This window comes from Balaenoptera physalus (assembly GCF_965194825.1).
Source record: "Balaenoptera physalus genome assembly, chromosome: 5".
Lineage (NCBI taxonomy): Eukaryota > Metazoa > Chordata > Mammalia > Artiodactyla > Balaenopteridae > Balaenoptera > Balaenoptera physalus.
The window spans coordinates 87336912-87409000 of NC_138884.1; the positions used below are offsets into that span (position 1 = coordinate 87336912).

At 43.8% G+C, this 72089-nt stretch overlaps 2 long non-coding RNA genes across 2 annotated transcripts; one reads left to right on the forward strand and one right to left on the reverse strand.

Annotated features, from left to right (window-relative positions):
- The first annotated feature begins 5843 nt into the window (after nt 1-5843).
- Nucleotides 5844-33009, forward strand: LOC309662019. Its single transcript, XR_014264430.1, has 2 exons — nt 5844-15649; nt 15977-33009. It is a non-coding gene; the product is annotated as an uncharacterized lncRNA (long non-coding RNA).
- Nucleotides 24945-38434, reverse strand: LOC309662011. Its single transcript, XR_014264422.1, has 2 exons — nt 33968-38434; nt 24945-32488 (listed from the first exon to the last, which is right to left on the reverse strand). It is a non-coding gene; the product is annotated as an uncharacterized lncRNA (long non-coding RNA).
- Between the last annotated feature and the right edge of the window lie 33655 nt (nt 38435-72089).

Consider the following 72089-nt stretch of genomic DNA (forward strand, 5'->3'; position numbering starts at 1 on the left):
AACAGTATTTTTAAACAGAAATTATTTATTTTGATGAAGTTCAACTTATTAATCCTTATGAGTTGTGCTTTTGTGTAGTATCTATGAAGTCTTTTAACCCAAGGTCACAAAGATTTTCTCCAATGTTTCCTTCGAGAGTTTTATAGCTTTAGGTTTTACATTCAGGTCTTTCTTTAGTCAGGTATGTGTTTGCAAATATTTTCTCCCAATTTGTGCCCTGTTTTTCCATATTTATCATATCTTATGGTGAGAAAAAGTTTGCAATTTTGATGAAGTAAAAACCAATTTTTATGGCTTGTGTGAATGTTCTTACACTTATATTTAAAAAACACACACACACAAACTTTTTCTCTTTCCCTCCCTCTCTACCTCCCTTCTTTCCGTTTTCCCTCCCCCTTCCTTCCTCTCTCCTTGTCTTTCCTTTCTTTCCTCTCCTTCCCTCCCTCCTTCCTTTCCTGGCAGAGAAAGTCCTAAGAGATTGGCAGAGGGCAGTGTAACACAATGGTCTATGAAAACCCAGCTCCTCTTGAGGGTTTCTGCACACTGTGGTTTTCAGGACACAAGTCATAAGCATAGATGAGCAAACCTGGTGGATAAAATCGCAGAAAGATTATAAATAGCAGCCTTGTGGTTAAGGGGATTATTAAACCCACACACTTCATAACCACTCTTCAAAGGTGAGATGGGCACACATTTTTCCTCTTGTGTCTCAAAATTTAAAGGAGGGATTGTTCTGTGGAAATAAGTGAATACAAATGAATTCATTATTACTTGCCTTCAAAGGGCATATTTCAACACTTTCAATCCAAAAATTTGACTATGGAAGTTGAAACCTTGGTCAGTGAAGCCCATTTTCCAGGGTAAGGGAATGTTTGGACAGGTATCTTATTTAATGGCTCAAAAAAGGCCAGGGCCACTTCACAAGTGTTTTATGACTTGCACGAATTTGAGGTCTTAAGCTGACCTCCATTTTATATAGCGTTGCGTATGAGTTAAGGGCCAATTAAAAAAAAAAAAGAACTGTGAAAAGTATAATGTGTCTGAACAAAAATACTTAAAATCAATAATGAACTGGCTGAGAGAAAAATCAGAATGAAAAAAAAAAATCCCTTATCCCTATGAGATCATTCAAAGAGGAAAAACTTGAGGTCAAACATAAATTTTCATAGTACTATGTTTCAGGAATCACAGTATCTCTCTCTCTCCCTACCTTTGTCTCAGACTTGGAATTGGCAAAAAAAAAAAAAAAAAAAAGCAGGGCTTTGAAAGGAAAATAACTTCCAAATTCTCTTTCAGTTCCCCATGTTTGGACAGGAACCGCCTCAGGACCCTTGAACAAACAAAGAAATCAAGACACTGACATATAAGGTGGCAAATGGTTTTGTAAGCATTGGTGTCAAGACTTGGAACAAACATCTACTTTTATTGGGCTGCACTCTTTTTTGATACCTAGAAATAAAGAGTGGAGGATAGAGCAAAGGAAGGAGCATTGACAGCCAACGTGTTCTCCAGACCAGTGAAGTGTAACACAGTTTGCTCCCTGTTTCTCTAGGACACTTTTGGAGTCTTAGGAAGTGATTCAATACGTGACAATTCACATTTCGTTCTGAATGTCCGGAACAAAGAAACCTGTGGACAGGACATGAGCCAAATAAATAGGTGTGTGGAGGCACCCAGGATTTTACAATGACTCCTCTTTATGGACCCTTTAATGACAGGACTCTAAGAATTTTTGTAGGAGGATGAAGGCATAGACCAGGCCTTCCTTAGCACTCTGTTGTTCCCACGGCTGCCATTTGGCACCTGGCACTTACTGGATTGAGTTATGGTTAGCTGTCCTCATAGAAATGACTTTCTCCCCTGGCTTAATCTTAAGTTCCCCGAGGGCAGGAACACCCACAGTACAACATAGTAAAGTCTCGTATACAATAGGAATACAATAAATATTTACTGATTGATATTTATTGATGTAAACACAAGGGTATATACAGCTTCTAGAAGATTTTAAAACAATAACTGAAATAATCTTATACAACTCCTAGAATAACAATGCAAAATATTTGGACTCTTTCCATGATGTATGTTTTTTACATAGAATTTTAAAATTTTAGTGTCCATTGCAACGTTATCACAAGTGTAACTTTCAGCTTCCTTTACAACCCTATAAGTCTAAGCAAAAACCACTTTAAATTTCTACATTTGTGTCCATCCTTAAAGCCATCAAATAAAAGGCACTTTAACCTGATGTGTCCATATATGTAAAGTGATTAGAACAGTGCCTGCCATATGTGTGTGTTAGCAGTTATTACTGAAGATACCTGTGGCAGATTGGATTATTGTTCACAGCTCTTTACTCTCTCCCTGTAATGGAATTATATGTCCACATTCTGTGATGTGGCTTTGCTGTGCCTTCCAGAGTAGCTGTGAGGACAATGTAAAAGAGTATGTGTGTGTGTGTGTGTGTGTGTGTGTGTCCCCATATCTGAAACATAATAAGTGCTCATTAAGAATTTGTTGGATGAATAAAGGCCTAAACCTAAGGAAAAAAGGACCTTACCTTTATGTCTTATATATATCAATACTATAACCATATCCTTTTCTTTGAAGGATATGTATTAGTCAGCTATTGCTGTGATAATAGTGTATAACAAACACTATATATAACAATATATATATCTCCCTGTCTAACTTTGAGCTCTATGACTTGCTTTGGCTAATGAAATATTAGGAGATATTATGCAATCAGAGGTTTTAAATGTACTTTTCCAGCTTGGTTTGGCCTCTTAATTTTCTGAATCCACCATGACCTGGTAGCTGCTGATCTCACAAGAGACTTAGGGAGCAGACTTGAACTCAAACTAAAATAAAACCAGCCAGTCAACCCACAGACTCATGACTCAAAGATCTTGATGTTGTAAACCACCAAGGTTTTTAGAGTTGTTTGTTATGCACTATTATCACAGCAATAGCTGACTAATACATAACCGTCAAAGAAAAGGACATGGTCACAGTATTGAGATATATATATAGATATATATATGACATATATATAAATAGAGATAAGATAGCCTTTTATTTTCAAGTTTAGACATTTATTCACTCAACAAATTCTTAATGAGCTTTTATTAAGTTCCAGACATGGTGATAGAGATTTAAAATTAATAATATTAAAGAAAAAGGGCCCACATAATGCATAAGATTGTTTTAGCTTGTTCTTCCTCCCACAGCGACTGGTGTTCAAATCCTTCTCCCCATCTCACTCTTCAAAAACCTAAACCCCCATACCCACCATATACACAGCCCTCTCAAATCCCTAAGGGCTGCCTGCCACTTTCCCTGGGCTGGGGGATTTCCAGCCGAGAGTGGAAATTCCACATTCTCCTGCATCTTCTCAACTGTCTGCGGCTGACTGTGATATGCAGTTGGGGAACTGCAGGACACCTGGCTACTGGATGCCCAAGTACTGCTTGTTGTCCTGCCTGCCTGGCAACACTCATCATCCACGTTGCCGTCTCTCACTATAAGTATCCCACGGCTGGAGCCAGATCATCACTGAAATATCTCAGCATTTAGCTCTTAAGAGCCACAAAATCAACATTCAACCTGCTTCTTTTTAGTTCATCTTCCTCAGAGGGCTTGGGTGCCCAGGCAATGCTTGAGAAGGTCTCATCGTGGAAACAGGAACAGAGAGAAAGATTTTGAAGGGTTGCTGTTGGTAACCCCTACAGCTGGGTCTTGATACCTTCTGGTTGCAAAAAAACTCTGTGAAACACAGACTTCAGAGCAAGGAATATTATCAGGGATAAACGAGGAACACTACAGAATCGTGAGGGGTACCAATTTACCAGGGAGACATAACAATCCTAAATGTGTGTACATCTAACAACAGAGCTTCAAAATGTGTGGAACAAATATTAATAGAACAGGAAAGAGAAATAGACAGATCTTCAATTACAGTTGAAGCTTCCAACACTCCTCCCCAGTATCAATAGAATAAGCAGACAGAAAATCAGTAAGGCTGAAGAAGACCTGAATAATACTATCAACCAAGTTAACCTAATTGACATTTGTAGAAGACTCCAAAATGTCAGAATAGACATTCTTTTCAAGCACACATGGAACATTCACCAAGGTAAACAATGTACTTGGCCATAAAACACATTTCAACAAAATTTTTATTATTTTTTTATTTTATTTATTTTTTATGTAACATTTATTTCTAAAGGTTTACAAGATATGATTTTAAAATGGGTGTATTTTATGGTTTTTATATTAATTGATACAAACATAGCAAAATACCTATGTGTATAAATTATTTGGCCAGTATCTGCTCACTTCATACCTTTAAGAAAGAGAATATAAGGTCATTTGCAATAATAATAATTAACTAGTTAATAACATAAACCAAGCTAAAATAATTTTTAAAGAATCAACAAAATTTTTAATTGAAATCATGCAAAAGATTTCTAAGACCACAATGGAATTAAATTAGAAATCAATATCAGAAATACACAAGGAAAATCCCCAAATATTTGGAAATTAAACAGCATGCTTCTAAATAGAAGTAGATCAGAGAGGATTTCACAAGGAGCATTAGAAAATATTTTGAGTTGAGTGGAAATAAAAATAAAGCGTATAAAAATTTGTAGGATGCAACCAAAGCAGAGATTAGAAACAAAGGTATAAGATTAAATGATTATATTAGTTATAAAAGGATGGAAATCAATTATCTAAGTGTTCATCTTAAGAAATTATAAAAAGAAGAGCAAATTAAACCCAAAGCAAGCAGAAGGAAGGAAATGATAAAGGTAAGATCAGAAATTAATGAAACCAACATTTGATTCTTCATAAAGATAGATGAAATTTATAAACATCTAGCTGCACTGATCAAGACAAAAAGAGACAACACAGCCAGCCCCACCTGTGCAGAGAGAATCCTGCTCATCCTGCTATTGAGAAACGTCAACTTAAGAAAGAGTGTGACTTTTCTAAGAGAAGTAAAATGACACCCCCTAAAAATAGTGTTGAATAGTGGAAAGGGAAAAACATCCAGAAAATTCAGCAAGAGGGTGTCTGAAAAATTTAGGAAGCATGTAAATACTCCTAGTAGGATGTGAGATGGAGCAGCCTCAGCAAATGAGAAACACAAAGTCCACGGAGAGAAACAACAGATAAAATAGCATCAAAATGAAATAAAAAGTCTCCTAGGATGAGAATAACAGATAGTAACTTAAAATAAAGAAGGACTGCAAGGAAACAAAAATTATTTTCTTGAAGTTAATAAAAAATGTATAAAAATAAATTAATTAACCATTTTGTACATGTTTAAAAAAAGAGAGAAAGACGATGCAAATTACCAATATCAGGAATAAGAAAAGTGATATCTCTTCTCTTATAAATCCTACAGACATTAAAAGGAAAATAAGAAAATATTATGAAAAACTATGTCAATAAATTTGATAGCTTGACTAAAATGGACCAATTCCTTTAAAAACACAAATTCCCCAAACTCACCAAATATAACCTCAATACCCCTATCTCTATTAATGAAACTGAATTTTTAGTTTAAGAGCCTTCCCACAAAGGAAACTCCAAGTCCATATGGCTTCACTGGAATTCTACCAAATATTTAAGGAAGAAAAATGCCAATTCTACAGACTTTTGCAGAAAATTGAAGAGGAAATATTTCCAAACTTATTCTATAAGGTCAGCCTTACTCTGACTGTTTCAGTCCTGTTTTCTCATCTGTGAATTACCCCAGGAGGGCTATACATGTCAAGCTTAGTCCAGCTCTAAATTTCTATGATTTTCCCCGAGGTTCTTTCCTTCTGTTGGAGACCAGACAAATATATTTTAAGAAAACTACAGACCAAGATAGATACAAAAATTCTAGACAAATTTTAGCAAATCAATTCCAACAATATAAAAACATCATAACTTAGTAGAGTTTAGCCCAGGAAGGCAAGATTCGTCTAACATTTGAAATTCACCACATTAACAAAAACGAAAACCATATGAGCATCTCCATAGACTTAGGAAAAATATTTTATTAACTCCAACACTCATTCTTGACAAAAATTCTCAGAAACTAGAAACCTCCTCAACTTGATAAGAAGCAGCTATGAAAAGCCTACAGCTAACATCATATATAATAATGAGATATCCAATGTTTTCTCCCTAAGATTAGGAAAAAGACAAGGATGTCCACTCTCACTACTTCTATTCAACATTCTACTGAAAGTTCTAGCCAGTGAAATTAGGCGAGAAAAAAAAATAAAGGATTTATATCCAGAATATATAAATAATTCTCAAAAACCCATAATAAGAAAACAGAAGCCCAATTTTTAAAAGTGGACAAATGATTTGAACCAACACTGCTAAAAGGACGTACAAATGGAAAATAAGCACATGAAAAGGTGCTCAACATCATTAGCAGTAAAGGAAATGAAAAACTATGGTGAGATACCACTTCACACATCTTAGAATGGAAAAAGTAATGGTCAATATCAAGTGCTAGTGAGGATGCAGAGCAAGTAGAACTCTCCTCCATTACTGGCAGGAGTGCAAAATGTACAGCATTTAAAAAAAGAGTTTGGCAGTTCCTAATAAATTTACTTACAATATACTTGCCATATGACCCAGGAATTTCACTCTTAGGTATTTATCCTAGAGAAAAGAAAGCTAAGTATGTGAATACTCATAGTGGCTTTATTTTTAATACAGAAAAACTTAAAACAGCCCAATATCCACTACCTGGTATATGGTTAAACAAACTGTGATACATCCATACAATGGAGAACTATTCACAAATAAAAAGAGACCAACTCCTCTGATACATGCAACAACATGGATAAATATCACACCCATTATGCTAGATGACTAAAGTCAGATTCAAAAGACTACACAGTGTATTTTCCATTTATATGATGCCATAAGCTGAATGTTTTTGTCCCCAAAATTCATGTTAAATCCAAACCCCCAATGTGATGGTATTTGGAGGTGGAGCCTTTGGGAGGTGATTAGGTCATGAGGGTGGAGCTCTCATGAATGGGATTAGTGCCTTTATAAGGGAGACCTCAGCTCCCTTGCCCTTTCTGCCAGATAAGGACACAGCAAAATGCCGGCCATCTATGAACCAGGAAGTAGGCTCTCACCAGACACTGAATCTGCTAGTGACTTGATCTTGGGCTTCTCAGTCTCTTGAACTGTGAGAAACAAATTTCTGTTCTTTTTAAGCTACCTAGTTCATGGTATATTTGTTATAACAGCCCTGAATGAACTAGGACATATGATGATCTGAAAAAGGCAAAATGTTATAGAGACAAAAAACAGACCAGTAGTTGCTGGGGTGAGCCAAAGAGAGGGGTTGATTACACACAGGCATGAAGGAATTTTTGTAGAGTGATGGAAATGTTCTGTCTCAATTATGGTGGTCACCTGACCGCATGCAGTTGTCAATACTAACAGAATGGTTAAAAAAAAAAAAAAAGTAGGTGGGCAGGGCTAGAATTCAAACCTGGCTTCCCATACCCAAAGAATCAGAATGGGTTCCCTGCGAGCTGCCCATGGGAAGTCTATCAGTGGGATTGCACTGGGATTTGTACTCCCTTTGTGCCCTTCAGTGTGGCCTAGTGAAGGAGCACACCCTGAGACCCCATTGTCAGCTCTGTCACTAAACAGCTGTGTTACCGTGGGCATGTCACCTCCTGTTTCAGTCCTGTTTTCTCATCTGTGAATTACCCCAGGAGGGCTATACATGTCAAGCTTAGTCCAGCTCTAAATTTCTATGATTTTCCCCGAGGTTCTTTCCTTCTGTTGGAGACTCAGCAGTTCAACTCCAATCCATCTACCTTTGGAGTTTTAAGTACTTTTTCAGACCTCAGCTCATTGGCCCTCACAAAATCCTGTAAGGGAGCTAATTATCCTTATTTCATTGTTTAAGAAACGGAAACCCAGAAAGATTCATTAATCTACCCAGTCACAAAATCGTCACGAAAAGCAGAACCAGTACTCTCATCTTTCCAGTGGCCCAGTCCCAACTGTAGGTAGGACCAGCTGTTGAGCTCCAGATCTGTTCAGGTGTCTCTCTGTCCTCCATTAGGTTTAGGGATCTTGTGAAAATCTTTTATGTGGTCCAACAGTTTTCTAGTCAGATAAGCAAAAAATGGGCCAAACAGAAAATGGTACTTATATACTGTCATAAAGCCTGGTCTTCAGAGGTCAACGTCGATCCAGAATTCAAAGCAGAACACACTGCTGCTGGCCCCATTGGCTCGTTAACAGAAGATCCTTCAGTAATGCTAACATTTTACAATATCGAGTCTTTATTGTGTGTTAGGCACTGTTCCAAGTGTTCAACATGTGTTCTCCCATTTAATCTTCCCAACCATCAGTGGGGTTACCATAGTTAACCCCATATTATACATGGGGATCTGAGCTCTGAGAGGTTTAAATTAAACCCATGTTTCTTGGTCCATGCTTCTCCTATCCATCATGCATATGTGCACTTCTAAGATCACAGAAAGATCTACTCTACTGAAAAAAGAAACAAAGGAAGGGAAGGAGTGGAAAAGGGAAGAAGGGAGGAAGAAACAGCAGGAAGGCCGGCAGGCAGGTACAGATGAAAACAAAGCAAGATTAAGGCAAGCATCAGCTCCTCTACCAAGGCAGATGGAGGTTGCTTAAAAGACTCATGAAAACGGCCCAGGAAACAGGCCAAAGGAGAGAGAGGCAAAGGGCTGTGGGGGCCCCATTGGCCCATCCCATGTCAGTGCTCACACACACACACACACACACACACACACACACACACACACACATACAACTGCCCAAGACCGCTGGATGCCCCTACCTTACTGGCTGCATCCTTCACATCTGACGGCCCTGGCTTGTTTCACTCGGGTGTTTATTTAGTTTAAGGTCTGCTTTTAAGAGCTCTCCAAGAGAGGCGGAAGGGGGAGGAGGAGCAGGGGAAACAACTCTTTAAAAGAGAACTTAGTGATTAAAAAGGAGCCAAGATTAACAGCTCCGAGAGCTCCAGCAGCCTGAGAAGTAAGCAAAGCCCTGGAGGGGGTCGCCCTTTATACCACCACCACCACTGCTGATGAGCCCTCCTTGCCCTCTTTCCCATCCTCTCTCTGCAGCAGGTGGTGGTCACGTCTAACGCCACAGGCTTCTCCTGTCATAGCTGACTTTGCTCTGAGTGAGAAAGTCTTTTTAAGATAGCATCTGCAGCGACCTCAAAGCACAAATCATTATAAAGAAGTGTCTACTGGCCAAGCACATGGCATCTGTACCTCACCTTCATCCCCAGGCTGGATTTAGAGACACAACCTGAGAGTAGAGAACAGAGTAGATGACGATCAGGAAATCCATGTTTCAGCCCCAGCTCCGTCACTGTCTAGCCTTGTGATCTCATGCCACCCAGCCTCTAAGGACTCAGATTACTTATCGTCTGAGAGTGACATCTGTCCTGCCCACCTCACACGGGAGCTGAGAAGAAGACATGAGACAAAGCATCTGAAAGTGCTTTCCACAAATGCGAGGGAATGATAGGTACCCAGGGACGATTTTGCTGACTGACTGATGGCCCGAGCGATTGATAATGCCTGAGTGACAGGCCCTCCCTGCCTTTTTTGAAATCCTTTTCACCAGAAGCTACGGGATGAGAGATACAGTCTTCAGGGGCAAAGACATTATTACAAATGTCAAACTGGTTGAACATAGTCTTCTGGCCAAGGAGTTCCCCACTTGCTCCCTCCTCTAATGGAATTCCTGTACCATTTAACATGAAGTGTCTGTGATGGAGTCTCTAAGTAAAGACTTGCAAGAAAGATAAAAAGTCATTATGTCTCCCCTTAGGAAGCACTCTTATTACTTAGGGTTTCCAGTGAGAGGCTCCAGGGAATGTCTGTCTTCTGAGACTTGGCAAACCCACCAGCCTTCCTGGACTTTTCTACACTTGGTCACCAAGATGCAGACGTTCAGAGGCTCTAAGGACCCCTGTCAGCGACACTGTTGAGCCCGGTTAGCTTAATCCCAGGCTTCAGAAGGAGCTAAGAGAGAAGGATCAAGGCCCATCAATCTTCCAGGACTTGTGGAAAGAGCAAGCCTGTCACTCTTGTGGAAGGAGAATCAAGACACACTGCATTAAATAGGGATGTGGGGGAGGTAGGGGCGAGGGGGAGAAAGAGGAGGAGCCCCCATGGCTGTGTTTGACTTGAGTCTTAAAAGGGTAACGCCACTGCTGTCTGGAGAATAGAATTGGGAGTGTGGCTGGGACAGGGAGGCAGAGTGGGAGGGAGGCAGTCAGGAAGCTATTGGGAGGGTTCAGTGGAGAGCTGATACTGGAGCAAAGTCAGCAGTGAAGAAGAGAAGAGTGGCTGGGTTTGCTGCCCATCTCAAAGATCTTTTGGAGCCCTGGGGCACTCTCTGACAGCTTCCATGTGTCAGGCCATTTGCTAAATGTTTTCCCTTTAAGATCAGGAATAAAGCAAGTATACCCACTTTTACTACTTATTCAACATTGTATTGGAGATCTTAGCCAGTGTAATAAGGCAAAGAGAAAGAAAAAGAGGGGAAGGAAGAAAGGAAGGATGGAAGGAGGGAAGGAAGGAAGGAAGGAGGGAAGGAAGGAAGGAGGGAAGGAGGGAGGGAAGGAAGGAAGGAGGGAAGGAAGGAAGGAGGGAAGGAAAGGAAGGAAGGAACAGAGGAGGGAAGGAAGGAAGGGAGGAGGGAAGGAAGGGAGGAAGGAGGGAAGGAAAGAAGGAAGGAAGGAAGGAGAGAAGGAAGGAAGGAAATGCATTAAGAATGGAAAGGAAGAAGTAAAATTGTCTCTTTTGTGCAGACAGCATGACCCCGTATGACTGGTGCAATGAGACTTACAAACCTTCACTGAGAAAAAGCAAAGAAAGAGAAACTAAACAAATGTAGACATATACCACATTCATGGATTAAATGATTCAAAAGTGTTAAGTTATCAGTTCCCTCCAAATTGGTCTATGGATTCAACATATGTTAATCTGTATTCCAGCTGCCATTTTTGGTAGGGGCTAACAAGCTAATTATAAAATGCAGGGAAATACAAAATACATAGAATATCAAAGACAATTTTTAAAAAGAACAAAGTTGGAGGCTTACAGTACAAGATTTTAAGACTTACTGAAAAGTTACAGTAATCAAGAGAGCCTGGTATTGGCATAAGAATAGGCATGTAGATCAATGCAACAGAATAGGGGGTGGATAAATCAGCCTACACAGATACGGTCAATTAATTTTCAACAATTGATTTCCTATGGTGGAAAGAATAGTATTTCAAACATATAATGCTGGAACAGCTGAATCGTCATATGGAAAAAAATGAACATTGACCTATAATCACACCATATCTCCAAATTAACTGGAAATGCTATTAGACACTAAAAATATAAAACTTCTAGAAGAAAACATGGGATAAGATCCTTGCAGTCCTAATGTAGGCAAAGATTTATTAGATAGTACACAAAAGTATGAGTCATAGAGGAAGAAATTGAACTTCATCATAATTTAAAACTTTTGTTCCTCAAAATATACCATTAATGAAAAGGCAAGCCAGAGACAGGGAGAAAATATTTGCAGTACATATTTCTGACAAAGGACTTGACTCCAAAAAGTATATACAGATCTCTCAAACTAAGTATTAACAAATAACCCAATAAAAAGTGGGTAAAAGATTTGACACTTTACCAAAGAATATACCAAAAAAATGCCATGACTTTTTCAATCCTGCCAATGAGTGCATTGACCTCCAGGACTACACACACACACACACACACACACACTCCTTTTTTTTTGACTGTTAAATTTTCACTTGTCTTTCAAGCCATGGTTTAAATATACCTTTTCTTAAGTCATACTCAAGGTCCTTATCTTCCTCAGTAAATATGTAAATATTACTGTCTGTGAGGTTTTACGACTTGACAAAGAACTTGCCTCCCTTTATTATCATTGTCTGTTTCAGGATCTGTTTCCTCCACTTGAATGTGAACCCCTTAAAGGAGAAGATTATGTCTTCTTCATCTCATTATCTCTACCACCTGACACAAGCCCTGGCACAGAGTAGGTGCTAAATAAATTTTTATAAATGGAGGGAAAAAACATTTCTTCCTTACTTCCTGAAATGCAAATTACATCTCGGTCCTATTATTTCTCTTAAATTAGGCCCTTTGGGAGAATAAGGAATCCTAGATCCATGAAATCATCATATTTTAGAGCTCAGAGGATCTTGAGGTTTATAAACTGTTTCCTGCAAACCTGAGGAGGGTCCTTAGAAGCCACCTGCAAGGGCTGAAGGATATGCCTCTGTAACCTCATTTTAAGGGATGCATTGTATTCCACTGTTGGGGTTTATTAAAAACTACTTTGAAAAATCCCTTCTGTTAGAAGTTTTGACGTGTGCCAAGTTTTTACTTTTATATTTGATACTAGAATGAGCCTCTGGCATGTCTGACTAACGATTTCTATAATTCTTTTCAGTCTAACAATCTATTATTAGATTCACCCGAACTCCATCCCCCTCCTATAATTGGCTTTGGTATCATTTTTATTCCAAGCCAAGTAATAAATAGTTCATAAGCCAAATGCTATTTCCTCCTTGAGGTTCAGTAATTCATGATCTTCCATTGGTTTTTAGATATAGTCTTCAATGTCACATAAAATACACATGACCTCCTTCGTGCTCTCTCAATTCTTTATCCAACCTCCTCTAAGTACCTCTGCACATCCATCTCTAACCTACCTTACTGATCTGGGTGTGACGCCAGAGTTAACAGGTGCAGGAGAGGCAAGAAAGTCCTCTCTGTGGGTTTAAAAAGTAAAATATAAAATAAAATAAAACCCCCCCTCAAGGAGAAAATACAACATGTCCTCCTAAATTCTAGAAATACATTGAGAGGTTTAGATGGAAAAAGTAGGGTTTATTATTATAGTAAAATTTATTTGATTTTGAAAAATGTTCTGAAAGAGGACACTGAAAGTTTGTTGGGATGAGTTACCAAATGGATTTTCATCGCTGCAAATGAGACATAGGAAGAATAGAAAGTGGAGGATTTTTTTAAATTATACATATTTTTAATGTGTTCTTAGGAGAAAAACCATATTTCACTAGATGAGAAAAAAAAAATTGCTTTCACACCATAAAGTAATGCATGTCTACTGTAGAAACTGAGGTAGTTTGGATAAGAAAAAAAAAAGGTGGAATTATTCTTATATATCTTACATATATTCATTTACCTTTTTTAGAGTTAATCATGTTCAATCATTTCACAGACATCTTTCCAGTCTTCTTTCTGTGTGTATGTGTATGTGTATGTGTGTGTGTAACCAAAATGGGATCAAAGTGATACAGTCTGTTTTTCCCTCTGTAAACCACACATTGGATATATTCCAATGTCATTCAAATTCCCCTATAACATCTATTCATATCTAGCAAAATTTCTTTCACCAATTCCCCATTGAATACATAGGTTGTTTCTCATTTGGAGCCATTATAACAAACTCTACAGTGAACATCCTTATACCTATAGCTCCAAGAATTGCCCTGATTATTTAAGATAAATTCCTTGAAGTAGGGCTTCCATGGTGGCGCAGTGGTTGAGAATCTGCCTGCCAATGCAGGGGACACGGGTTCGAGCCCTGGTCTGGGAAGATCCCACATGCCGCGGAGCAACTGGGCCCGTGAGCCACAACTACTGAGCCTGCGCGTCTGGAGCCTGTGCTCCGCAACAAGAGAGGCCGCGATAGTGAGAGGCCCGCGCACCGCGATGAAGACTGGCCTCCACTTGCCACAACTAGAGAAAGCCCTCGCACAGAAACAAAGATCCAACACAGCCATAAATAAATTAGTTCATTAATTAAAAAAAAAAAAGAATGGGCACAGAGTTAATCCAAAAAAAAAAAAAATTCCTTGAAGTAGAATTCTGGGTCAAAGGGTATGTAAAAAGCTTGAAACAATTTTTATTTTTATTCCACAGGAGTTAATCTTTCAAGTTTTATGAGAAGCGTCCATCAGCACATATGACTCTACTGGACTTAGCTCTGTGCGAGTTCCTAGTTAATTAAATGGTTTTTAATTATTTAAAACAATTATTATCGTTAAACTCATGACTGCCAAACTACAAGTACGTTTATGCTGCAATGAATCAGCCAACACAGATTTTTCCTTCTACCAAAAGTCCCCAGGAGGTTAGCATTTCCTGCAGCCTGTTTCACCCTTAGTTACGGTTGCTGTCTTGCCTTCCCGTCTTCTGCCTCCTAGTGGATGTGTACTCTTTAAAACATGCTGCCCCCAGATTCCCCAAATCTCACTTCGCCAAATCCTGTCTTTTTTTTTTGGCTGAGTTGGGTCTTTGTTGCTGCACACGGGCTTTCTCTAGTTGCGGCGAGCAGGGGCTACTCTTCATTGCGGTGCGCGGGCTTCTCATTGCGGTGGCTTCTCTTGTAGAGCACGGGCTCTAGGCGCGCGGGCTCAGTAGTTGTGGCTCGCGGGCTTAGTTGCTCCGCGGCATGTGGGATCTTCCCGTACCAGGGCTCGAACCCGTGTGCCCTGCATTGGCAGGAGGATTCTTAACCACTGCGCCACCAGGGAAGCCCCAAATCCCGTCTTTTAAATCCAGAGGCATTTTCCACTGGTAAGTCTTTCATTAGTTTGTTTCTGCTAGAGTTTATAACACCTTGTAATTTGGTCACCTTGGCCAATTTCATCAAGATGTTTATATCTTATGGATCATTAATAAAGATTAAATGGGCAACACCTAAGCTGACCTCCCTGGTCCCACCCGGGGCTCCACCCTGTGTCAATGTCATCCCTGTGTTTCGTGACACGTCCGTGCTTTCTAATTTTCATGTGACCACACTTTGGCTGAAGGAGCTGGACTTCATGGTCAGACCACACATTGCCTTAAGTAGTGACCACACCCAGACACTTGAAGACTCCACCTCACATTTTATTTTCACCAGGCTCTTAAATGGTCCTCTGGGCTGGAACTCCTCCATGTACCTTTCCATCTCCAAGCCCCACCCTTCTCCAGCTTGCTCTGTACCCAGGAGGCTGACCTGTAAGGGCTGCCTCAAGAGACTCCACAGCCCTCTGGCATCCAGTTGGGTCCAGCTGCATGGGAGCTCTGCAGGGGAAGGAGGGCAGGAGCATTTGATGTCAGGTTATCTACTCACTCAGCTTCCTCCCTTAGTGCTGATGCCCAGTGCTTCCACTGAGGTCAGGGAGCCCTCTTTACACAACTCTCTCCAGGGTTCCCACCCACACGCTCTCCTTGCTCTTTCCCTCCTAAGAGTGGTAACAGCCCTACTGTACCACCCTCAGTCTCCCAACCCAACCCCTGTGGTTTCCCTACACCTTGCCCATCCCTTGTAAATAGTCTCTATTAAATTCTCCTCAATTTACCCAGTATGAGAGGGCCATCTGTTCTCTACTGGGACCCTGACTGACATACCATGTAACATGGCCAGGCCTTGGATAAGGCTACTACGGGACTGGGCTGGACATGGCCGAGGTCCATCACCTCTGCTTTCAGACAGATTGCAATGACGCCAAATCTCTTCTGGAACTGAACCTCTCATCCCTCTCTCAGATCCATACACATTTAGCTCTTTTGGAGTTCTCACATTTTTTTTTTTTTTTTTTTTAATAATTAATTTACTTTTTTTTTTTTTTTTTTAATTTTTGGCTGTGTTGGGTCTTCGTTTCTGTGCGAGGGCTTTCTCTAGTTGCGGCAAGTGGGGGCCACTCTTCATCGCGGTGCGCGGGCCTCTCACTATCGCGGCCTTTCTTGTTGCGGAGCACAGGCTCCAGACACGCAGGCTCAGCAATTGTGGCTCACGGGCCCAGTTGCTCCGCGGCATGTGGGATCGTCCCAGACCAGGGCTCGAACCCGTGTCCCCTGCATTGGCAGGCATATTCTCAACCACTGCGCCACCAGGGAAGCCCCTCACGTTTTTTTTAATACAAAAGAAAACTTTGAAATTCTCTTAACAAGAGCTATTTCAGTTGTTCCAGCAGTTTCCATTTATTCATTTAACAAATATTTTCTGAGCACCTGCTATGCACCAGACACTAAGCTAGACAGCCAGCACACGTCTGGGACAGACACACATGCTCAGGGCCGTGAGAATAAGCTGGACCGTGAGACCAGTAACCCTGGATGTTCTGCGGAGAAATTGCTTCCTGCAAAAAGAGGTGTCTTTTGTCCTATGCTCCAACTTGCTGAAGGCCAGTGCCCCTTCCTTCAGGGCGTTTCTATTCAACATTTCATTATACCCTAAAAGAACTTCAGTCCCAGAAGTACGAGAAGACAGGGAGGTAAACTGAGGGAGAGCCTCAGTTTCCTTGTAAACAAAGGTTCGCCCTGAGCACCCATGAGGCTGATCGGTCCTGTCGCGGCAGCACCAGTGTTGTCACCATCATGCCCCTGCCCTGCCTCTGCTCTTCCCACGCCTGTCCATCCTCGCGCACCCGACCCGCCCCAGCCTGTTTGGCAAGGTGTACGTGTCCCGAGAGGCCGCAGCCATCACCCCAGCGCCCCCTTTCTTCTTCCTGACCTGGTCTCACTCCCAACCCATTTGTTCTGGGGACTGAAGCTCGGACTCGGCTGCCTCTACCGTCACCCCTGGGCCTGTGAAACTGGTGTTTCTCCTCGACCTTCCAGGTTTGGGACTCTTGCCTCCTTCTGGCGAGTCTGATATATTAAGAGCTCGTCCCTGGTTTTCCTTATCCCAAGCTGCCTTAAGGAGCGGCCCCTTTCTTGGTTCTGGTGCCTTGAAGCCCAACTCCCAGCATGAGCTCTGGACTCCCTCCTCCTCCCCACCTGCTCCCAAACCCCAAGAGTTCTTTTTCCAGACAATTCCTTACTAGTGTCTCTTCTTCAGACACCCCAAAAAACCAATCCTCGTCCTTTTCTTTCTTCTCTACTCTCTTCTTCTGCCTTTTCTCCTTTCCTTCCCCATATTTTGCCCTCTCACTCTTCCTTAAAAGAGCTGCAGGAATTCCTTGCTTTGAAAAATATTTTCCTGAGGATTTGTGTTTAATGAAAGTTTATAACATTTGAAATTCGGACAATGTGTTCAAAATCATGATGGTGATGCTGATAGCAATAGTAATAGTAGCTTCCAACTACTATGTTTTCTACATATGAGGCACCGTACTGAGAACTTTCTATACATCAGCTAATTTAATCCTTACAGGAGCCCTTGAAAGAAGTATTATCATTCTGCCCAGTTTGCAGTCGAGGAAACTGAGGCTGAGAGAGGTGCAGTGACTTGCCCAAGGCCACACAGCGAGGAGCAGAGCTCGGGCTCCAGCACAGCCTTGCTGGATTCCAAACTCCAAATTCCAGCCTTCTTGCCTTCCCCACTGCACTAGTTAAAGCAATCCAGCTGTAAGTTCTCTTGAAATAAGCAAGCTTCTGCAGCAGAAATAGCCCCTCCCCAACTACCCACATTGTACGTTTAAACTTTTATATAAAGAGCTTCCCTCAGCAAGGCACACCCATCCTTCTTATTGGGTGGGGGAAGCCTCACCAGGCGGACCTCCTATTTACTTTCCATCTACTGCTGGTCCCACGCTGGGTGTGGCAGTGGGTGCGGAACAACCCAAGCCACCTCTTTACATCCTCTCACTCACTGGTCCTCCCCAGGATGACTCCATCCACAGGTTCTGCCCTCCTGATAGAACCACTGCAAGGACAGCAGCAAACATAGGATTAGAGCTTCTAATGACATACAACGCCCGTCTGGTCTGTGTTTCTAAAAGGAATGACTTTCTCCATGAAAAACAGATGCAAATGGAGAAAGACCATACACCTAGTTAAACTGAGCCATGACAGTTCAATTATTCACTCAACAAACAAGTGCCGAGTGTCGATGTGCCTGGCAAAGAGCAAGGTAATTGGTCTCTCTCTCCCAGGAGTTTACACCTCCACCAGCAGAAGGAATAAAAATATTCTAAGTGTCCCTGTGGTCGACTAGATTATAATTTAGCAAACATTTATTTTGCTCTCTCCTCTCCCCCAATTTCTGCCCCATTCATTGGGGACTTGGCCATATAAAATAATTTGGCCAATAGAATGTGGGCCGAAGTGATGACATGCCAATTTCAAGTGAAGCCTTGAAGAGGCATTCCAAACATCTGCCGGCTGTCTTGAACACCTATCCTCCAATATGGGAACATTGCAGGCCAGTGGGGGCTGTTCCTTCAGCCCAGGTCCCAAAATAAGAAGATAATATGGGGGCAGCCCTAAACCACAGCACAACTCACAGCTACTGACATGCTACATGAACGAATAACATATATTTGTTATTGAAGGCCATCAAGATCTTGAGGTTGTTTGTTACACAACACTATCGCAATAAAAACTGACTAATCCAGTCCCATACAGAGTTATATTCCAAACCTACCCTCTGGTATTTTTCTTGCTCTTGAATTGAAATCTAAGACACCCTATAGGTGATGAGTTTCATTGATCCATCCAAGGTATTTGTAGAATGACTTGTCAGGTGGGGAAAGCAGTCTGAACAGAAATTACTGATTTACCCATCATATAACATACCTGCAGAAACCCCAGATACCCAACACCAGCCCTTCTACGGAGGATATTGTTAATCACTGCTACCCACAGACACCTTATTTTCTATTGCTCGTTATCAATTTCTAAAGTTAACATTAGCCGCAGCAAGGGCAAGCACTAAATACTCTGAAGGCTCCAAATGAATTTAATGTTTATAACCCAAGACCAGCTCGAGTCATGAAGACTTATGAAAACTGGGGCTGCGGCTCAGAGACCTCTCCAGTCACCATCTGGTGCCCTGTAGGTGTTTAATCATGTTTTTTTAATTTCCTTTAGTTCAATAAATATTTATTGAGCACATCCTACGTACAAAGGGGAGAAGGCATGCTTCCTACTCTCAACTTACTAGCTTACCATCTCATGGAACGGATGAGTATTTACATAACTGTAATTAAAGACAACACAAGTAAAATATTTTGAGAGGAGTGCCAAAATTTTGCTGGAGTGGTTTCAAAAAAGAGAAGCACTGTATCCAATCTGAGGGAGTCAAGAAAAAGAGAACATTTCAAATAGAAGGAACTAAGGTATAGAGGCTGAATGGAATGGAATCTGAACTGTGGAGAGATTCAATGGGAAGATCAGGAGAGCCAGACTGTACACAGCTCCAAGGCCAGGCTGCTGAGTTCATGGTCAAACCCCAGAGTCACCGAACACTTAAGGAAATTCATCACGTCCATTTTCACCATGCCCTTCGCTGGGCCCAGGGTTTGAATTTTTCTGAGAACTTCAAGTCATTAACAGCTTGAGCCTCCACAAAAACAGCTAGTGGTAAAAGGTGCCAGTGAGCAGTAGAGATGACAGCAAGGCAGTTTCCGTGACTACAGCCACAATGAGCAGAGTGCACATCTGGGGAACATCTGGGGAAAGACGAGAAAGAACTTCTCAGCCACAGGTGCAACTGCAGGTATTTTCACATTCAGTCTGGACTGAGGGAAGAGGGATGAGGCAATGCCGTGGACTGTCTAGAAGCTCACTGCCAACATTGACAATGGGGTCTCGCCTCTGCGGGAAGTAGTTGCATCCCTGTAGGCTGCGTACGGCAGGGCCTCACAACCTCTTCCCCAGGCTGCACCTGGCCTCTGGCCTCACCTGCCCCACCTAGTTACACCCAGGACTCCACCTAGCCGGAAAACACATCACTATCAGGCAATTACAAAACAAGGCAAAGAAACTCCAGCAGTACCAGGTTCGCAGCTGCACTCAGCCGAGCTGCCCTAGTGCCATCTGTGCGCCTCTAACTTTCTGCTCCCACCCTACTGAAGCCATCTGTTCATAAGTCCAACTTCCTCCCTGGGCCATAAACTATGCGAGGACTTTTACCTTTGTGCCCAGTGCCTCGTCCATAGATGGCACATGTTACTTAATAGCGACAGCCTTTCCATGTATTAAGTGCTTTCTCTCCACCTGCTCCTGACATATTATTTCACTGAATCCTTCCAACAAACCACCCCTACAGAGTAGATGTTATTATCCCCATTTAACAAGCAAGGAACCTAAAACTCAGAATGATTAAAGAATCCCTCCAAGATCACGCAGCTAGGAAGTGAAGGCGCTGAGATCTATCTGAGTGTCAGGCCCTTTTTATAGAAGTGGGTTTATATGCATTGGACTGAACCAATAACCAAGTTTCCAGAATAGTAAGACCTAGAGGGTCCTCACTAGCTCGATTGTTTGGAAGAAAGATTCCTTCGAGGGTTGATGTTTGGGAGATTCACCCTCGGCTGGTGTTTGGCAGAGACACACAGGGCCTAGCTTTACTGTCTTAATAACTCTGAAAATGAATTTGAATCTCAGGCTGGGGTATAGGAAACTGACAGGAGTAGCTCTGTAACTCTTTCGCCAGGGTTACACATGCCAGGCCAGGTGAGAGCTTCCCCAAGAAAGCCAAGATCAGGGCCCTGGACAAGTGACAGGGACTTGCAGGCGGGCCTCACACACCTGGTGGAAGCCCAGCAGTGGCCTCAGCCCTGTGCACAGGTTCAGAGGACAGCGCTGCTGGGAGAAGGGCAGGCGCTGGCTGGGAACAAAAACTTAAATTGCCGCCGGGAGGTTAATGGGAATCCGAACTAAGAAGGTTGGTCTGCTAACACTAACGTGAGTATTCAAGAGGTCATTTGTCTCAGGGAAGCCTTTTTTAACCCACTGGGGGATGAACCCGAAACTCTTCCAGATTTTTCCAAAAAACAAACTTGAACACTCTAATACTGCCAGAGGATGACCAACATCCGTGGAACCCTGTTCCAGAGTCGGGTGTCCAGACACATCACGAGGGCTACCTGAAACATCCGGCTTTACTGGCATACTGACCCTGGGTCAGGAGCCCTAGATAAAGAGTGTGACTCCAGGCTCTGACCTTGGGCTTGGGCAACAGCAAGCAGGGATCCGCCCTGCCGACACCAGTCCCGACCATCTGGTTCATCAGGATGAAATTACTTTTGGTTGCAGCTACGCCACACCCACAGCTCCACCTCAAGAAAGAGCCCGTAGCAGCATCCAAGCTGGTCTGACCCCTGTCGAAAGACACGCACTCAGAGCGCAGGTCTGTAGCCAGACCCGAGAGAGCAAAAATTCTGTAGAAATCCAGGCGGTCGCAGGGAATGCCTGCACAGAAGGGAGGGGCTTTGGGCCTAAAAACATTTCCTTCTCTCGCTACCTAAGGACCAGTTAGGGAACTAGTGAATGATTTACAACTAGACTATGTATAAAAAGGAGCACATTAACTTTCTGGATCACTCATCCACAATAAATGATGAAAATCCAGTTGAAATGCAAGATTCCAGAAGGCTTAAAAGGTAGATCAGGCAGTAGGTTAATAACTGTGATTTTTTTAAAAAACTTTGTCTAAATTCTGACTTTAAAGAAATTAGCCCTGTTACATGAAAGGCTGGCATTTTCTTAGACAAGCTTGAAGCTCATTAACGTAAGATGACAGTTCAAAGTAAGTACTCAGGTAAGGAAGGGGAGGGCTAGATGCCTCACTGTATCAGAATCCTAGACCTACCTCTCTCCCCTCTTCCTCCCCCATCCCGTAAAGCAATGGAAAGTGGCAAAGTCAGGTCACTCATTTGCAAATGATCCTGCTTTAAGAATGCAGGAGAAATGTTAAAATGATTAATTTAGCAAACACATTGGAAAGAACTTTGTGCTTGTGAGTTTTGCTGAGTTAAACTGTTTTCAATTAACATCGTTTTTCGACTACACTAATTTGGAGACAGGCTTGGAATATTTATCTTTCTTTTCCCAGCAGGAACTGCTTCTTGTGCTTATTTCATTAACAGTTATGAGTCGAAAATCAATTGACTAATAAGAAATGTCAGGGGGAAGAATTGGGACCAGCAGTGTGATCCTGCTGTGTTCCCAGTCTTAGAATAACCAATCACAAAAATCGTAATTCTGGGGGTCTCCTTGGCTCTATCTATAAGGCACACAAGTCACATCAGAAATGAGGACAGATCACCCAAGACTAGAACTGATATTCAGCTTGCGTGCTCTGATGTGGCCAGGCTACTGCCAGTATTTGTGCAGTGTACTGCCTGAACAACCAGACAATGCAGGACTGGGTATGGCCTTTCCAGTTGTGTGTGTCTGGTATCTTTCTGACTGGCTGGTGCCCTTGCTGGTTGTTAAACATTGTGCCTATCATTCTGTCAAGGGCCAAGACCCTGCTGCTTACAGAGGCTCCTTCACTGAGGTCTAATTGTTGCTCATTTTCCCTCTATCGCGGGGTCCTTGCTTAAACTGTCCCCTGCCAATTTGGAGGGGGGGAACACTGATAAGTGTTCAGTCTGCATATAGTCACTTAATCCTCCTCTTCTGGCCATAGTGCCCATCTACCTGTTATCTCCCAACCGGAGATTGTCTTTCCAGAGAATAAACTTCCAAATACTCTTCAGGTAAGCGTGACCCTCAGAGGGATGCGTTGGGGGAAGGTGATATAGAGATCCAAAACTTTCTCAGATAGGTTTCACCCTACTGCCTCTATTAGCTCCCCCTTAGTGACAGTTCCAGAAACATCTATGCCTTCTGCAAGTTAGTTGGCAGCTTTCCTCATTGCCAGTTTGAGCTTTTTCCAATCTGCTAAGTCAGCTATTAGGGGTTCATTTTTGTCCAACTTCCAAAATTGTGTTCCTGTTGTCTCTTCTCCTGCCCTCTCTGTCCTGTCCTTGTGAGTTTATTCTTAAAAAAAAAAAAAAAAAGTCTTGCTGTCATTTTAGCTGGGTTTGGGGAGAAAGCTAACTTAGGTAAGCATGTTGAATCCACCATCTGAAATTCATACCAGAATACAGTTTTTAGGTCTAGCTATGCATTCAAGATTTCCTAACATTTGGTATTAGGAAATATTACTCTATTAGATATTTAGTAATATAATCTCTGAAATAATCTTTAAGGGTTTTTAAAATTACTATTATTATTGCTGTTGTTGTAGTAGTTTTAAAAAATAAGGAGAATCCAAAACAACTTGAAATACAAATCAGAGTTCCTAAACCATTGGCAAAAGCTGTTTGGGACCTCATGAGAACATTGGATCTTGTTAGTGGCGCCCAGCAGAGGGTCAGCCTCTTGACTGGAGAGTACGGGTCATGTTACGTTTGTAGCCAGCAGTGAGGATGTGTGTGCCTGAACAAGCTCAAATATGGAACAGTTATTTACTCTGACATAGTTGGAAGTTGGGAAAGATCATTAGGATATTACACACAGAGACATGTCAACGGCATAAGTTATTGACCTACTCCAAGAAAAAACTAACTTGACTAGTCACGGATGTTACCGCATTCTCTTGAGAAAATAAAACAAAACAGCTGAACCATTCATGGTAGGGATGAGAGAAGAAGGACTCAGCACAGCTGGGTTTGCCCTACCATATGCTTTGTGGCCTTTTTGCTCATTTCTTAGACCCCAACAGCTGCTGCAGGACACAGCATCCTGCAACACCCATCCAGAGTGTTCCTCTCTACACCTCACGGGGTTCATCCAGCCAGGATTTACTGAGTTCCTACTCTGTGCTGGGATCAGTTCCAGGTAGAGCAAACAAAAGAAAGTCTCTGCTTTCATAGAGTTTTTATTCAAGTGGGTGGCAAAATAACACAGTTGACAAATGTATATGTAGTAAATGTGAAGGACTAAGAAGAAATTTCAGAGTTTTGGGTAGAGTGTACAGGGATGTCCTCTCTGATAAGGTGACTTCATAGCTGGAGAAAGAGCATTCTAAGTAGAAAGTGCGACCTGAGGCAGGGTCTTAAACAGCCTGAGTGTTTAAGAAACAGCAAGGAGGTCTGCGTGGAGGGGTGAATAATAGGAGATGAAATCAAGAGGGTGGGTATGTAGATCATACAAGGTTTGGCAGGCGCTAGAAAGAGCTTCTGATTGCATTCTAAGAGATTCTGAGGAAACCACTGGAAGGTTTTGAGCAGGGAATGACATGACTTGACCCTCATTCTAGCTGCTGAGATCTCGGAGGCAGAGCAAGGACAGAGCAGGGATTCCAGGCAGATGCTACTGCAATAATCCAGGCAAAAGATGATGGCGGCTCCAAGCCCAATAGGAGCGGGAGAGGTGCTGAGAGGAGAACAGGTGGATTCAGAATATATTCTGAAGGTACAGATGATGTACTGGATGTGGAGTTTGAAAGAAAGAGAGGCATCAAGATGACTGTTAGACAACAGGCCTGAACAGCTGGGGGCTGGATCTGACATGTATTGAAATAGGACAATGAGGAGAGAAGCAGGTTGGTACCGGGCAAGGTCAAGAGTTTGGTTTCGGACACAAGAAGTTTAAGATGCCTACCAGACATCCAAGGGAAGATGTTAAAGAGACAACTAGCTGTAAGAACCTGATGATAGATGCAAAATGGACATATAACAAGTCCCCTTTGCCTCCATCCCCACATACAGTGGTCTGAGATAGAAAAGGAAAGAAGCATTTAAGAAGCAACACACAGTTGTGGACCCTTAGCCCACAATGGGGTCCAGAAGATTCTTGGTAGGTTTTCAGAAGAAACTGTGGACAAATCGAAACTTCGGGTTCAGAATCAACAGACTTAGAAAATCTGGCTTTGAGGAGCCCAGAGTAAATAGGACAGGAAAAGCCAAAAGACACTGGCCACTGAGAACAGACCTTGCAGAACTGAGAGCCCCAGGGGCGGAGGACCCCCACCCCATGCTGCTCCCCCAGCTCCCCTGGGACCTTACTGTGTGCGCCTCTCTTTTCCTCCTACTGAGGGAAGAGCGTTCCCCTGTCCTCTGCAGCCGTAGGGTGAGACTCTGTGGCCGGCAGATACCTAAGATGTCCTCTACGATTTATGTCTTCTTCCTGTATATTCATCTAACCACACTATCTTTTTTTCCTCAGAATTTTTGGATCATCCTTTTTTTTACGCCATAAATATTTTTTGAATCCATACTTTCTGGTATATGCTCACCTTTGTGCAAAATCCATGCAGAAGTACAAAAACGTATAAACTTTGGAGATGTGTATACATAACAGCAGTAGAAAAACACTGTTTAAAGGAAGCTTCAAACTAAGTGCAGCAGGATTTTTTTTTTTAATTAATTCATTCACTCATTTATTTTTGGCTGTGTTGGGTCTTTGCTGCTGCGTGCGGGCTTTCTCTAGTTGCGGCGAGTGGGGGCTACTCTTCATTGCGGTGCACGGGTTTCTCATTACGGTGGCTTCTCTTGTTGTGGAGCAGGGGCTCTAGGTGCGCCGGCTTCAGTAGTTGTGGCACACGGGCTCAGTAGTTGTGGCGCACGGGCTTAGTTGCTCCATGGCATGTGGGATCTTCCCGGACCAGGGCTTGAACCCGTGTCCCCTGCATTGACAGGTGGATTCTTAACCACTGCGCCACCAGGGAAGCCCCAGCAGGATTTTTAGAAGAGGAAAGATTCCCGGCTGGGTTGGTCCGGGCAGATTTCTCAGAGGGGGAGCCATGTGAGCTGGACATTAAAAATATGAGTGGATTTCCCTTCAGAGAAGATCCACATGAGGGAACCCTTTATATTAGGAGACTTTATACTAACATTCCCCAGCCTTTTAAATTCCTGCTTTCTTGGCTGAAGGGTAGGGCAATAGAAAACATGTTGTTTAGGGTACACAATGGCAACTAGTACATAAATAAGTCCTGGAGATCTAACACACAGTATAGTGAATATAGACAACAATATTGTGTTATAATCATCACGGTGGCTGAGACTAGATCTCAATTATTTCCCACCGCAGAAAAGAAGTGGTAATTATGTGACATGATCGAGGTGGCAAACCATGGCTGCAACAGCAATCATATTACAATATATAAATGTATCAAAGCAATGCATTGTACATCTTAAATGTACACAATGTTGTATGTCAAATACATTTCCATTTAAATAAAGTCATGCTTTCTTTCAATAAGCATAAAAAAGCCATATCCTCATTTAATATTATTTGAATCTCAAAATAAATTAAATATCAACCCTTAAAACAAATTGAAGCCATGAAATAAAACAAAGACCTTAAAGTAAATCCTAACCTCCCAACTCACTCTCTCTCTGCTCCCCCTGCCACCCAATTCTTATTAAGGGAATAAATAATATGAAGGTGATCCTCTCCAAAGCCAGAGGACTATGAACTAAGCCTCCCTCATCCCTCCTTCCCACTTCCCCACAGCATTACAAGCACTTACACACACACACACACACACACCACACACACACACAATTTCAGGCAATGCAGTGAAAGCAATTGGGAGAGAGGGGGCAGAGCTCACATTGCTCCTGGCAGGAAGAAGAGTTCCAGAAAAACTGATAGCCAGAGTTTGTATTTTCTTGCTCAAATTCAAGCTGAATTTACCTAAAACTAATAACTTGGCAAGAGTACCTCCAGAGACAACCTTTTTCCCCCATTAAGCATGGAAAGAGTTTGAAGAATAGGAAATAAATAACACTTGCTGTAAGGAAAGCAGACACGTGTAAAGAAAGGTGCCTGATTTTATCAGAAGTGCAAAACAGCCTCTGCTGGGTCTAGATTGGTTAGTGAAGCGCTAGCAGGCCACACAATCAAAGGGACTTTTATATGAAACACTGAAAGGAGGCCCCGCTGCGACAAGCATCAGTCCGGGAGCAAACAGAGGCCAACAGAACTTCTTCAAACCAGAGGAAGGAAGGCAGCCCCCAGCCTGGCTCTCATGGAAAAGGCCCACTGATCACGGCCTTCTCTCACTACAAAGTGAAACAAGGAGCATTAGAACTCCACCACCCAGATAAATACTGCGCTCATTTGTGTGTCTAATGGTTAACACGAGGTGCAGATGCCATGGGTCATATGGGTTAATTCAGAAAGAAAACACACGCAACCGTACCATTAATCATTGACTCAAAATCTTAACTCCCACAATAGGTGCAATTCTTAGACTTTCTTCTGAAGAGCAGTAATAAAGAAGAGTGGTGCTAGATTGAGTTCCTAGAAGCTTTTTAATCAGAAAAGATTGCCTGTGCCATAGATTTAACATTGGCCATCAAGCTTCGAGGCTGAAATAAGCTCCCTGGCCTGGTACAGTTCCCTGAAACCCTGTATTCAGTAGTGCCATAAGTTGGCATTGCCTGGCACAAAGGGAGCAGATTCAAACTGTTGCAAAGAAAGTTCACAAAAGTTCAGCCTTGAACTTGGCAGGCCAAGGCAGGACACATTGGCAACTCCACAGATTCGGATTTCAATTCCCTAAATCTGCCCTCAGGATTCTAATCTCCAGAGAATGGCTTGGCAACAAGAAGGCTCCTCTGGGATTGACTTAATAGCTCCTATACCTTCTTTACAATTTTGCAGGGTATTGTACCAGGGAAGAAAAGACGGTTCCATGGAAGTAAATCAAGTCTCATGTGGTTTGACATTTTCTGCTAACCTTATGAAGCTCTCCCCGTAACCCCATTAATTTTGGGAGCATGTATGAGGAACCTTAGGAAGAGCTGGTTTGGAGGACGTAACTGGGTGAAACATAGTTTCCTGGGTTTTTTTCAAAAGCTCAAATCACCTTTGCCTCCAGGCCTCAAAACACAAGGGAAAGACAGCCTTTAAAGAAGAGAGAGATGGGACTTCCCTGGTGGCACAGTGGTTAAGAATCCACCTGACAATGCAGGGGACACGGGTTCGAGCCCTGGTCCGGGAAGATCCCACATGCCGCGGAGCAACTAAGCCAGTGCGCCACACCTATTGAGCCTGTGCTCTAGAGCCCATGTGCCACAACTACTGAGCCCATATGCCACAACTACTGCAGCCTGTGCGCCTAGAGCCCATGCTCCGCAACAAGAGAAGCCACCACAATGAGAAGCCCGTGCACCTCAACGGAGAGTAGCCCCCGCTCCTGGCAACTAGAGAAAGCCCGCAGCAACGAGCAGCCAAAAATAAATAAATAAATTTTTTAAAATGTAGTAGTAATATTATTTTTAAAAAAGAGAGAGAGAGAGAGAGAGAGAAAGGGTGGGATTGGGGAATATTTTTGAGAGAGTGGTATCAATCTGCCACACTTGAATAGGTGCCGAGTAAATAGTGAAGTATCCAAGCACAGGGGCTGGTCATTTCTTCCAGGACCTGAGAGCTCTTTCTAATCACCTGATGAAAAACAATGTTGGCTCCATGTTTCCTACAGAGTAAAATCTAAGATTTTCTACTCTTTGATTCTTATTTCACTTTCTAGTCTTTTCTCCCACTACATCTTCCTTCCCCAGTTTTTTCAACACTACCCACCCATACCCACCATCACTGTAGCCCTCCCACCTCCCTGCTCCCACCATCCTGTCCAACAGCAAGCACTTTCCCAACACCACACACATGCGCACTCAAGCACACACACACACACACACTCACACGCACATGCACTTCATTTCGAGCATTTACTGAGAACCTCCAATGTGCCAGATACAGAGCTAAAATCCTCCCAACAAACCTACGAGGTAGGTCCTTTTCCCCCCAGTTTTACTGAGATATAATTGATGTATAACATTGTATTAGTTTAAGGTGTACCACATAATGACTTGATATATGTATATATTGTGAAATGATCACCACAATAAGTTTAATTAACATCCATCTCACAGTTACAATTTTTTTCTTGTGATGAGAGCTTTTAAGATCTATTCTCTTAGCAACTTTCAAGTATACAACACAGCATTATTAACAGTAGTCACTATGCTATACATTACATCCCCAGGACTTATAACTGGAAGTTTGTACCTCTTGGGTAGCTACTTTTTAATATCCCCACATTATAGGTGAAAAACCAGAGTCTCAGAGAGATAGTGATTTGCCTAAGATCACACACCTGGTAAGGATTATAGAAATGGAGGTAGAACCCAGGTTTCCTGACTCCTGAGAAAATCGTTACCCTCTATTCTCTTCCCCCAACTCTCACAAATCTGCCTGTTCAAATATAATGTTTTACTTTTTTTTATAAATCCATCACACTAAGATGGCTTTCCCATACCCCCCATCAAAAATTCGCCTCTCCCTCTCCTACATTCCCTTTGTGTTTTGATTTACCCTCTAGTGGGACACAACAAAGTCAATTTTTTGTCAAACTTAGTATATATCTGCCTCTCTAAGGATATTAAGCACAGATGAAGACTAATGGCATTCATGGGTCCCTAACAATGCCTGCCATCATGCTCTGCACACAGCAAATGCTTAAAAATTATGTGTTGACTCTACTAGAAGAAAAGAAGTCCTAAACCTCTTCAGCAGTGTGAGCATGCCAGCAGAGACTGGGAAAACCACACTCTGCATTTTATTTTGTTTTAGATATCTTTCCTTATTCTTGAGCAACAGCCAGCACAGCTAATGATCAATACCCTAAACAACTCTGCTTAATCTGGGATCAACCGGAAGGGTCTGGGAAAACTTCTGAGAGCCCAGCAAGCCCAGAGTGGAGATGGATGGCAAACTCCAGGAAGTCTCTGTGTCTTTACTTTGTGTCTCCTCTCCAACTCTTCCTTTTCACTTTGTTTGTTTTTGTAATCCAGAACATCAGCAAATACATTTCATAAGGTCAATCATTCCATCAATAACTGAGGCCTAGCCATGGGACAATTTCCCACCCAATGAACTTTATTCAACTAAACTCACTGTCATGGCAGAAAAACACCCTTAAAAATAACACAGTGGGGCTTCTCTGGTGGTGCAGTGGTTGAGAGTCTGCCTGCCAATGCAGGGGACACGGGTTCGAGCCCTGGTCTGGGAGGATCCCACATGCCGCAGAGCAGCTGGGCCCATGAGCCACAACTACTGAGCCTGCACGTCTGGAGCCTGTGCTCCGCAGCGGGAGAGGCCGCGATAGTGAGAGGCCCGCGCACCGTGATGAAGAGTGGCCCCCGCTTGCCGCAACTGGAGAAAGCCCTTGCACAGAAACGAAGACCCAACACAGCCAAAAATTTAAAAAAATAAAAAAATAAAAAATAACACAGTGAAGAAAAAGCAAACAAATGTAAGAAATACATATACCAATAAATCTATCTTACAAAGGATAGAAAGCAAAATAGAGGAAGAGAGGCAGAGAACTTATGTCAGAAGACTGGGTAGCATAAAGTTAGTAGTATAGGTTTTTGGATCAAAGCTCTATCACTTTCTAACATTGGAACCTTGGATGAGATATTTAATTTCTCTATGCCTCAGTTCCCTCCTTTTAAAAATAGAGAAAATACCATCTCCGATCTGATAGACTTTTGTGAGGATGAAATATGTTATTACATGCAAAGTGCTTAGAAGAGTGTCTGCCACATAGTAAGCTTTCAACGATGTTATCATGATTATGGCCAAAATTCTACAAGAGTTGTATCTATGAAATCTGAGAAAAGCACAGGTCTTTGAGTTAGAAGACACGATTTACATTCCATCTCTGCCACTGAACAAGCTGTGTGACCTTGGGGCAGTCTTATCATCTCTCTGAGTTTTCATTTCCTCATCCACACTTGGACTTAGAGCTCTCAAGTCCTACTCTATTTCTGGGAGAAGGAAGGGCACTTCCTTGACAGTCTCCCTCCTCTCCTTCAATTCTCCCCCTGGGCTCCAGGTCATTTTGTAGTGATATAAGTTGTCCTCTTGGATATGGTGCAGGTCCCAGGTGTAATGTCATCACTCTTTGGTCAGTTCTCACTGGCGGATCCATTTGCCTGAAGCAGATTCACTGGCCATTGTCAGAACTGATTTTACCCAATGACAAAGAATAGCTCCTTCACCTCCTTAGCCAGGTTGGGAATCTAAGTGTAAGTACCTATCAATCACCCAATGGCTCTGGAGCCTCTTTGCTAGGACCTATAATCCTAAGGTTAACAAATACCTTTCAAACTGAGATTGTAAACCAGAAGAAGCTTGTAAATGAAAATAAATACGTTTAATCATGTAAACATTTTTATACATTTGTGAGCCAAAAAGTGCCATAAATAAAATTAGTAGAAAAATAATAGATTTGGGATAAAATGTAATACACATGACAGACCGAAGATTAGCATGTATAATATAAAAAGAGCATTTACAAATTGGCAACAAAAAGAAAAGGACAACTCAAGAAAAATACACAGAAGATAGTAAATAGAAAATTCAGAAAAAGAGCTAATCCACATAGCAAAATTATTTAGCTCAGTTATGGTTAGGGAAATGCAAATGTATGCAACAATGAGATATCACTTTACTCCCATTATATGCCAAAAGGTTTTTAAATTGAAAACATCAAGTGACTATGGGATGGAATAAAAACTATGGGGTAGGGTGAAGAGGGTATTCTCCTGATTGAATACTGCTGATTGAAGCGTAAATTGTGACAGCCTTTTGGGAAACAATCTGACAGTGTCTATTCAAATTTCATAAATATCACATACCCTTCTACCCTTCAGTTCCACTCCTGGGAATCTATCTCACAAACATAAAACCACCAGTACAAAGGACAAGTTTACAAGGATAGTTATCGTAGCCTTGTTTGTTGTGACACACCTGGAAATAATGCCCAGCAGTAGGGGAATTGTCCAATAAATTATGCATACCCACACAAAAGGAGATTTTTAGAACAATTTAAAAAAGGAATGAGAGCTTGATCAGTTGGTTTAAAGGATTTCCAGGATGCATATTGAATAAAAAAACACAGGAGTGTATAATATGTTATTCTTGTAGAGTAGATAATAGCAAGTCTTCATCTGTATGAATCATATACATCGTCCTTTGTATGATTACATGTGCATGGAGAAAAATCTAGAAGAATACACCCTGGGCTATACGTGTTACTTGATGGAGGCTGAGGTCCATGGTTGATAAACAAGAAGAGATAAGGAAGAGCTCAGGAGAGGAGAATCAAGCACAAAATGACAAGAAAAAAAAGACTCTGGATATATTCACATTTATGAAAAATTATATGTGTATGTTTGTATAAAGAAACGAACTTTTGATTATTGAAAAGTTTAATTGGAAAAGGAAGGGACAGCCTCTGACCATTTTTGTCTCATCATCAGGGAGATGCCTGCCCTGTTAGCCTGGTCTAGGACAAGGCCCTAAGTGTAAGTGTGTGTGGGTGTGTGTGTGGGTGTGAAAGAGAGAGAGAGAGAGAGAAGTAGGAGGAGGAGGAAGAAGAGGAGGCGAAGCACCCAGAACTTCTCAAAGCAGTGAGGGAGGAGTTTGCTTTACACTCACCTCTCCTCTTATTCCTTCCCTCTCCCAGTATTCCACTCCCCTGACTTTCCAGAGTGAAGAAACAGAAAATGTGCATGTAATAACATTTGTTAGTGAGGCAATGAAGGACCAACAATGTCAGCAAGAAAAAGGGTTCTTTATTGTTTAGAGTTACAATCTGAAGTATATGAAGTCACTGTAGAAGGTACACAAGACCCATGGATCAGTTGCAGACCCTGGAATTTGAAGCCAGAAACCTGGGGCAAAAGACATAGAAGACCCGGGGAAGAAAAGAGGGAAACAGTAAACTGGAGTGACTTCTATTTCTATCAGCAGAGCAGACTAGACACCCAGAGCAACCCTCCTGCTGAAAACACCTAACATGCTAATATAACATTAACAAATGTACCTTTATAAACGTATCACTGAACTGGTAAGACAAGGACTTCTCAGAGGCCAGAAATAAAATAAAAGTAAGAATTTAGATAGGTGGGACTTCCCTGGTGGCGCAGTCGTTAAGAATCCGCCTGCCAATGCAGGGGACACAGGTTCGAGCCCTGGTCCAGGAAGATTCCCACATGCCGAGGAGCAACTAAGCCCGTGCGCCACAACTACTGAGCTTGCGCACCTAAAGCCCGTGCTCTGCAACAAGAGAAGTCGCCGCAGTGAGAAGCCCGCACACCACAACGAAGAGTAGCCCCTGCTCACCGCAAGTAGAGAAAGCCCACGCACAGCAACAAAGACCCAATACAGCCAAAAATTAATTAATTAATTAATTTTTTTAAAAAAAGAATTTAGATAGGTAATCCACTTTGCTCTTGGGGGCTTAAGCCAAACCCTGGTGTCATTGAACTTTTGTTTTGATGGTGAGAACTCAAAAGCTAGGTTTCATGCAAGAAAAGAAGCACAGGAAGTCCACCCCTTGTGGATCCAAGAACTTACAGGCCAACACTATCAGTATTAGGGTATACTAGAAATAAACCCACCCCACAAAATCAGAAATAATATTAAAAGTAGGAATTAATAAAATTAAATATAAACATACAACAGTGAAGGTCAATAAATCAGGTTCTTTGAAAAGTGCAATAAAGTTGACAAGCCTCAGACAATACTGTTCAAAAAAGAAAAATCATTCATTTAAAAAAATTATGATATGAATGAAAAAGTAAACTATAGTTGCTGCAGATATTAAAAAGATAGAATATATAAATAGATTTGTGCCCCAAGTTGTAAACAGGTGAAAAGGAAAAATTTTTAGAAAATATAAAATACTAAAATGTTATCTAAAAGAGAAAAAAAACCCAATGATTTTATAGAAAATTTAAAAATTAAATCCCATAGATAAAAAAATCTTCCCACAAGGTAAACATATCATTCCAGTCTTAGATAAATTCTTCCACAGAATAGAAAAACAGATAAGTCTTTCCATTTTATGAACCTGGCATAACCCATACCAACCACCAAGGACAGTTTGGAAAAGGAAAACTACGATACAAATTTACTCATGAACATGGATACAAAAGCCTAAACGGAACATTAGCAAACTGAATCCACCAATAAATAATAAAAAAGACAATAAAACAGGATAAATTGACTACATTCACAGATCAAAAGGAAAAACATCTCATGATCATCTTAATAGATGCAGAAAGATGTTCAATGAAATTCAACATCTATCATGATAAGAAAAATTAAGTAAACTAGGAAAAGAAAAAAGCACTATTCTTAAAGCTTACCACAAGCATAAATGGTGAATGCATAAAACTCAACGGCCAGGAGCCATTTCCTTCAAGATCAGGGCCATGACGACAATCTTCACTATTTCCACCTCCATTCGGCATCACCCAGGAGATCCTGGCCAGCACAAGAAAACAGAAAAAACACAGAAGAGAAATTATCTCCTGCAAAGCTGACTTTCTGTAAAAACAGGTGACAAGAGAGGGGGGAGTTTTGAAATATCTTCTGCATACTATGTAAATTCAAGTCCTGCTAACTGTAAGACATTGCACAAAACATGGCATTTTTGGAGGGACATGCATAGAAGGCCCACATGCCCGGCCAATATTACAGGTGAACTAAGGAGTAATATTGGGGAATGCAAAAAGCTATTTGAAATCTTATACCGTATCCAGCCTTAATGAATCACCACACACAGTAGGACCAAGTCAGTTCTGTGAGTGAAGGAATGACAGAGCTCTTATTTTTCACTGTTCTTCCAGCAGCCACAGCCTGCCCGCATGCAGTTTAGAGCTCAATAAAGACCCATTGGACAAACTAGTCTAGGTAGAGATTCCTCTCCTGGCCACACACACGCAAACAGTTGCTAGAAACAAACAAGAAAGAAACACCCTTGTGCAAAAGAAAACAGCTTTTCAAGCAACATATCTGTTCTCGTGGATATCTGGTCTGAGATATTCCCAGCATCCCCCTGGAGTTAAGCATTTCTATCCAAAATCACAGGATTCCATCAGAGGAGCAAAGAGTTGGGAGAAGAGACCGCTTTGGCCATAAAAAAATTATGAGTCTTTCATGGTAAATGAGATAACACAAATAAAATTGCTTTTTAAGTTTCAAACAGTATGCCGTTATCAGTCTTATTTTTGTAACAGTATTTATTCCTTGTCAGTGTCTACTTCAAAATAGAACCTCCCCTTACCCCTTCCAAGTTAGTTTTTATCTTTCATCTAAAAAATGTTTGTAATTTCTAAAGTTTCTCAATTTTGACAGTCCTCAGACTCTGAACTAAGCAAGGCTTTCTGTGATAATTAGGTTCTCAACTCTGGGGGATTTTGGTACTTCTGACAGCTTAAATTCTGGGGCAGCTTGAATTTCCTTCCTCTTTCTCTTCCACATTTTGCTTCCTTGATTTTTGTGTTTGGGGAAATTTTTTCTTCTCTTCTCCCTGAGTCCTAAGTCATAGTCTCTCGCTGTTTAAAAAAGAAAATCTTACCCTTCCCACCACCTCCATCACCCTCACATTCCCTTTATGGTTCTATTTCCCACAGTCCTTGTAGCATCCCAAGGATGACGACGGAAAGCACGTTGGACCAGAGCCAGGAGACCAAGGTTTCGCTGTAATCTCTCTTCCAGGTGTGGAGAGAAAAAGTTGGGTTGGGTATGAAAGGTCCTGGGTTAAAGTCCTAGCTCTGACAGTTACCAGTTTATCTCATCTTGAGCAGGACATGTTCCCTCTGGGGGCCTCAGTTTCCTCATAGATAAAGGAAATGTTAGTTTACAGCAGGGATTCTAGAGCCCAGCAGCAAATGTAAATGATGGAAACTGACTGGGTGGGAGGAAAGTGTCCAGAAGGCAGTAGGCAGTGGGGGGGATGAAGAGATCTGCAGGCACAGGACCCCCTGCCGTGAGGACCTCCTACTCAACTACAGCAAGTCAACTCAACTACCATAGCAATTCGAGCTCTGTGCTGTCAGTCTTCTGATTTCTTAAGAGAGCCCTAATATGTGGATTTTTATTTGAACTCTGTTGATTTTTTTCCTTCCAGTTTTTTTGACATATAATTGACATACAGCACTGTATAAGTTTGTGTACAAAATAATGATTTGACTTGTATACATCACGAAATGATTATCACAGCAAGTTTAGCGAACATCCATCATCTCATACAGATACAAAATTACAGGAAGAGAAAAAAATTTTTGCTTGTGCTGGGAACTCTTAGGATCTACTCTCTCAACAACTTTCATATATAATGCACAGCAATGTTAGTTATATTTATCATGTCGTACAGTACATCCCTAGTACTTATTTATCTTATAACCGAAGTTTGTACCTCTTGACTGCCTTCATCCAGTTCCCCGTTCACCCCCGTTCCTGCCTCTGGTAACCACAAATCTGACCTCTTTTTCTATGAGGTTGTTTGTTTTTGAAGTATAATTGACCTACAACACTATGTTAGCTCCTAGTACACAACATAGTGATTTGATATTTCTACATGTTGCAAACTGATCACGATAAGTCTAGGTACAATATGGCACCATACAAAGATAGTACGTAGCTCTTGACTATATTCCCCACACTGTACGTTTCATACCCGTGACTCATTTATTTTGCAACTGGAAGTTTGTACCTCTTAATCTCCCTCACCTATTTCTTTCTTCCCCCAACCTCTCTCCCCTCTGGCAACCACCTGTTTTTTCTCTGTATCTATAAATCTGTTCTGTTTTGCTATGCTTGTTCATTTGCTTTGTTTTTTAGTTTCCACGTATAAGTGAAATAGTACAGTATGTGTCTTTCTCTGTCTGACTTATTTCACTTTGCCATGTTGTCACAGATGGGAAGATTTCATATATATATATATATATATATATATATATATATATATATATATATATATATATATATCTCACATCTTCTTTACCCATTCATCTACTGATGGGCACTTGGGTTGCTTCCATATCTTGGCTATCATAAATAATGCTGCAGTGATCATAGGAGTGCATATATCTTCTCAAATTACTGTTTTCATTGTCTTCAGATAAATACCTAGGAGTGGAATTGCTGGATCATATGGTAGTTCTATTTTTAATTTTTTGAGGAACCTCCATGCTGTTCTCCATAGTGGCTACACCAATTTACATTCCTACCAACAATGCATGAGGATTCCCTTTTCTCACCCTCACCAACACTTGTTATTTGTGGTCTTTTTGATGATGGCCATTCTGACAGGTGTGAGGTGATACCTCATTGTGGTTTTGATTTGCATTTCCCTGCTGATTAGTGATGTTGAGCATCTTTTCAAGTGCCTGTTGACCATCTGTATGTCTTCTTTGGAAGAATACGTTGATTTTTTATTGTTTGCTCAAAATTTTGTAAACCGTCATGGGTCTTTTTTGAGAAAACTCCTAGATTCTAATTTGTATGATCCTAAGAATATGCCTGCTTGTTCTGCTGCTATGGAATTTTCAGAGAAGCTTCCACCATCCTCCCTCCAGCTGGCCTGAAAGTTCCTGATGGCTTGTATTGGGGTACCTCAGCCTCTGAGGCTTTGCTGCAGATCTGGGGAGTGAGCACCTCTTCCTGAGGGGAGAAATATACTGGAGCTAGAATTTCCTCACAGACACAGGATTCTCCTAATTCTGATGTCTTGGCTTAGAGTAAGAAAAGACGGAGCTGGCTATTGAAAATTCTGCATCTAGAACAGTCTCCACTGCTTGGAAAGAGCCAGGACTGTCACCTGCATCACTATGCAAGTCTCCTCCCACGCACGACCTCTTTTTAGAAGTGGGGTGTACTTTCTTGTTCCCTTATCTGAAGTGAAAGGATTTCTGGAGTGTGAGCGTCCTCAGCATTCCATCTACCCTTGTAGATGCTGGAATTCTCGGTCTTTCCCTACTCCATTCTCTCGCCCATCACTAATCCTGCCCACACTGCTCTAAGTCATACATCTCACCACCAGGGAACCAACCAGCCAATGTCCGGTAAGTCTGACCATCCCCACTTCCCTCAGGGCCCTCTCACACTTGGTTCCTGAGGCCCCCAGAGGCCCTCCCCTGGCCAACATCTCTTAGCCACTGATGCTCTGGTTATCCTTACAGCAGCTCATTTGACAACACTGACTGACTTTCCTACACATCAGATTCCTCCAGAGCCACAGCCTGTAAGGAGATAACAGAACCAAATGGCTAAGAGCCCAAGCTCTAAATACAGAAATACCTTCGTTGGAAACAATGAGGGAAAAAAAAAAAAATTCCTCCAGCTGCCATTTACTGGCTTGTGATCTCAGTCAAGTTGTTTCAAGTATCGAAGCATCAACTGCCTCACCTGTGGAATGGATGTAAAATTAAATCTTAATGTTATAATTATGTGTTAATTTTATGTGTCTTTTATGTGCCTTGCTGGGGCCACGGTGCCCAGATACGTGGTCAAACACTATTCTGGATATTTCTGTGCGGGTGTTTTGGGATGAGATTAACGTTTAAATGGGTGGAGTTGGAGTAAAGAAGATTGCCCTTCACACGTGGGTGGGCCTGTCCAGTCAGAGAAAGGCCTGAACAGAACAAAAAGACTGACCTCCTTTGAGCAAGAGTTACTTCTGCTAGCAGATGGCCTTCGGACTTCAACAGTGACCTCAACTCTTCCCAAGTTCCCAGCCTGCTAGCCCACTCTGCAGATTCCGGACGTGTCAACCTCCCATGAAGCCATGAGCCAATCCTTAAAATCTCTCTCTCTCTCCCTCTCTTGATAGGTAGGTTATAGATAGATAGATAGATAGGTGATAGATAGATCTAGATATACTGTATATAGTAGGTACAGATAAACTATATGTGTTATATATCTATATCTGTATCTGCATCTTTCTATAACACACACACATTCTATTGTCTTTTTTCTCTGGAGAACCCTGACTGATCTAATCCCTCATTGGGTTCCTGTAAGGATTACATGAGATAAAGTTTATAAAAGGCCAACCACGTGCCTGGTATGTACCAATCTCCGACCAAAAGATAAAAAGAGACAAATGATTCCAGCTGAGCCCAGCACCCCTGGATGCTGGCACCGTCTCACCAGTAATGCTGCTGTCTGCTACCCAGGTTGCAGGTGGATGCAGGACCCACGTATAGGCTGGAGGAGGATGGAACGACGGCCACCCTTTCCGCAGTATTCTGGGAGCAAAGTCATCTATTTCAGAGCCATGGGCTCAGGTGTCCCTGTGGGGTACCTGCAGGTTTGGGGACCTTGTTGGCCACCTTTAGTTCCTTCTAAAACTGGGAAAGCCCAAGTCAGCTTACTCAAAGGCCCCCAGGAGTTAGACCAGCCTAGAGAGATGGACCGCTAACCCAGAGGTCCGAACACTAAACCCTCTCAAGATACTCAGACTCGCTGACCAGGCTACCATCAGGCCAAAGGTAAAAACTCTCACAGGATGTGCTAAATCAACAGACCATAAAAGGAAGCAAGGAAGACAGAAATACGTTTTCTGAAAGGTGAGCCCTTCTACAGTCTAACTACCTTTTATTTACTTAGATTCCGGAAAGCTGGCCCTGCTGGGGCTTCGGCCAGACCATAGGCAGCCTCCCTGCATCCACAGCTTTTCTCACTCCACCACAAGCCCTGTTGGAGGGGAAGAATCTCGAAAACGTCCCCCCTCCCCTGACAAGCTGCTTCCTGGGAGCGGCAGCTCTGGGTTTCTGCCCCGATCATTCTTCTGCTTGAACAACCTCTGCTTTTACAAACAGACCCCGGCCGCTCTGAAGTCGTTTCTGTGCTGGAGCTCCTCCCAGGCCACTGCATTGTTTTCATTTCCTGTGCTTCTGAACTTCTTTGTCATAATATTATCTTACAGCCCCGGCGCCGCTGGTCAGCAGGCAGGGTGATAGGCCATCCTTTGGCATCAGTGGAAATGTTTCGTTCAGCCTCTAATCGCAGCCCCTCTGAGGGGCCCTTTAGTAGCTGTGTTGCTAGTTAGGAGTGAATGTCACAGGAACGCGAGGCCTGACCTTGCATGCGGTTGATATTTTCCAGATAGGCTGCCCCACGTTGAAACTGGTTTGTGATGACTCCTGTGGCCCAGCAAGGAACTGGAAAGTGGGAGTGTGCCACCCGGAGAGGTGGAGGTGGAAGCCTGACTCGCCCTTTCACCTGTGTCTCCTAAGTCAGGTAAGTTATCAAAACCCTGGGAGCACCTGGCCCCAGGCCTGACCCGCATCCCCCAGCCTCCTTCCCCCTCCTGTGGACAAGCTGCCCAGGCTGCTCCTTCCACGTGGCGACCTGGAAACCCCACTCCCATCGACATGACAGACTTGCAGCCTCACTGCAGACACTCACTACAGAGGTGAAATCAGTAGTTCATACCTTCTCTCAGACCTCCCGGGTTATAGATTTCAGAGACATGAACATTCGGGGAAATGGCTATTAGTGATTAAAAAACATTACTGTCAAAAGACACATTCTTATCTCAGAAATGTTAAAAGATAGGGTGGGGAGTTATGTGTCTAAAATGGATAAAATACAATATTACAGACTTGATAGTATTTTAGTAGCTAAATTATTTGTTTGGGGTACAAGGCATAGCTATTCTATCACCTTATATTATTAAGCATGTGGACGACTATGAAGATCTCAGTAATATATTACATTTTAATTGTTTTACACTTTATAACATATGTGAAAAGACTTCATACTCAAATTTCCCCCTTCATCCATCCAAGAAAACTCTGAAATTGTCAACTTGATTTCCCTCCTCTATCCAAGAAGAATTCCTTCTTCCTGGGAGAGAAGCTAAGTTAATTTATATAATGAAGGGGGTGCAAGGGATAAATTAGGAGTTTGGGATTAAAATACACACACTACTATATATAAAATAGTTAACCAACAAGGACCTACTCTATAGCACAGGGAACTATACTCAGTATCTTGTAATAACCTAAAATGGAAGAGAATGTAAAAAAAGAATATATGTATTTATATATACACACATATATATATATATCTGTAGATTGCCAATCATGACACTGTTAAAAGTGATATTAAAAAGAGTTGTGCCCATCAATTCCACACCTAAGTATATACCCAAGAGAAATGAAAGCATATGTCCACACAAAGACTTCTATGCCAATGTTCATAGCAACATTATTCACAACAGCCAAAAAGTAGAAACAATCCAAATGTCCATCAACTGGTGATAGATAAACAAAAGGTTGTATACCCATACACTGGAACACTCTTCAGCAATAAAAAGGAACAAAATACTGGTACAAAATCCACCCAGGTCTTCTGCATTACTGAAGCCAGCACTTGGATCCAGAAAGGGTGGGAGCGTAGTGACAGAACTCAGACGACTATGGTCGTCATCATGAAGCAGCCCGAGACCCCCCGACTCTGAAGATGAGCTGCAATCTATCAGGATCGTCTATGAGCCAGACGCTGTGTCAAGTGTTTTACAGGCATCATCTCATGTGATCCTTACCGTTATCCCCTAAGATTCGTACTGTCAGTCTCCCCTTTTACGGAAAAAGAAACTGAGGCTGGGAGAGGCTTAGTTTACTTTGCCAAAGGGTACACAACTAATTAGCAGGACTTCTAAGCTCATGCCTTCTCCATCATGCCATGGGTACCCTGGAATCACATCAGGAGCTGGGAGCTTTATGAGAGTCGGGGGCCAAGTTCACATTTCTGCTCCAGCAGGATGAGCTTACCACTGCCCAGAGGAGGCCAGGCTGGGGGCGGAGAATGTCAGCTCTGTCAAAGAGCCAGGCTGATGGGAGCGGAGTTTGGGGGAGAATGGATACATGTATATGTATGGCTGAGTCCCTTTGCTGTGCACCTGAAACTATCACGTCATCGTTAATCAGCTATACTACAATATAAAATAAAAAGTTAAAAAAAAAAAACTCAAGTGGAAAGACAAAAAAAAAAATTATAAATGGAAAAAAAAAAGAGCCAGACTGCTGTCACGGATGTGACGACCCCAGGAGTAATGCTGAGAGACGTCCCGTGGCAGTTGGTACATCAGGTTTCTCTCCCAACCTGTGTTTGTATATTTTAAAAAATATGTTTCTATTCATTTTCTCTTATTTGTTTTGCCCCATTTTAAAGAGTATAGAGTTTGAAATTGGAAAAACCAGGATTTAAAACTGAATGCTCTGCAGTGTATTGCTGAGTGATCTTGGGGAATTTACTTAGAGCCCCGAGCCTTGTCTAAAATGAGCATAATTGGTCATACCTACCACGCAGAGTTGTTTAAAGACTTAAACAAGATCCTTCTCTAGAGAAGGGCTTTGTAGGGTGCTACATACGTTAACTGTTATTCTAAAATTTTGGACCCTTTCGCTTTTTTGTATTAGCTACTCCCACTTGGTTTACGGCCCACCAGTTTTATAAACCAGCCTCCTGTATCTTCATCCAAGTTGTTCAGAGAGATGAGGGGCTGTGGGTGGAGGTGACAGGATCTGGCTGATGACAGAGTTCTATTGTTTAATAGCAACAGCCTCCCTCGAGCTCTCATTAATCAGCACATCTGATTAATGACAGCATAATTTTTTAACCGCCAAGAACTAATCTATTTGTCCTAAATCAGTCTGGGTTTCCCAGCCTTCTGAAAGAGATCATGAAAGGATCTGTCAAACTCCTTGAAATCCAGTCACCACCCTCATGACCCTCCTTTGATCTGCCAGTCCTGTTTTTTAACAAAGGAAATCAGATTTGCTAGACCACGTTCATCCTTACTGAGCTCATGCCACTCTCCTCGGATCACCTTTAGAAATGTCCATGAGCCACTTGTCCTAAATTTGTTCTAGAATGTTCTAGGGAAGGTATCCCTCCTCAGGGTGACGGGACCTGGGAGAATCCTGATGGCACGCAAGGTTGAGAAGGAGAGCAGGAGTCAGGCACCAGGCTTTGTCTGGGAGCCATATGCAAGGTGGCGTGGGTGACCGGCAGAAACACACATGGACATGGGCGCAAGCAGCCCTCAAGCCATCCCTGGGGGGGTGACCCACATCAAAGATCCAGGGTATAGGCAAGTGGAGAATTAAGGTAGCCAGGCATTAAGAGCATCAAGCCCACAAGAGTATAAAACCAAGACTGAGGGCAGATGGGGTGACCGAATATTACCCGCCAGGCTGAGTGATCAGCAAGAGGGATTTCAGATGAACTCCACCCATCTCCTAACAGCGTCCGACCTGATTCATGAGCCCAGACACAAGAATGGTGGTTTCTTCCCTAGACTTTTTCTTTTTTTTTTTTGCAGGGCAGCCATCCTTGACACAAAACGAAACTCAAGCTTATATACAGTTTTAGGAGCCCACTTTCTCCCACTTCTTGAAAAATGCATCTATTTGTGTGTGTCTAGTCTTCTGGTTCTTTCCTTACCACCCACGGTTTTTCAAAAATTACTGGCATCTCCTCTTCCATCACAGCTGAGAGTTTTCTCACTAGAGTTGAATCAAGGCTAAGAATATGGGCTTCAGTTGCCAAACAGACCTGGGTGTATGTCCCTGCCAGGCTATTTACTTCTGTGAGACTTTGAGCGACTACCCGATTTGAGCCCAAATTCTCTCATTGAAAAATAGAGATGACAATAATCCCACCACATAAGATTTTTGTGAGGCTTCAGCGAGATACTATATGTTAAGCACGTGGCCCAATGCTGCCACCATGCACATTCCACACATCCCTATGGTCGATGGCATCGTTACTCCCCATCGATCACTCCTCCAGGGACTGATATCCTTTGCCATTTGCCCTTGCAGTTCTCCCCACTAGACATGTTATGTACCTCCCATCCCATTTGTACTGGGCTTGGCTGGAATGTGATTGGCTTCAGCCAATGGAATTGTTCAGAAGGGACAATGGATGATCTATTTCCTCTCTTCCCATCTGTGCTTCTGCCATCACCAAGGGAAGGACCTACCCTGGAGGCCTGCTGGTACCAGCAGAATGCAAGACTCATGGAGCAGACCTGACCCAACCCACAGCTTGGAGCCATGCCCAACAGAGCTCAGCCTAGATCAGCCAAACCCCAGCCAGCCCACGAACCCAAAAACAAGAAATTAGAGCTTATTGTTGTCCACCACAGAGTTCTGGAATGGTTTTGTTAAGGACCATTATCGTGGCAGTAATTTCTACTTACCTTGTCCAGGGCTTAGAGATTTAAGCTTATTTAAAGCAGTTAAAGGACTCATTTCTCTTTTTTCTTAACTTCTTTTTTTTTTGAGATACAATTGGTATATAACATTATATTAGTTTCAGGTGTATAAATAATTCGATCTTTGTACACACTACAAAGTGACCACCGCAATAAGTCTAGTTACCATCCATTACCATACAATAGACCCCCTTTATCCTTCCGGCCACCCCCCAAACCCCTGTCGCCTCATGCAACCACCAATCTGTTTCCTGTATCTATGAGTTTTGTTCTGTTTCATTTGTTCATTTGTTTTGTTCTCTTAGATTCCATATATAAGTGATATCACAGGTTATTAGTCTTTCTCTGTCTCACTTCTCTTGTACTCCAGTTCCCACTAAGACTCAGTGTAATGGAAAGGGAGAGGGTTTTAGAACCAGAGAGACTTAATTCATATCTAGCTTCCACACCTTACTGGCTGAGTAGCTTAGGGCAAGTCCTTTAACTTCTCTAAGCCTTGGTTCTTTGTCTATAAAACGGGAATGAGAATACCAGCCTCTATAGTGTGAGGGCTAAATGGCATTATTTATGTCAAACGTGCGGACATAACATGGGTTCTCAGGAAAGGTGAGTTGCTCTCCCCTTTTGTTTATAAGTGTGTTGTCCTTTATGCAATTTGGAGAGCCTCATCTCCAAATCTGGACAGAGTAGACAGAAGTGAATAGAGTCTGGATAACTCCCCTAGAACATAGGGGTTGAGGTATCTAACTTTGTCTCAACCTTTGGTTCATTTCATTCACATTTATGTGGCACCTGATATGTGCCAGACACTGTTCTAGGCCCTGGGAATCTAGTAGCCAATAAGGCAAATGAAGCCACTGCTTTCATGGATCTTACATTCCAGAAAAGGTGAAAGTAGATAATGAACAGGAGAATAATGAATAACCTAGATAATTCCAAACAGCGATCAATGCTATGAAGTGAACCCACAAGGGTGATGAGATAGAGTGGGACAGAGTGGGGGTCAGGGGGCAGGGAGGGCTCACTGAAGCAGCGATACCCTCTGTTTTCCAAACAGCAGAAATGTTCCTCTCTAGTCCTTGCTCCACAGTCACCCAGAGAAGCTCTCTTTGTCTTCAACACTTTCAACAAGTTGATTTTTCTTCTTTCCTTAACTACCTGCCACCGTTGGTACAGATGCAAGCAACTCTTCTAAATTCACGCCTGGTCTTTTCTTTCTCCCTCCTCCCTCTGTGCACATCTGGATTCTATAAGGTACCTTGGGCAACCACATCCATCTTTTTAGATACCACATCCTTTTCTTCCTCACTGGCACCATTTTTAGTTCCATACATAGCAGAGGCTCCATTTTTGAAGGCTCACTCCTTGTCATGCCATCTTCCCTTAAAGAACCTCGCACTGATCTCACCTTTGGACGTTTTGAAAACTGCTTCTTTGTAGCCCACAGTATTTGACTATTCCTCCAGTCCCCATCCGGGCTGTTGAGAACTTCAAGTTAAATGAGAGGACCACCTTAATGGTCCCAGCCCACGTCACCCTCAGCCTTCTTCATGGGCCAGAGGAGAGCTCACATGAGCAGTTCCCCTCACTCCTGACAGGTGAGGTCGTCAGGTCGTTTTCTGAGGAGATGATGTGCAAGCTGAGAGTCCAAAGACGAGAAGCAGGAAGACCTGTGAAGAGTCAGAATGGAGGCGGAGGGAAGGAAGATCCCATCAGGGAGAAGGAACAGTATCTGCCAAGGCCCTGAGGTGGGAAAGAATCTAGTGGGCTTGAGGAACTGAAATAAGTCTGTTGGCTGGAGCCTCGCACAGTGGGCGGGGAGAGTGGCAGGAGGGGAAGTTAGAAGGGCAGCTCATTGTCTCGGACATTTGTACACCAATGGATTAACCATGACTATTAAGCAAAATGAACTTGAAATCCTAATGCGAGAGGGTAAATCTATGATTTGGTAGGGTTGGATTTTTGGGAACAAGTGTTTCCAGAGTGCCTCCTATTTCCAAGATTGGTATATGGAAATCCATGGTAGATTAAATAAAGTATCTGATCGAATGAGAAAGCCCATCAGTCAATGTTCAGAAAGCTGTTTATTTGCTTGGATAGTAGATATGAACCCAAGAAAGGAACTCGGTGAAGAGGGTTTGGGTGGGAGTGGCAGACATCCACGTAGTCCTCCAGTGGGCTGGGAGCAAGAAGGAGATGAACATATCATACCAAGTGAAGTAAATCAGACAGAGAAAGACAAATATTATATGTCATCACTCATATGTGGAATCTAAAAAGAATACAAATCAATTTGTTTACAAAACAGAAACAGACTCACAGACATAGAAAACAAACTTACGGTTACCAAAGGGGAAAGTGGAAGGAGGAGGGATAAATTAGGAGTATGCAAATAACAGATACACACTACTATATATAAAATATATAAGCAACAAGGATTTACTGTATAACACAGGAAATTATATTCAATATGTTGTAATAACCTATAATGGAAAATAATCTGAAAAAAAAATATGTGTATACAAATGAATCACTTTGCTGTGTACCTGAACTAACAAAGTATTGTAAATCAACTATACTTCAATTTTAAAAAAGAGAAGGGGATAAACATACTGCATGTGCCTGTGTGTGTGTGTGACGGGGTGGAGGAGGAGAGCAAGGGCAGTGCAAAATGAAACAAAAGCCCCAAGGAAAAAGCAGGTGGACTGGAGAAAGAAAAATAAAAACCTTCTCACGCTCACTCAACCAATCACATGATCCTTGGTAATGCAGGTAAATGAGGGCACGGGGCAGGTCAGGTATCACAGGAAAGTAGCCGAAGGTATGGTGTGGGAGAAATCTGTGTAGCTCACTCGGAGGCATCCCTACCACCTCACCCACCAAATGCAGCAGCTGGTAAATCACCCATTAGATTTAAGGCATCAAGTCCAATGTGGCCTGGACAAGACTCTACACTTTTAAAGTTTCCTCAAAGCCCAAAGTCCGCACAGAGCTCTCTGAACCCCACATCCCACCAGGGTTAGACAGTTCAGCTAAGACAGCTCCTGGCACTACCTGCCCTGGGGCCACGTTCCTCCTTTTTGGAGCTTCTCCAGGAGAGAAGAGAAAGGACCCAACTCTACCCTTTCTTTGCAGGGCTTCTTAGAGACTCTTGGAGAGTCTGAAGGAAGCTGGTGATTTGGTTGCATGTGTGCTTAACTCATCCACAAATGTCCCCCGCCTCAGCCTGGAGCACACGGAGTTGACTAAACACGTATTGACTCAATTTGGACAAACCTTAAGCTAAAATAAGACATTCTCCGTGCCCTTTAAGAAGCAGTCTTGGGCTTCCCTGATGGCGCAGTGGTTGAGAATCTGCCTGCCAGTGCAGGGGACACAGGTTCGAGCCCTGGTCTGGGAAGATCCCACATGCCGTGGAGCAACTGGGCCCGTGAGCCACAACTACTGAGCCTGCACGTCTGGAGCCTGTGCTCCGCAACAGGAGAGGCCGTGATAGTGAGAGGCCCGCGCACCGCGATGAAGAGTGGCCCACGCTCGCCGCAGCTAGAGAAAGCCCTCGCACAGAAATGAAGACCCAACACAGCCAAAAATAAATAAATAAATTTATTAAAAAAAAAAAAGAAGCAGTCTCAATGTATCTGACAAGTTTTTTTCAATGTATTTTTTCTTCTATGTTTTCTATATTTCTATATTTTTTACTGAGCTATAACTGACATACAGCACTGTGTAAGTTTAAGGTGTACAGCATAATGATTTGACTTACATACATCACAAAATGATCACCACGTTTAACGAACGTCCATCATCTCATATGGATACAAAATAAGAGAAATAGAAAAAAATATTTTTCCTTGTGATGAGAACTCAGGATCCACTCGCTCAACAACTTTCGTATATAACATACAGCAGTGTTAATTGTACTTATCATGTCGTACAGTACATCCCTAGTACTTATTTATCTTATAACCGAAGTTTGTACCTCTTGACTGCCTTCATCCAGTTCCCTGTCCCCCCCCAGCCCCTGCCTCTGGTAACCACAAATCTGACCTCTTTTTCTATGAGGTTGTTTGTTTGCTTTTGAAGTATAATTGACCTACAACACTGTGTTAGTTTCTGGTACACAATATAGTGATTTGATATTTCTACACATTTCAAAGTGATCACCAGGATAAGTCTAGTTTCCATCTCTGAAAAGTTTTAATTAGAAATCTCTCTCAACACCATGAAAAAAAATTTCAAAAACTCGAGCCCTCCATGATCTCACCAGCTCAGTCGCACTTTTTCGTTTTTGCCGCCTCTTACTAGGACCTGTTCACATGCTGAGCGCCCTCCCTTGCTGTAGCCATCGCATGGGCCCCACTTTGTCGCTTCGTACTTGTCCTTGCAGCACACATTGCTCCCCAAATGCAGCATCTCCTACACCCCCGTGTCTCTACGGTCTCCACAATTACCACTTTTGAAGGGCATCCCCTGCATTTGTTAAGAAGAAAATAACTTTCTTCTCCTTTAGCAGTTATGAGGCCATGTTTTGGAATCAGACAGGCCTGGAGTCACACCCTCATTTTGCCATTTACCATCTGCACAACTTTGGTGGAATTGGCCTCTGGAAGTGTCAGTCTTCTCATCCAGGAAAAATGGGACAGGGACTCTTACACCTCCCAGAGTGGCTATGAGAATTAAATTGAGAGAGTGAATACAGTCAGCCCTCGGTATCCGCAGGGGATTGGTCCCAGTACCCCCTTCAGGTAACGAAATCCATGGATGCTCAAGTCCCCTATACCAAACGGCGCAGTACGGCTAGCCCGCCGTATCCAGAGAGATGGAGGGCCAGCGACCGTGTAAACTAAACCTGGAGGCTGGTACACAGTAAGTAAATGGAAGCTATTTTATTAACAGCATTATTTTTATTATTCTCCTTTAGAAATTTCAAACAGGATATATCACAGCACAGAGGAACTCTGAGTGTAAATCCCTTCTTAGCTTCTCGGCAACATTCAAGACCCATTGTCCCCTCCTTGAGAAGAGCCAGAAGGGCTTGGGAGGAGATCTTCTCCCCAAGTCAGGCTAAAGCAGTGCCCAGGCGCTCACTCCACATTCTTGCAACCCACCCCACTCCCTGGCCCTGGTTTCCCTCCTAAACAGGGAATTACCTTCCCTAATCCTATTGCTTTCAAAGGGGGGTCCATGTATCACCACGTTTTATAATACCACGTAAAGGCTTTACGGACACCAAAGCATTCATCAGACCCCTGAAGGAAAAACATTTACCAAAGCTTCGTTCAGGCAGAGTTCAGAAGAGCAGATCCTTTACACACAGAAAGCACTGCCCACCACCACTGTTCCCCCGACCCCCTCAGGGGTTCCTGCTTATTCATATTCTCTTCCTACAGGCCACGGATGCCGATCGTCCCTTTCTCCAAATTTAAGGGTGAATGCTCTTCGTAAAGTACCCAGAGATATTTGATACCTAACATAATGACATCAAGTTGTGCGTGTGTATAAAATAGCCAATAGGACAGTTATTATTCCTGTACGGAGGTATAAAAAATGAGTCAGTATAATTCTCTTCAGCAAATCAATTATTAAGCACTCATTCATTTGGGTACGTTTTATTGAACAATTATTGTGTGTTAGATGCTGAGGAGTATACTAATACTAATCAGGCATGGAAGAAACTTCTGGATGCTGACAACCTAATAAGAGAGCCGGCGCAGGTAGAACGCATGTATAGGTATATATTTATATGTGTACTAATATGTACATCTGAGTACGAGGAATAGACAGTAATGCCAGAAGAAAGGTTCAGATAAAGTATTACAGGAGTTCAGACAGGGGACACATTCACTCCAGCTGAGGCCTGCCCTCACCACCCTACTTACTATCACAACCTGCTCAACCCTCACACTTCTCATCTGCCTCTTCCTGCTTTCCCAAGGTACTTATCCCCTTGTAGTATACCATACAAGTTATTTATTTATTGTTTTTTATCTGTCACCCCCACTAGGATGTAATCTCTCTCCATAAAGGCAGAGATTATTGTCTGCTTTGATATATCCCAAGTACCTAGACTAGAGCCTGGCAGATAGTAAGCACTAAATAAGTTCCCCTAAATGAGAGACAGACAGAACAAGTGTGAGAGACAGCCGTGCGTCCATCCATTCATGGAATAAGCATCTACTGAGTATCTTCTCTATGCCCAGCATTATGCTAGGCCCTGGAGATGTAAAGAAAGGACACTTTCCTACCCCTCTAACGGCTGGCAACCTGGACAGAGGGCAAGAGCTTCCTGTTTAGATAAACAGTGTGAGCAAAGGCTCCAGAGACAGAAGTTTTAAAGCAGGTGCAAAGCGGCGTGTGATGGGGGCGTCCCGGGAATAAAGCTGAAGAGTCACCGTGGGCACCAAGTCCGGGCAGTGAGAACCCCTGACGAAGCAGTCCATGCTGACAGCTGAACCCTCGCGATCCTCAGCGATATAAGCTCTAGTTTTAAATAACTCCCTTCGATACAGACATAAGACTCCATCAAAGCCAAATAAATCGGACTTAATCCGAGAGGTGAAGTTCAGTCCTTACAGCCTGTGTATTTTTCAGGCTTCATGCTTTGCCTGTCTTTAAGTCACAGAGGAACGAGTTCACACATGCAGACACATACAGAACACACTCAGGCTGCTTCCGGCTTTGCACAGATTATTCCAGCCAAGGGAGGAGAAGGCCAGGTGAAGTGAATACACCTGCCTGGCTCTTTAATTGTCCAGCCACCTTGAGAGGAGTAAGGATTGCTTCTTCAAGCAGCACGTTTCTGGAAAGGTGTGGGCTGCAGCTCCAAGACACCATCCGACTCCCCCCCACCTCAGGCCTGAGTACAACCAACCATCAGGATCACTTGCTGGGCCTTCTGAGGGCCGAGCTCAGAGCCAGGCACAGGGGAAAGTCAGAAAAGAAGTAGAAGAGAGAGTCTGAAAAGCTCACGTGTGACCCCGAAGAGGGAGAAAGGAGATGCTACGAAAATAGATGCTTATAGCATAATTAGATTGGATGGCTGTACTGAGCTCTGGGAAAAAAATAGCATATAAAAATAATTCTGTGAGATGCTGACTCTCTCCTATATATAGCGAACACAAATAATCATCCATTTCCCCAGTTCACCTGCTTTCTGAGTTCCTGTTTTTAAATGTTGCATTTTCTTAAAAGCTCACCTCACAAGCAAAAGTTCTAGCGGCAGTCACAGAGGAACGTCCAGCCATCAAGGTGAGCTGGAGGTCCCTGCAGGGGGAGGGGAGATCGGAGAGGGGTTTTGCAGGAACTAGGTGATTCATCCACAGGTGCAGTCAGGCCACTTGGGCCAAATCAGAAGCATGCATTCCAAATGCTGGTGCTCCTGGGCTCCCAGTGCTGTTCCCTGGGACCCCAGAGCACTCTCCGAACGTTCCTGCCCCTCACCCCCTGCACCTGCTCTGGAGTTCTTTAACAGCATCACTATAAAATGCCCGGGATCAACGGTGGGAAGAAACTACCTACGTTATGTGGTATACAGTCATCTGAAGAACACAAATCTCCAGGTAATCATGTGGTCCCAGGTTTGACATGCTGTCCAGGGTGCCTTTCCCTGTGTGTCCAAGTGTGACTGAAAAACCCCAGTCTCTCTTCCTCTGAGCGGCTCAGCCAAAGAAATGAGCCCCCATCACACATCAGCGTGGCTGACCGGCTGCGGCTAGGAATGCATGGAGGGAGGGGCCGGGCAGATGTGAGAGATCACTCTTCTGACGGACAACAAAGTGCTAAGAGACTTCCAAGCCGAGTCTTGTCAGGAAATGCAACCTGGTGTTAAGCCTTGTAATTCTACCCAAGAAGCCTCATTTCCCATTTCTTTTTAATTGTTTCCTCCCTCTGTCCATGGGAACAGTTTAAGTCACTCTGATGCCCCATTAACAGCCTATTGGATGACAACAGACCAGAAAGAGAAGACATTCCAGAAATAGGAAACCACCGTGAAAAATGCCTGCTTAGAGTTTCATTAAGTCTCGGGTAGCAGGACCACTCCCTGGTCATTGAATTGTTCGGAATGTAAGGGGCTCTGAAATAGCAGTGGAATATATTTCTGGTGGCCTTCCGGCTGCTCCAGACAGGGCGTGTGGGTCGGGTCATCCGTATCCAGCAACGCCTTGAGTGCCTGCACCGTGTTAGGCATTGACCATTGCTAAGAGCTGATATCTGGTGGACACTTACAGGCCAGATACTGGGCAAGTGCTTCCTTAGGATACATTATCTAATTTAATCCTCCCAAATATCTATAAGCATCTTTCCATCATGACTCCCAATTTATGATCAAGATAATGACAGCACTGAGAGGTTAAGTAATTTTCCCAAGATCACAGAGCTGAATCCTGGAAGAAGCCAGGATGGAGCCCAGTTCATGCTCCAGCTTTAACTGCTACACTCCACAGCCCCTAAGAAGGATGCCCAAGGAAGATTGTGCAACCCACCCTGAAAGTCTGTTCCAGGCTTTGCCCTCAGAAAGTCCCTTAGAGTGAATTCAAGTGTCTCCTACTTCCCTTACAGTGTATTTCCTCCTGCTCAGCTGGAGAAGAATGAGGCAGGGACAGTTTCTGAGAAGCGTGAGGAAGGAGGGGGCAGTCCCCGGCGGCACTCTCCCCCCAGCAGAGCCCTATTTACATCCTGGTTGAGGCCCCAACTCCTTCCCACACTGGGAGAGCTCAGGCTCACTTGCCTGCTGATAAGTCAGAATTCTGCCTCTGTTGCAACACTTCGGGCATTTTGTCAAGCTGACCCCGCTCCCGGCAAAGGACGCACTGTGCTTTTGTGTCCATTTAGATAAGAGGCTCTTAGGCCGACAGTGTTTTCCCCACTTTGGAACCTCCACCAACCTGGGGGTTCAGTTCTGCTCAGCACTGGCTAATACCACAACCTTAAGCAGCTCTCTAGGTCAATGCAACAGGCCTGAAACACAAGATGCTGAGTTCTACAGCACCGTCCACTTGTTCCCTAGGTCTGGGACGGGGCCCAAGAATTTGCATTTCTACCAAGTTCCCAGGAGATGCCGATGCTCCTGGGCCAGGGACCCTGCTGTCTCCCGAATTGCTTTACAGAATTCTTGGTGCAGCGGTAGCACCAGCACACCATTCCTATACATCCCAGCTCCAAACACAATTCCGGTGCAACGTGATATTTAAAATCTCAGGAGCGGGCTTACCTGGTGGCACAGTGGTTGAGAGTCTGCCTGCCAATGCAGGGGACACAGGTTCGAGCCCTGGTCTGGGAAGATCCCACATGCCGCGGAGCAACTAGGCCCGTGAGCCACAATTACTGAGCCTGCGCGTCTGGAGCCTGTGCTCCGCAACAAGAGAGGCCGCGATAGTGAGAGGCCCGCGCACCGCGATGAGGAGTGGCCCCCGCTCGCCGCAACTAGAGAAAGCCCTCGCACAGAAACGAAGCCCCAACACAGCCAAAAATAAAAATAAATAATTAAATTAATTAAAAAAAAAAAATCTCAGGAGCACAGATAGGTGTGTGAGCTAAGAGGTAGAGGGAGTGGAGAAATGAGGACATTGACCCCAGGCTGAACGGCCACTTACGAATAAACCTCTCAAGGCCTGGGGAGGATGGAATAAAGAGTGAGCTGAAAGGGTTTTCGGAGAAAGCCTTGCTTACAGCCGGGCTTTCCACCTCCTTGCTAAGAGTACCAGAGTTGGTCTGGGCAAAGCCAGCCCTGCCCAGCCCAGCCCAGAGCCTTCTCTACTTCCTCAGGAGGGAGTCAATTGACCTTCCAGCCACAGCTCAGGGGCTGCATTTGCATTCTCTTGCCCGGGCAAGAAGGGACGGATGGATGGTCTCCCTGCCTTGCCCTGCCAGCCCGTTAGCATCCTTCACTGATGTCTTGGTTGGACCCTGGATTTCAGGATAAATCACTGAAAGGAAGGGAATCTTGCCTCTCATCTGCAATCACTGACCCTTCTGAAAAGCCTGGAGGTGAGGAGCTAGAAAATAGAGCAGGGGCCTGACACAGTCCCACCCAGGGACTCAACCTTCTCTTGTCTTACGCAAGGGGACGTTGCTCCCTCTGAATGGAAATCCCTTTCTCCTTGGCCTCTTGGTGAACTCCTAGTCTTCCTTCAAAACTCACCTCAGGCCTTTTGTCTGTGGGAAGCAACCCCTCCGCACAAGGTAGAGTCTGTCATCCCTTGCCCTTTGCCTTGGCTGTGCTGCGTTACACGCTTCCGTGTTGTTTACAAGTCTGAGTGAGGGGAGGGGAATTACTAGCCTCTAAGTATTTCCAGCCTGGCTTCTCTCTCCTTATCAGCTAAAAAGGCTCTTCCCACTTGGTTTCCATCTCTCTCTTTCTCTCTCTCTCTCTCTGGGCATAGTGATCTCCCTTCCAGGATTCTTCTTTTCTGTGATGTAGAATCAAAGCTGGGAGAGAAAACTGAAGAGACAGAGGAAAGAGGTGTTTAGAAGAGATGAGAGGTGTGTGGACTAGGGCTAGGAAGATATTTTCTCTAAGATAGAAAAGGAAAAATTGTATAGATCAGGACAGTTTTCAGGAGTCTTTTAAAGAAAGAGTGCCAGGGCAGGCTCAGGGTGTGAGGAAGTGGATTAGAAAAGGGAAGAGGTCGTACTGAGGGTAGCTCTGGATGTCCATGAGGATTCTAGTTACCAAGTTTGAAAGTACAAGTAAGGGACTTAAATTACTCTGAAGTATCTTTTGGTGGCTGGGACCCTGTTTCTCTGATGCTGCTCTGGGACTGGACCACGTGAGTTATGCTTTCATTGGGTTACGTCCTTGGGCTTCTCCCATCTTTCACTTTGCTGTTCCCAGTGTCTGGCACAGAGCCGGTGCATAAGAGACGCTCAGAAAAGTTTAGCTTTTTTCCTCCCTTCTTTCCTTCTGTCAACCCCGAGCAACCCATCAGGCTGAAATGATGGCAGAATGGAGCAGGAGCTGACAGGGCAGCTCGGGGGAGAGAGGCAAATAAAACATCCCACTAAGTCTCCCTGGACAGAGCGAGAACCAGCTGCATATTGCTGATCTTGGCTGGGAGCCCACCATTTACCAGCCCCCTCTGGGCCTCTGGGGTATGGCTAATTAAAGACATGGTTACTCATTTCATTCCCAAGTTGCTATTTAAGGAAGTAGAATCATGCCATTCCTATAAGGCCTCTGACCCTACCCTAGAGGCAAACAATGCCGGGGCTTGTCCGAGTGGCTGTAAGTACAGAGCTGTTGGGAGGGACTGGGAGGGGGTGGAGGAGGGAGGAGACAGGAGGCCCTGCCGCTGGGCCAGCTGCTGGATTATCCCTCCTTCGATGCACTCCTCTCTCCCTCCCCATAAGTGGCCGGGATCTAGTGACAACCGCTCCCTGAGCCCCCTCAGGGCAACTCCTGTGTTTTCTGGACACACTCAGAGTCACACAGCTGACTCAGAGAAAAACACTAACAATCTCATTTTGGATTTCAGCAGCAACTTGGAACATTTGGGATTTTTCAGTTATTTTTTTTAAGAAGTAAAGAAAACATTGCTTTTAACCAACAGACTTACTGAGATCGGCTCTATGTCAGGCCCAGTGCTAAGCATTGGGAAGAATGAATAAAAATAAGTCCTGCCCTCAAAGAGTGTCCAGTCTGATAGATGAAAGAGATGCGTAAACAAATAAATTACACTAACATGGAATAAGTGTAAAGGTAGAGTTATGTACTAGGCACACTTCAGAGAACGTGGTGATAACCTGTAATTGGTAGGGAAAGAAAGGTGTGTGGAGAGGGGGTGGGGGTGTGGAGATCTGAGGTGGGTTTTGAGGTGCAAATAGGAGTTCATCAGGTAACCTAGCAAGGGAAGAACATCCCTAGCAGGGGATATTCAAAGTCATTTAAATCATGGAGAAACAGGTTGAACCCACTAGTTTCAACGGGTCTCAAACTTTCCTAACAAATAACTGATACAGAAGATTAGAGTGAATGGAAGGTCTCAATTTGTTATTGAGAAATAATTGACATACAGCATCATATTAGTTTCAAGCAGCATGAAATTTCTTAGACTTTTAAAAAAATTTTTTAAGCTGCGCAAATTATGCATTATGGTTTATGTCTCATGTTTCAACATTAAAATAAGGTTTTCAATTTCTAGTAAGATTATTTAACTTTCTAAACATACATTGTCAAGTAAACTTGATCCTCTATGAAAGGCGGAAGATCCACATTGACCCCTTGAGGGAGAGAAAGGCAGTTTGTACCAGCTTGAGAACTAGAAAGCCTTTAAAAGAGGGTTGGAGACCAGAGCTCTGTCTCTGAATGTACAAGCGATTTTTCACTCTCATATTTAGCTGTTGGCCGGGTTTGACCCCAGTTACAGTATTTTCCAAACACCCTTGGAGAAGTAAGTCTGGCCCGGTGCCTGATTAGCCGTCCTGGTTTTTGCAGGAATGGGACTGTTCTCCTCACCCTTGCTCAGGCCACCACCCTCTGGGCTGGAGTGTATGTGGTAGGGGTGTGGTGCCCCGGGAAAGAGATCACAGGCTAGGAAGGCGATGATTACCGCATGGAGAGTTCAGAACACAGAGGAAGATAATTCTACGTTTGTGCTAGAACATTTCAAACAACAAATTTAACATTCCCATTTTCTTTCATGCTAGGGAACACTTGGCATTTCGTGCTCATTGTCAGGGGGGAGGCACAGTACAGCCTTTGAGAGGGTCCTGGGGAGCCCATCTTCACCCAGAGCACATGATGAGGCAGCTCACCAGTAACCATGTAACAACCCTTAATTTAATGATGCTGGGGGAAAGCTGAAGGGGAAGATCTATTTTGTTTCAATACAAACCAGACTCTGCTGAGCCCTGGCACTGGAATAACAGTGTTGCTTCCTGCTTACAGCGGGTGATGTGAAATTAACCAGAAGGGTGCATTGGAGGATAAAGGACAGGAAGACAAGAGTGTCTGGACCCTACAAAGAACCTTCTATTCTTTACCCATTATTCTAATTTTTCTTCAATAAATCACTATAACTTATATGGACCCATGGAATTTTGTAATCAACTTGTTTTGTAGATAGGAGTCCCACCAGACAATATTTGCCCAGGCTCTGCACATGCTAGGGGCAATCCTGCTGGGCATCGTGTTTTGTCATTTTTTTCCAAAACTCCCCAGTTGATTCCAGTTTTGTCCCAGAGCCAAGTGTCCTTGTACCAAAGGCAAGCAGGTAGATGTCCATGCCTCTGGTTTCAGCTAGCAATGTTGAAGGGCTCCAGGTGGGGTTACAGGACGAATTGTGTCGTCCCCCCACCAGAATTCATTTGTTGAGGTCCTAACCCCCAGTATTTCAGAATGTGGCCTTATTTGGGTATCGGGTCATTAAAGATATTAGTTAAGATGAAGCCAGACTAGAGCGGGCTGGGCCCCCTAATGCACTAGGACTGGTCCCCTTATAAACAGGGGGACTTTGGACACAGACACACACACAGGGAGAGCATCATGTGACTATGAAGGCAGAGACCAGGGTGATGCAACTACAAACCAAGGAACGCCAAAGATTGCCAGCAAATCACCTGAAACAGATCCTCCCTCACTGTTCATAGAAGGACCCAACCCTGCTGACTCTTTGATCTTGGACTTCTAGCCTCCAAACCTGAGACAATAAATTTCTGTTGTGTATGCCACCCAGTTTGTAGTACTGTGTTATGGCAGCCCCAGCAAACTAATAGGGGGACGGTCCTCAGGGGAACCGAATGGAAGTTCAATAACAAAGGTTCAAAATGGATCGAAAGCAAAAACAAAAAACAAAAGCAGAATCTCTCCAGGTAATGAGAGAACTGGAAATCATTGGAAACTATCTGGAAACTCAGAGAACCAGTGTTTTGTTTTTTTTAATGCACTTAACTCTGCTGCAGGAAGCATCATAAATCTCCTCAGTGAACAGTCCCAATCTGCTGATAGCTGGTGAGAAAGTAACTGGCTTGTTTTGTATAAAAGCTCCTACACTTCCTTCACTGTCTTGTTCATTTCAGCCTGTCAGGCCAAGGAGAGATAATTGCATTAAATCACCTGGCAACTTTAATGCTCTCCTTTTTAGAATCAAAGAAGCCTTTCTCTTTAATCAATTAAAAACCTGAGGTCTCCCTGGCAAGTGGGAAAGCCTTAGAATTAGGGGTTGGCCAGGAGCTGGATTCAACAAGAGAATTTCTGCATACAAAAGGAAGCTTCTGGTGGGCCCTAATCAGGCCCCTTGCAGAGGAACCCACTTGGTGTCCCAGGGGGCCCCAGACAACCCTGCCCTGTCCATCTCCCACCAGATGCTGAGTCCTTTGAGGGAGAGGGCTGTGTCCCTCACCACAGGCCCTATTTTCATGACTGTGCCATTGAATTCTCCTATCCAGCCCCTTCCTGGGGCACGGAGATTGTTCTTCCTCACCTGATTCCCGTATAACAGAGACAAGGATCAACAGAGCTTGCAGCCTGCAGGATGTAGAGAGAGGGCAGGAAATGAGCATCTTAACAAGGCATTCGTGGCCATTTTCAGGGTCATGCAAGCCAGATAAAAAGATGATAAACAGACATTTAATTAGGGTCAGTGAAAGGAGAATGGGTGTTGAACTTAGAAATGAATTTTTGTTTTTGAAGATGTAAAAAGAACCTTGGAGTCCTTTTGTTCTTTTGACCCATGGAAATCGTTCTCGAACTGAAAAGCCTGGGACTCACTCATCTTCCTGCATAAGATGTGAGCAGATCTAGGGAGCTTTAGATAAGGCTTTTAAAATAAATGCAAAAGAAAGAAACACATGTCTTCCATCCTGACAGCTCTTCTCTGGTCCCCTCCTACTCTAGGACTTTTCAGTGGGTAGACTTGGAGGAGGGGAAAAAAATATTCAGATATGCAATTAATTGTTCAATCCCAAGTCAGTTTCATCTCCTAGCTCTTTAGCAGGTTGCCTGCCAAATCGACCACTATCCGCCACTGTTCCCTAGACCTGCCCTTGTTCACATATGTGAACACCTGGTACCATTGTAAGTTGAGCCCTGCTCCTCTACTGACTGCCTGGATCTCCACTGCTGAGAGGAAATTCGGCCTCGTGTAAAGAGCTTCCATAATAACATCTCAGATTTGAGTCCAGGTCCTTCCCTGGTGCAGGTTACTTGACTCTGTAGGACTTGGTTTCCTCTTCTAAGAATGGAGATGAAATGAGTGATTCGAGTGGCTTCACAATCTTCTTTTGAGGATCCAGCGGAAGACTAATAGACAAAGAGTGCTCCTGATATACTGTGTCAGGAGAATAATAAGTAAAGCAAGCTCCTGACGTGCTCCTAATAGATAATAAATAAAGTTCCTGGTGCGCTATAGTAGGTGCTCAAGAAAAGGGCCTCCATGCCACATTGTCTTCCCTGCAGCTGAGCCGCAGCTCTGACCCTTCTCCCCCTTCCATATGGACAGGGGTTGAGACCAGTGTTCTCTATTCCCCCTGCCCCGACCCCTCTGGAGGTGGCTCTGAGCCTAGGCTCCTGTGCTGTGCCTTCTGAGAAGGGAGCTAGTGTGGATAGAGAATGAAAAAGGCAGAGCACTAGCCCTTTCCATTTCCATTTCAGAGAATCAAACAAAGGAGACCCCGTGTGCTGGACTTTAGTTCCAATCAGGACACATGGGTTGAGTGCAGACCACACGTCGAGGCTATGCTTGGGCCTGAGGATGAAGAAATGAGTAAGACTTGGTCCCTCCTCCGGCCTCTCTAGATCTCCACGTGCCGCTGTTTAAGAACGCAAGACGTCTTTCAGTACGTCCATTTCCTAACAAACTGTCACGATTCCATATTTTATTACACTACTTTGGTTTATTTTTATTTTAACAAAAAGATTTATGTGTGCCAAAGAAAAACACATTATTTTTTCCTCTCTCTTAATCCCTAAACCTCATTGACTTTTAAGATGGAATTAATTTCTAATGATATAAACAGGAAGTGACTTTCTTTTTAAGTTACTAAGTAAATAAAGCCAACCATGTTCTCACTGAGATAATTTGACAAAATAGTTTTTAAGTCCTGGAGAAGAACTTGTTCTCAAATTGACTAATTAAAACTCACTTAATCTAATAAAGTAGATTGTCTATGGACCCCCTATAATAGAGAAAATTTTATTAATTTGAGTTGAGCTACAGTATGAATGTAGAGGAAATAAACTGCATTTTGTGAGGAGAACAAACATGCTATACGTGGAAACTCTCACTTATCCACACCGGCTCCTCAACTGACCCCAACAGCTGTGTTTACAAAGAAGCCTCCACACGCCCTCCACCCCCTTTTTTAAAATTGTTTTATTTCGTTACTTTTGAAAATTTTTATTTATTTATTTATTTATTTTTGGCTGTGTTGGGTCTTCGTTGCTGCGTGCGGGCTTTCTCTAGTTGTGGTGAGCGGGGGCTACTCTTCGTTGCAGTGCACGGGCTTCTCATTGCGGTGGCTTCTCATTGCAGAGCACGGGCTCTAGGTGCACGGGCTTCAGTAGTTGTGGCTCACGGGCTCAGTAGTTGTGGCTCGTGGGCTTTGTTGCTCTGCTGCATGTGGGATCTTCCCGGACCAGGGATTGAACCCGTGTCCCCAGCATTGGCAGCACACGCCCCCTTTGACGGGGCACTGTCTTCTCCAGTTAGGAACTGGAAAGCCAAATCCCCTCATCGATGGCTGGTCATGTTTTTCCTCTGGGAAGACAGCATTTGCTTTCCTGCTCCTTTTTCCAGGTCAAAGTGATCTTGTTCTGACACTTCCTTTCTTGTGCAGCAGTTTCCCATTGAAAAGTGAGAGCATTCTGGCCAGCTGGCTTTGCCCGTGCCAGATAAGGGAGATCAGGGTGGGGTGGGAGCTGGCACAGTCTGGTAGTCCTCCCACGTGGAGGACACGGCACAAAACTCTCCCTCCCAGGACCCCTAGCAGAGTGGCTGACACAAGAGTGGATCGTCATTGGGGTTATGGGGCCTCTAAGAACATGTTCCTCAGAAAGTCACGTGTGTGTTATTTATGTATGTATCTGCAAAGATACAGCCATGACTCTCTCTACCTGTTCAAGAAAGAAGCTTCAGCTGAGGCCAACAAACGTTTCCCTAGACCCTAGATGTCTCTAAGGAACTTGCTTTAATTAATAGATCAGAATAGTTTTTATTTAACATATCAAATAAATAGATGATAGATACATAGGTACATTGATTGACAGATAAATGGATGGATGGATAGATAGCTAGCTAGCTTTGGAAGTCAGATAGACCTAAGTTTATACCAATTATTGGCTGAGGAGCCAGTATTAAGTTTCCCTAAACCTAAATTTACTTGTCTATAAAATGGGTTCAATTACGTCTCCAGACAGTTTCAAGGCATAAATGAATGAGTGTATGTCAAGTGCTAATTAAAGTAACTGCCATAAAATAAGCTTCAATAAACAGGAGCCATTACCAATTTCATTCTTATTGGAGAACAGTTAATCGGGGGCATCTCTGTGAGTTCAGGATTTCAGCTGCCGAGAGTCAGACTGGTTTCATGGGAAGGCTCTGATACACCTAGGTATAAATGGATACTTTCTGCAACAATGCACAGCTTAAGCGCGGGGGGGGGGGGGGGGGGGGGGGGGGGGGGGGGGGGGGGGGCCAGTCACCTGGTGGTCAGATGTTTCCCAAGTCCTGAGGGTGAGACAGTTCTGCAGGGGAACCCAGCTTGCTTTCCTGGTTCAAAAATCACACCTGTGAAACTTGAGCCAGGTGGGAAGTTATTCTGGTTGAGTCTGCTGAAGCAATGGTTTGTTATCAACTTATTTCTCTGGGTCACTCTGAGGTCATCTCCTTAATGAATTTAACGGCCAAGGGAGGTCACAAAACCTAGCTGCTCAGCCTTTGCCTAAAAGTCCATCACAGCAGCTCTCCTGTGTTCACTGAATACATACTTGGTGCCAGGCACCATGCAAACAGCCTTATGGCCATCAGTTTCTTTAATCCTCTAACAACCCTCCAGCAGGGCAGCTGCAATAATCCCCATTTATAGATGAAGAATCTCAGGCTTGCAAAGTCCAAGGTCACAGCTAGTAAGTGCTGGAGCCAACACTGCAGGTAAGTGAGGGAGCCCTTCCCACCTTCACAGAAAACCATTCATCCTGCTTCGCTCTCCCCTGTCACGTGTGTTGATATTGCATCTGAGAACAAAAGGAGGTTTAAAATTCCGATTTTTCTCACCTGCTAAAGAGCAGCACAGCCTGCTGTAATCAGGCTCTACCTTGCTCCAGGGTCTCTAGAGCTTCCTCCAGTCCTCTTCATATGGCATCTCTGTTTACCCCAGTCCCTGCTCAGGATTCTTTCTGGCCTTTCAAAAAACAACTGGCAACAATTTAGCAACTAGTTTAAATCCCTTTAGTTTGGCTAAGATGCCCCTTTTCAGGGGGACCTGGTTGGAGCAAGAGTGCCACCTGCTGGAATACTTGGGTCACTGCCAACACACATTCCTTGGGCCCAGGTGGGCAGGCGGGGCGGCTGAAGCTTAGCAGAGAGGGAGTCGCAGTGTTCGTGCTGCCCAGACCCTTCCTGGGCAGCTGCGAGAAACAACTCGTGTCCAGGCACCAACTTGCTGAAACTCAAAGTCTTGCTCAAATACAAGTTTGGGACTTTCAGGGAGTCCATTTCTTGGCTCCAAAGCCTAGGGCTGGGATAAGCGTAAGGCGAGTGGGGCAGGGCCATGCAAATACAGGACTGCATCCCATCTTTGTTGAAAATTGTGAAGTTTTATTCATCATGGGTTTTTGCATTTATTTTGACCTCTTTTAAGTGCGTTAAAATATGACTTATCTTGGGCTTCCCTGGTGGCGCAGTGGTTGAGAATCCGCCTGCCAATGCAGGGGACATGGATTTGAGCCCTGGTCCGGGGAGATCCCACATGCCGTGGAGCAACTAAGCCAGTGCGCCACAACTACTGAGCCTGCGCTCTAGAGCCCACGAGCCACTACTATTGAGCCTGTGAGCCACAACTACTGAAGCCCATGAGCCTAGAGCCTGTGATCTGCAATAAGAGAAGCCACTGCAATGAGAAGCCCACGCACCGCAACGAAGAGTAGCCCCGCTCGCCACAACTAGAGAAAGCCCATGAGGAGCAATGAAGACCCAACGCAGCCAAAAATAAATAAAAATAAATAAATTAAAAAATATATATATGACATCTTGATTACTGAGTTGTGTGGCGGCACACTCTCCCTTATATTTTACACCCACTGCAAAGCCCTCATTTGCCTCAAGCTAGTATCGGCCCTGCTGAAGCCTTCTGCAAAAGGATTCAGTTTCCTTTCAAAGCTCTGTCTGTAGATGATAAGCTACACTCAAGAGTCTCCAAGCTGAATGCCCACATCAGGTCACCATGCAGCTCTGTGTCTACACCTGGTCATTCCAGTCCCCTGACCTGCAGCCTGAGGCCAGATGGGGGGTTCTTTACCTGGAGTGTATGGGAGGGTTTGGGAGGGGGGATAGTTCTGGGAACTCCTGAAATTTTATGGAAAATTATGTGCATTTGCTGGGGAGACAGTTTATCACTCTCCTTCCATTCTCCAAGGAGCCTTGATCCCATAAAGGGTAAGAATCACAACAGTCTTTATAAAAGCTTCAGGCTTTATCAAGGGTCTATGCAGGAAAGAGCAACAAGAAATGTCTTCCTGGGCTTCCCTGGTGGCGCAGTGGTTGAGAGTCTGCCTGCCAATGCAGGGCACACAGGTTCGAGCCCTGGTCTGGGAAGATCCCACATGCCGCGGAGCAACTAGGCCCGTGAGCCACAATTACTGAGCCTGCACGTCTGGAGCCTGTGCTCCGCAACAAGAGAGGCCGCGATAGTGAGAGGCCCGCACACCGCGATGAAGAGTGGCCCCCGCTCGCCGCAACTAGAGAAAGCCCTCGCACAGAGACGAAGACCCAACAGAGCCAAAAATAAATAAATAAATAAACAAAGTAAACAATGCGTTTAAAAAAATACATTAAAAAAAAAAAAAAAAAGAAATGTCTTCCCATGTCTGCCCTGGTAAAACAAGTGTCAGCTGCCTGATCTGTGGTCTATAAACAGTGTTGGGCAACCGTGATACAAAGATCCAAGTGTTTCTCAGAGTTTGGAGAAAGGAAAAATTGCACTCTTTTGATAAACTGGAGTCTCAACTGGACATTGAGAACTGGATAGTTCCTCCTTTAACTTTGCCTTCTTTAACTTTCACTCCCTGCTGAAAATCTCTCTCAACCTTGCCATTGTTTTCAGGCAAAGCTCTTTTGCAAGCTCCAGACTCTCCTCTGGAACAGCCTTCCACCCTCTTGGCATCCTTTACCCATCCTCCAAGATCAACTTTCTCAACATTTCCAGGCAGGGCTGGGCCCTTACACACTCCCGTCACCCGGCAGATGACTTTTCTCGATTGATTTGCATATTGATCTACCTTGCCCACAAGACTGTGAGCCCAGGAGGGCAGGAGCCCAGTCTTCATTTCCATAGCCCCAGCACCTGGCACAGAGTCAGTGTGGGGGAAAAAAAAAAAAAAGTTGGATGAATAAATAAACAGATCTGTGAATGAATGAACAACCCCCGCCCCCGCCCAAGCCCTTCTGATCCTAGATGAGGACGGACAGTGAGGCTCCATAGACACTAGCAGGTCATTGAGCCCGCGCTGAGCAGGACCTCCTCCAGGAGCTCCACCCTGGCTGGCTGCAGGCCCCCGGCAGCTGTGCGCTGAGATCACACCGCAGCGGCCCTTAGCAGTCACTGCTACGGCCGGCCCCCTTGCCCTGCTTCTCCTTCCTTTTGCTGCTCCCTGGTCCAGAGCAAGAACTAGGGAGACACTAGCTGGGGGGAATGCAGAGGCGAGAAAGTGGTCGCTGCAGATGCCAGCTGTGCGCCTGGCAGGGTCTGGGAAACCTGGGTCTTCTCCGTGGTCCTCTGTCCTTACCATAGTGAGGACCCAAATGGAGAAACTATTTGACTCTTTCGAACTTACTTCAACAGCAGGAGAGAGAGAGCCACATTTCATGCCCAGAAATGCATTGTCCATGAACCTAGACAGCTTGTTTTGCTCTGCTTCCTCCCACCGGAATTAGATTCACAAGAAGTCTGATAAAATCTCCGAACGGACGAGGGCTCCAAGCGTTGCTGGTCCCAAACATGGCTCAGAAACTGGAAAGAGAGCAGGGAGGAGGGCAGCCTCATCGGCTGCTTCTGTCCCTGCTGTGAAGGGGGCACAGGCCTCCGAGGAGAACCCTAGGCCCGATCATAGCTGTGGTCATCACTGAATCGTCAGACTGGCCACAAACGAGAGAAAAATTTCAAACAACAAAGAGGACTTCTCCGTGGTCTGCTGAATGGGGTTGGTTTCTCTTTATGTTTTGGTTCCTTCTGGTGGCAAGGCCTCACCTACGTGGTTTCCTCAGCTTGGGCCGCCTTCCCCAGAGAGCCACACGAGCCCTACACAGCCCCCCGCATTCTCCCCGGGAGCTCTCCTCAATGAGGCAAAAGATTTTGTTCTTAATGTAGGTAAATCCGGAAAAGACTCGGGGTTTTAAGTCATTGTTTTGTAAGCAACCATTGCACCTTCTCTTGTCCGCTTCTCAGAATTACTGGTCCCTTCTCCGAAGAACACAAAAGCCCACACAGGAAAAGAAAGGACTGTCCCAAATTTATAGCTGGGAAAAGGGAAATCTGTTACTATTTGGCCTCAAATGTTCACCCAGTCCAAATTCCCCACCTCTTCCAGAAGTCGGGTAGAAACAGGCCACTTCTCCCAGACCCCAAGGTTCTCTGTCCTGCGCGTGTCTTTTCGGTCGCCCTAGATCTTAGATCTTTCTGTTCCCTTTTGTACCTACTAAGTGAGTAATAAATATTGATTGACTGATAATAGCCAAGGGCATTTTTATAAAAACAGAAACCATTTAGGAAGTGTTACTCTAAGCCAGGCCCTTTATTTCACATTTAATCCTCACTGCCATCCTGTAAGGTAGGTGTTTTTATTCTGTTTTGCAGATGAGAAACGGAGGCTCAGAAGGATTCTGGGGGTGTGAGCAGCTTCTCAGGGGTGGAGTTAAGCTTGCGAGACTGTCTGACTTACAAAGCTTTGCTCTCCATCATTTTGGAGTTCCCAGTGTTTCAGCAGATGGCCCAGGGAAGCTTTCACTTACTGACACAAGTGACTTAAGGGATCAGGACACCATGTAAAATGTAGCTGGGCCCAGAGCAGGGAGAGGCTCCCTATATGCTAGAGGTGCCAGTGCTTTTCCTGGCAGAGCTGCACGTCCTGCCCAGGCCAAGCCCTTGTTTCTAAAGTTCTGCCATTCCCTCCTAACCATAAGCAGCCCTTCTCACTCCCGTCCACCTTGGGTGGGTATCAGACTAACCCTTGCTTTGTCTCCTCCAACCAACCAGCCCTGTGCTGAGTGCGTGGCACAGTGTGGTGGTTCTGAGGATGTGTGTGACTGCTGACGCTCTCTACAATCATGCCCATACCTGATATCTCTGAACCTATTCCAACATTCTCTACTATAGAAGACAGACTGGACCTCAGAATCCTTCTTAACACAGCATTCCAGGCCTAGCCACTACCAATCAATTAGCCTTGCCCTGAGATTAAGCCTATTTGTCATCACTGGCATCACAAGTAATCAATAAAATTTAATTTCCATTTCCTTCTATCCTTCTTGCCTGCCTTCCCCAGCATTTCTGGGATGGATAGAGTGATGGATGGATGGATGGATGGATAAAAAAAGAGAAATTGAGTTCTCATCTTACAGAGGAGCCCTGGTTGGCACCACTCTTAATTCTGCTGACTTCACTCAACGCCAATGCCTCCTTGATAAAACTTGCTCTGGCATGAGGCATATTTTGTGGCGTTTGTTACAGGAACTGGTGAGATTCCTGGGTCACTTGGAGGCCATGGAGGATCCTCAATGTCAGCACTTTGCTTCTCACTCAGTCTCATTTCCTCCCCCTCTGACATATGCTTGAGCTTAAAAACATCCACTCACCCCAAACTTCCTTCTTCTTTTTAAAGCTCAAGCTGACAAGAGAAATTTCTTCTCCCACTCACCTTTTTTTTTTTTTCTCTGCAGGGGAAAAAGACAGCTCCACTGTGGGGTGTGTAGGAATGGCCAGTTAAAAACTCTTCTGCGTCTTTGGAGCGATCGGCATCTTTAACCTATGCCATTAGCTACATAGAGTTTCTGAATCATCCCATGTTTTTCCAAGGCCCTTTCAGAAGCCCTGCCTTCTGGTTTTGAACCAATCCAATGATGGTGATATCAGGATATTCCTTCCCTTAGCAAAATACCACTCAGTGTTCAAGAGGAAGGAAATGTTAAGAAATTCTTATTCAAGAGAAGAGGAATAAAACAGCACTTACAAAGCAACATTTTTGAGAATTGAGTACAAGTAAATCAGAAGCATCTGGACTGTGTGCTGTTAAAACATGCTTTTGTTTCCCTGGAAAGGAAAAAAAAATACTTGGAAAATATACCTTTTATAAAATGACACGTATTGGAAAATAGCTGAAGATTTTTCAGAGAGTCGAAATGTAGCATAGATGGCCCAACCCTAGTTATAAATATCCTGGAACCAGCTGGGGAGTAAAATTAGGCGGTAAAATGATTGTATCATTTGTTGTTCCAAGCTGGAAATGACACACGTACACACTGCTATATTTAAAATGGATTACAGGGACTTCCCTGGTGGTCCAGTGGTTAAGAATCCACCTTCCAAAGCAGAGGACACGGGTTCGATCCCTGGTCAGGGAACTAAGATCCCACATGCCGCAGAGCAACTAAGCCCACGCGCTCTAGAGCCTGCGTGCCACACTAGAGAGAAGCCCGCGCCGCAACTAAGACCCGACACAGCCAGATAAATAAATAAGTGAATAAATTAATATCAATAAAATAAAATAAAATGGATAAGCAACAAGGACCTACTTATAGCACAGGGAACTCTGCTCAATATTATGTAATAACCTAAATGGGAAAAGAATTTGAAAAGGAATAGATACATGTATATTTATAACTGAATCAAGTTGCTGTACACCTGAAACTAACACAACATTGTTAAACTATATTCCAATATAAAATAGTTAAAAAAAATAGAAGAGGAGGGAACACTTCTAACTCGTTCATTCTATGAAGCCAGTATTACTCTGATACCAAACCTCTTCCCTCATTTCTTTCAAGAGTCTGCCCTCCCTGACCCTTCTATATAACTACAGCATCAACAAACAAACAAACAAACAAAACTATAGCATCACTCACACACACACACACACACACACGCACACACTTATTCCCTCACCCCGATTTGTTTTTCTTCATAGAACTTATTACAGTTGATACATATTTATTTGCTTATTTACCGACTCTCTTGTCTCACTAGAATGTAAGCTCCATCAGAGCAGGAAATTTGGGATTATTTCCCACTATTGAATTCTTCATGCCTAGGAGAGTGCTTACCACATAATAGTTGCTCATAAAATTGAACTGAATGAATAAATAAATTGTCTAATCATTCCTTCACGGAGAAAGAATAGAGGGAAAACTAGAGAGGACCTAGGGATGGCAGAACTCCAGGACACAGCTGACGAGAAGAAAACGAGCCTTCAAAGCAGATGAGCAAGAAAGTATTGTGTCAGGAAGACAAAGGGAAATGGGATTTCTGAAAAGCAGGGAATGGTCAGCAGTGTCAATTAATGCTGAGAAATCAGGTACAACGAGACCGAGATTGTCCACTGGGTTGAGCTGCGTGATGATCACCGGCCACTTAGTGAGAGTCATGTGGGACCATCAAACTGCCGGAAGCCAGAAGCCAGTCTGCTTTGAAGGGCGGATGAGGGGAGGTGGTACATTCTAGCAATATCTTACAGATGTTTTCCTGAAAAGAAGAATGTACAGAGATGGGGAAGTTGCTGGACAGGGTGAGACAAGCGAGGATATTGTGTTTAAGTGGGAAAGACCTATGGCTGTCTACAAGGCAACGGAAGGAACCGAGTTGAGAAAAAAGAAGTTGAATATTCAGGAGAGGCAAGGTTCCCAGAAGGAAAGCCATGGGACCCAGATCAGAGGACTTGCCTAACAAGGGGTAACATCTCCTACAACTCAGACTGCAGACAAACAAGCCCCGGAGAACCGATGTGCCTCACCCACCAGCCCCAACCAGGACCCAGGTCTCCTGACACCTAGTCCAGAGCTCTTTTTACTATGTAGTTTTTCTCCCTTGCTCAGATTAGAGTGTTCAAGGGGCAGTGCGAAGGTGAGAGGAATAGAAACCAAAGCTGATGAGTAGAAAATGCCAACTGTAATAGACTTTGGCATTTAAGACTTGGAGGGAAGGTACTTCTTCCCACGAAGTTGTTCCCTTCCCTGTGGTGTGCAGTCCGTCAGCACAATGGTCCTCCTGCAGCCCTCACTCACCCCTGCCCAGGACGGTGGAGGGACTTTCCTGATTGGTGAGTCTGCATGCCTGGCCTGGCCCCTTCCTGTCTCCTCTTCTTCTTAGGAAATAGCAGAGAAGACATGCTCTAGTTGGCTCTTGATCCCATGGGGAACAGAGCAGGAAAGCTTCACTCCACCCCTGCCCTGTGTGGAGGCCAGCGGTGGTCCAACTCTGCCCGTGGCCAGATGGGTGGTCTTGTCTATACTTGGTCTCACAATTAGGAAATCCATTAGCTCACGGATACATTCCACTTTCTCCCATATCAACTTTATCAGTCGGAAAGATGATATTTTGGTCTCCATCTGCCTTTCTCCTTTGTCTTTTTTTTTTTTTTTCCCCCAGTGGGTTCAGCAAAAGATGAGGAAGAAGGATGCTAATTACTTCAACAGAAATTATACTATTTTTTTTTTTTTTTAGAAATTATGCTATTAAAGTTGGCTTATGAAACTGGATTCTCAAAGTCATTCTTTTCATGGTATAAAGACAAAAAAAAATCGTAAAACACAATAGGAATATTTTCTGATGTAATTTAAACAATGACCATGCATTCTTTTCAGAGAAGAAGAGCACTGGTAGTGTAGAATATGAAAGCCTGATTCCTTTTGTGGAAAACCCCAAGGACCTGCTTTCTTAATTCAGTTGGATCAAAGTGCAAAATCACAGTTGATAACTTTTTCCAACTCATTCCAAGGTTCCACTGTTTTCTGTCTGGAAACAGACATGGCCACATCCACAGTTTCAAACTTGAGAAAATGACCCAGAATCTTCACAACATGTGAAGGGGCCTCACAGCAATAAGCATGCTGCGAGGGCCAGAGAGAAACATGCCAACATACATTCTTTGTTGATGAGAAAAATGCGTCAGCAATTGTAAAACTAGGTGTTGGCACCATATTTAGCCATGGATCCAGCCTTCAACTCCCTTCTCTCCAACTTTTTCAGTGCCAAATACTCAATCCTAATAATCATTTCAGAAACAGGCACTATCACCTTCTCCAGTTACTTCAGTTTCCATATTTCAAACTGAAAAATACTGGCCTTAAGTGTACAACTTCTCTCTGATGCTCCTAAATGGCTCTTTGGAAATTTACCAAATAATCTTAAGTCTATCAGTGAAGACAAAGATTATCAGCAAAACCCTCTTGCAATTTTGTTTGCAAGCTATATTAAGAAATGAAGCAGCTGGGGATTATGCAAAGACTTCATGGCACATCAGAACCCATGGGAGTTCAGAAGTCCAGGGTGGGCAAGTGGGCTGAAGGAAACACTGCTAAACTCCAAGCAGGGCTGTGTAATCCCACACCATCTGGGCCCTGCGGTGAATGGCCTCCAACTTTCCTCTAACCTTGCAGCCATTGTTCAGATTCAAAGTTCCCAGAGAGAGGATCTGGCCCCTTTGGTTTCTAAGAGACAGGCACTTCCTCCACCTGCCACCCTCTTCCAAAAAACAGCCCATGGTGGGAGGCTCACTGAAAGGAAGATGGAGTGCTATTAAAATGGTGGGATTGGTTGTCAGGGTGGGGGGCAAAGCTGGGCAAGTGCCCCCCATACCTGGGCCCCAGTGGCGAGTCCTGTGAGCATCAATTCAGTGGCTGAATTTATTACCGAACCAAACATGGGTCTGCTCAACTACGGGAAGTAAAGCCAATCTACTGACACCAGGTGGTGGTGAAGGAAAGTACAGCGTTTATTGCAAGGCACCAAGCAAGGAGCTCAAGACAGCTAGTGCTCAGAACACCCGTACTCCCCAATGGGTTTCAGCAAAGCAATTTTGTTTTTGGCTGCACCATGAGGCATGCGGTATCATAGTTTCCCGACCAGGGATTGAACCTGCACCCCCTGCAGTGGAAGCACAAAGTCTTAACCACTGGACGGCCAAGGAAGTCCTAGCAAAGCATTTTTAAAGGCCAGGTAAGGGAGAAGCATCCCAGGGTAAGTGATCAGCTCGTGCACAATTCTCTGATTGGCTGATGGTGAGGTAACAGGGCGGTGTCACAGGGGTTAACATTATCAATCCTTAGGGGCCAGTAGATCTGGGGGCTGTGTGCTTATGGTCATCAAGTAGTTCATTTCTTCCATTTGGTGGGGTTTCACATCTGTAAAACAACTGAGGAAATGTGCATCAGATACTATTATCTAGGTCCTTCAGAGAGGAGCTAAAGCAGAGCATATGGAGGAGGGATCTGTCCCGGGAAGGCCCCATAGGATCCTGCTCGGTTAGCAATTCATCCAGGACTGTTTGTTGCATGATGATCCTGGAGCTCTCGTTCATTAAAAGTTCATTCACTACATGAAAATTGAGCCCACCTGGGTGAGGACACATCGGTGAACAAAACAGATACTGCCCTTGCCTTCATGCCACTCACAACCTCCTTAAATCGTCCACCTCGAATGAAAGACCACTGAGTTCACCCTTGTCATTAAGAGCACACAGTTGCTGTACAACAATCCCATCCAAACCTCAGCCCTAGTCTCATCATAGAAAAGTGAGCTCCGTGTGCAAGGAAACGCAGAGTGTGATAATGTCACAGAGGACAGATTGCCAGCTGGTGACCCGGGGGGTCAGCACAGCTTGTTGGAAGCTTTGTAACAAATTTCTGATATTGGCACATGGTAGTTCAAACAAATAAACATACCCATTTCAGTAGATTCATTTGTAAGAAATAATAATTCTTTATTCAAAGAAAGCTGAGCTACCTGTGTGAGTGAACGTGTGTGTGTATCTAGATGTGTTAGCTCACAAGTATGAGGAAGAGTGCACTTTTCTCCTTGTTTTTTTAATCTAGGCATCCATGGTGGTCAACGTC